General features: G+C 38.0%; 3 protein-coding genes across 3 annotated transcripts; 1 reads left to right on the top strand and 2 right to left on the bottom strand.

The window, feature by feature from the left end:
- Positions 1–13791: 13791 nt before the first annotated feature.
- Positions 13792–14763, bottom strand: LOC133062836 (olfactory receptor 2W3). The gene has a single exon (XM_061152203.1). It carries the CDS (start codon positions 14761–14763, stop codon positions 13792–13794), a length of 972 nt encoding a protein of 323 aa, XP_061008186.1.
- Positions 14764–26165: 11402 nt separating this feature from the next.
- TRIM58 (tripartite motif containing 58) lies at positions 26166–39871 on the bottom strand. Its single transcript, XM_061149357.1, has 6 exons — positions 39449–39871; positions 35313–35408; positions 33327–33557; positions 31399–31421; positions 31202–31302; positions 26166–26788 (listed from the first exon to the last, which is right to left on the bottom strand). Exons 1-6 carry the CDS (start codon positions 39869–39871, stop codon positions 26199–26201), a joined length of 1464 nt encoding a protein of 487 aa, XP_061005340.1. The 3' UTR covers positions 26166–26198.
- A 9052-nt stretch (positions 39872–48923) lies between these two features.
- LOC133061346 (olfactory receptor 11L1-like) lies at positions 48924–49895 on the top strand. Its single transcript, XM_061149356.1, is given in 1 exon segment — positions 48924–49895. A coding segment is annotated over 1 exon segment (972 nt).
- The last annotated feature ends 22194 nt before the right edge of the window (positions 49896–72089 follow it).

The raw sequence follows: 72089 nt of genomic DNA, 5'->3' as shown, positions 1-72089 counted from the left end.
TCTAATAAATATATCAGCCTGTCTCCATGATACTCTTCCTGGCCTTGAATCTGTTTATTCTTCCATTCCTAGGGAATCTGAGAATCTCCTTCAGTTATAACTTCTCATATATATTTCCAGAATAAAAAGGAAATTGATAAAGTATCTTTTAAAGGTTCTAGGTGTAAACATCAAGTTCTGCTCCTTTCTAGACATGGGTAGTTACTTAACAAACATATTCTTCTATTTTGCTTTATGTATATGGGGAATTATAATAGTGAGAAATCTATATCATTGTTGTGGATGTCATACAGTCTGTTTGACACACAGCCAATTCGCTGTTTGCACCATGGGCCCAGGTACATAGTGGCCAAGGTGTCAGTGAAGGGGACAGTCATGTGCTTAATTATGTGATCCACCACCTACCTTGGTCTACAGTTTCATCTTTACCTTTTATGCTACAACTGCTGCATGTCCCATCTGGTAATACTGGAAGTCATTACAAAGCTGCTGAATAGCAACATTCCCCGATGAATACAGTCTATGAAGAGCAGACTGCTCTAGACTCCATCATATAGTGTAATGATTTATCTTTTCAAGTATAGTTGCAAAGTCCACTTGCATATTTTTCATCACTTTCTAGGGTGATTTCTGCCTGCTTGATTTTCTGTAGCCCTACATGGTGATCTGGGCTTCCCTAGTAGGTCAGATGGTAAAGAATCTGCCTACAGTACAGGAGACATAGGTTTGATCCCTGGATCAGGAAGGTCCTCTGAAGAAGGGAATACCTACCCACTCCAGTATTCTTGCTTGGAGAATTCCGCGAACAGAGGAGCTTGGTGGGCTACCGTCCATGGGATCATGAAGAGTCAGATACGACTGAGATACGGAACTTGGGGAAACGCACATGGGGTTCTATCCAAAACAGTTGCATTTTTAACATTGCCTCCCATCAATGGGCATATTTTATTGCCAAGAAAATGTAGCAATAGGCTCAAATTCTTGGATTACACCAGTCATACCTGGAAGGGGTATGGCTTAATAGAGCAATGCAGTGTTCTCCTGAAGGTCAATTATGGCACCAGCTTTGAGAGTGCACATTGCAAAGTTTGGGTCCCATCTGCCTAATCTGCAACATGCTTTAAAACAATAGCCAATGCATGGTGTTGACCTTCCCTTAGCTAGATTGTATAGATACAAGGAGGAATTGTAGGTGACTCTACTCACTGTTACACTTAGTTATTTCTCGGAAGCATTTTTGGGCTCAGAGCCATATTATTGGACTTAGAGGGTATGGCGGACCTGGTGTCCTTAGAGGAATGATTTCACCCAGGAAAGCACCCAAGTTTCTGTTCAGTTGAAAGCTGAGAGTTTATCCTGGTTATTTAGCTCTTCATGCCATTGCCCCCAAAGCAAGAAATCAGATCTCTGAACTGGATGGAGTAATTAGAATCAACTAAAAGGAGCATAAGGCAGCTGGAGCATCTCTAAAAACCCCATGTTCACTGAATCTGGACAGTGACAAACATCAGCAATAAAACGAGGACAAGGCCATAAAAACACATATCCTGCATTGATGAAGACATAGAGTCACATTACCACTGAGGAGCTGGCTGAGCCTAAAGAGACCATGAAAGGGAGTTAGGAAATAAAAGCCTAAGTTGTAACTTTGGCCTCACGACAGCTAAAGAAATGGAGTAGAGCAGCTTGTTTATGCTTTTTATATATTTGTTTGTTTTCTTTTTTTTCTTTTTTCTACATGAGTTAGCTAATGTTTGAGACCTCAGGTGGGAATATGACCAATTCATTCTGTCCACAGAAACAGCTGATGATACTTTGTGTGCTTTGAAACTTTTGTTGGGGGCTTATACTTTTTATCCAGGCAAAGGAAAAATGTGGAGGCTGACAGTCAAAATAGCTCAACTGTTCTGGATCTCTTTTAATTCCATGTTTCATTCGCTATGGATAAAGCAAAGACGTTCCTCTGTCTTCTGGATTCCAACTGGATTTGGTCAATGGGCCATCACAATGTATGGAAAGAAGAGAAGAGCTTAAGAAGCTAAGAGTATTTGTTATGTTGGCTCCCTTCTTGTAAGATCGCTTTGAGGTGAATGTGTCCTTTGCCCAAAAGTAATTGCTTCTGGCAAAGTGGCCATATTAGTTCTCCATCTTTGTGAAACATATTACCACAGAGTTAGTGAGTTAAAACTAAACACAAATTTATTATCTCAGTTTCAGTGGGTCATCAGCTTCTATATAGCATATCTGGGTCCTTTGCACTGGGATTCACAAGACTGAAAGAAAGGTATTAGCTGGGTTGTGTTTTCATCTAGAGGCTTGACTGGGGTGGATTCCACTTCCAGGCTCACGCAGTTGTTGGCAGAATTCTTTTACTTTGGGTTGTGGAGCTAATGACAGCTTTCTTCTTTGAGGCCAGCAGGAGTTAAACTCTTTCACCTCATTGAAAGTTCAGTCTCTTACTTTTGGACCATTATGTGATTTAGTCAGAGCCACTCAAGATAATCTTTTAAAAATTAATCCAAAATCAATAAACTTAAAACCTTAATGACACCTGCAAAAAACTTCACATTTATTATACAACATCACTTAATCAAAGGACTGACATCCCACTGCATTTGCCAATTCTACTGATTTGAAGGAAGTGTTAGTTCCCACCTGCACTTTGGGGGAAAGGAACACGTGAAGGTGTGGGCATTGAGAAGGAAGCTCACAAGGAATCATGTAAAATCTACCACAACAATCACATTGTCAAGATTTTCCTTTGATGTTCAGGTAATTATTTTCCATCTCTTAATCCTGTTTTGAAAAAGCCATTCTACTTGATAGATGTCAACTTTCCACAGATAGAGAAAGCAAAATTATGAACAATTGGCTTTGGCTCTCTTTAAGTTTATAAAATACAATAAAAGACTCATAAATGAATCTTTGTTCTGTTTTTTTTTTTTCCCCAGTATGTATGCATTCCCTTAATACTCTGCTGCTTCCAAGAAGAAATGAAGCATTCTTCACCCTATGGTTGTCCTCTTAATTAAGTAGATTAAAAAAAAAAGACTTTACTAATTAAATAGATATCATTACTCTTGTTATTTTTGATTGTCAGTTTCTAGTTATTTTAGTTCCCAGGTCCATTATTTAGAATATGATTGAAATCATTCAACTGTTAATAGGGACATAATTTTCCCATGTGTATCCCAAGGAATTTTTCAATTAAAATAGAGGATAATCCTGACTCTGAGAGTGAATGCACAATTGCCCCTGTGTCTTGCTTGTCATAACCATGATCACATGGTCTGTGATAACAGTGTAATAAACAGAAACAAGTGGTATATGAAGAGCTTGACAGTGTAGACATGATGATAAGTGCTTTTTCCTATTAGTTCTCAATGCTATCTTGAAATTAAAGTTGAATAGCTTAGTTCTAGGTAGACAGGAGGTGAGAGGTTATTTGTGGCTTTTGTGGTTGTCATTGTTCTGCTACAGTAAATGTTGCAGTGGATGGCAACAAATAACAAATAAGCATTAACCATGAGGTCAGAGTAGATTCTAACAGGTAAAGTTACTGTTTGCTAGCAGTTATGAGTGCCACATCAATTTCTTATGATTTTTGATAAAATAATATAAGTAAAGCACTTAAAAAAATATTGGGACAAGTAAGCTATCCCCTGGATAACTTCTGTTGTTATTACTTGCAACTAAGTGCTCCTTTGCTACCTCTGTCTGTAACTGCAGAGCAGGAATTGTTCCTCATCTAAGAGAAGACTGCTTTCCCCACATGTGCTCTGATCCACTTTCTCTCCTGTCTCCTTTGAGAATTGTCTTTCTTCCTTCTTCATCTTGAGTGATTTCTTGTCTCTTACATCCATTGCATCCCAGGTAGCTAAGTGGTAAAGAACCCGCCTGCCAATGCAGCAGCTGCAGGTTCAATCCCTGATTTGAGACGATCCCCTGGAGAAGGAAAAGCAACCCATTCCAGTATTCTTGTCTGGAAAATTCCATGGACAGAGGAGCCTGCCAGGCTACAGTCCATGGAATCACAAAGAGTTGACACTACTGAGCAAACACACACTTCATCTTGAATGATTTCTTTTCTTTTACATCCATTGCATCAGTAATTACATACTCTAGTGTCAGTTACACAACATCCCCTTATTGTGTTATCACTTCACTCATCTATTCAAAAATATTTCATGAAGAATGGCTGCCAGCCTCTGGAGATGACAAAACAACAAGACCCTATATTTGTACAGTTTGCATGCACCAATTTTCTCTGTGATGAGGAAGAACTTTGTTTTCATTAGGGATAATAACTTCTAGCAGTTCCTTGTGATTTAATTTTTTAATTTTTTTAATTTGACTTTAAATGTGAATTAGGTCAAATGTATCAAAACTTTTTTAAAAATCTACACTTACTGTTGACTTGATATCTTTTCTCTTTTAATTGTGCTTTCAGAGGCCTTATGTTTAACACTGTCAACTAAGTTTTTTCAAGAAAAAGTCTACTGGGGGCAGAGGTCATTCCTTCCCCATCTCTAACTCTGGACTATTTTGTATCCCTCTTCCTTTCTCAGACAAGTATCATAAAAATGAGGATTAAGTTTTATCTTGTCCTGTATTAAATGTTCAGCGCATTAGAAATCCTAATGCTTTCCTAAAACTGCTTTCACAAAGGTTTCTAATATCCCTGGGATTGTCACATCACATAAGACATTTGCAGTTTCCTTTAATGATTCTCTGATCTCACTGATATGTGCTCCTCCCTTTTGGCAGTTTTTCTTATTCACCTCAGCTAGTTCTATTCCTCCTTTTCAATCACCTCTTCTCTCTCTCTCTTGTTTTTTGCCACTCATGAAGTCCTTTGCCTCAGTTGACCACTTCAACATTTATCATTTCCTGGAATATATCTGTCTTCGTCATGGTTTTGACCATAATTATTTTCAGAAATTTTCAAATAAATACCTGCTATAGGCTCTACATAGAATTTCAGACTCTTTTTTAGGACAGTCTACAAAAGGAACTTCAACTCAAAATATTCAGATTAAAATTCATAGTTTGCAACCTGCACATAGACACTTGACTCAGATATAATACCTGTTATTTTGTCTAGCAGTTGTCATATCTTTAATTATTTTACTTTTTATATTGTAAAGAATCTGCCTGCAATGCGAGAGATGGGGGTTTGATCCCTGGGTTCAGAAGATTCCCTGGAGAAGGGAAAGGCTACCCACTCCAGTTTTCTGGCCTAAAGAATTCCATGGACTGTATGGGACATGGAACAAAGAGTCGGACATGACTGAGCAACTTTCACTTTCACTATTTGTATCTATGTGTCTGTGTGTTCAATTTTATTCAATTGTAAGAATCTTTGTAGTCATATCTGCTGCTATAACTCCAGTTCCTGAAAAATTAGCTGACACATAATAGGTGCTTACCATATTTAATTGGCAATGAATCAGTAGATGAATGATGCAGTTTTGGTCTCCTTTGCAACACCTACAGTGAAGATGAAAATTGTGGATTGGTCTAATAGGTGAGACTCATTGTGGAGTATGACTTGCCACAAGGCTATAAAGTAGCTTGCCTTGTATAGCTCTTCAAAGCTTCTTTCTATCTGCTAGATAAGAAGCTGCTTGATTCATGAATATCCATGAATAAAGGCAATAAATTTCTTTTAAACTTTTCAGTTGAATTTTTAACAGAAGAGGAAACTTTATTGTGGTTAAAAAAGCAAAAAAAAAAAAAAAAAGCCATTAGTTTCTCAGGTGGAGAAATATACTTTAAATCACAGTGTCTGCAGGACTTATTAATACAAGGACTCCAACGTAGAAGAGGAAAAAGTTTTCCTGGGTCCTCTTAGGTCTGAAAATTAAGGTGACAAGAATAAATTAAAGTGGCTAAGTCCAAAAATTAAAGTAACAAGGATAAATTAACAAAAGAAAAACACATTAATTGATTTAATATAAGTTTTATGTGACACGGAACTTCACAAGGAAATGAGAGCCCCCCCCGCAAAAAAAAAAAAGACTTAGCTCTGAATATTTTTATGCTAGGCTTGATGAAGAGTGGACCGTCATGGATGAATGTGATAGTTTAAGGAGTGTGAGGTAAGTGTAGTAAACTCTGGGAAACGGCATAGTCTGTTTGCTAGAATTCCTCTTAGTATCCTTTTGTCTTTAGTGATAAGAATGTTCCATTACTCCAGGTTTGGGGAGGGCACCTCTCACATGGGAATTTTATGACATATTTCAGGGGACATGAGTGAGGGAAAGGTCAGAGTCTTCTAGCTTATCTCATTCTGTCAAACTCTTTCTGTTTAAACTATTCAACATGCTAAAGTACCATGTTTTGGACTAACATTTCCTGAACCCCACTAGTCCACTCAGGATTACATACAAGGGATATAGCACAGTGGCTAAACTACTGCATTCTTACTCTCCCAGGAACTGGATATTAAACTAGATGAGCTCTAACTCTCTCACTGGTAATACAGATGTGACACTACCCACTTCAGTATCTTTAATGAGGATTTAATGATTAAACGCAGGTAAAACCCTAATAGTGGCAGCCACATATCAAAGACCCCCAAAGTGCTAATTGCTTTCCTGTTCAGTTGTTCAGTGTGTTCAACTCTTTGTGACCCCGTGGGCTATAGACCACCAGGCTCCTCTGTTCATGAAATTTTCCAAGCAAGAATACTGGAGTGGGATGCCATTTCCTACTCCAGAGGATCTTCACGACCCAGGGATCAAATCCACATCTCTGACATTGGCAGATGGATTTTCCAGCACTCTGGCACTTAGAAAGCCCTGTTTTTAGCAGTATAGAAAAAAAAAAAAAAAAGTTGTGTTTCTGAAGAAAGCTACTATCTCTGGTACACATGTCTGGCTATCAGATTCTAGCCCCCTTTCATTGAGTTTGAGCTATTCTGCACTTCCTATAAATTGTAGGCAATTAATAGATATGTGTGTCATGCCATGTCTAGTAGACATTTAATTGACTGCCTTCCACCCAGTGGACAAAACGGTTTTGCTGTATTTTCACTTCAAATCAACATTTCTTAACTTAGTAAAGTTTTACTGGCTTCAATTTCCATTAAGCTCTTTATAGCATCTGCCTGAACACCTCAGATCTTATGAGTAAAAAAAAAAGAAAAAAAAAAAAACCTTTAACATGAGTTCACTTATATTTATGAGTCATGATTTTACTGAAAGTTATTTTTTAAAATATGCATGGTAATTGTGGCATTAATAGGAGGAGTCCTGGCTATAGTTTAAAAAAGAGTTGATTAGACAAGAATCAAAATAGAGATAGAAAATAAAAAATAGGTAGGCAAAAAATAAGACATAAGGCCTGTTTAAAGAAGAGGCACCATTAAGAGAGAATAAAAAAGGAGTACCTGAAGAAAGAGTTGCAGTCAACAAGCAATGATTGGAACAGAAAACCATTCACCCACTAGAGAAGTCAATTTATCCTATTCTGTCCTATGTCACATGCTGACACAATTTAATCTCAATTTTTCAACATGTGGAAAAATAACTGTGAAGCAAAGTGTGCTGGAAAATTAAGGAGATGACTTTTTCAAGCTAGTGCAATATAAAGGGCATTCCTTAAAGACAGTCAAATGACAAAAATAAATTAGTAACAAGTTTAATGCCCTTTATTTCAGGGAAAACGATTCAAGGATTGGAGTTCAGTGCCTGACAAGCAGTGGAACACTCTTCTGCAATGATGTTTGGGCAAGAGTGAGCTGTATAGAAATGGCAGTGCAAGAAGAGTGCATGAACAGCTGAGGTTGCACATATTATTTCATTGGCCAAAAAGTTCCTTCATATTTTTTAAGTAAAAATGAAAGACACATTTTTTTTCATTTTCACCCATAACTGTATTGAACAGTGTGTTTACCATTTTGTTCTACTACCTTCTGCTATTTTAAAGGCAACTTTATAATTTCATCTTCCCAAAACTCTTTGTCTTTTTTAGCAAAGAAAAGATACCTATTCCAGGTACCATTTACAGTCTTTTCAGGAATTGAATTTTTTTCCATTAAGAGAATTTTGTAGACTAAATGGACGTCTGAAGATGCAATGTTTGGTGAATACAGCGGATAAATCAGAATTTCTTGGCCAAACTGTAACAGTTTTTGCCTGGTCATCAAAAAAATAAATAAATAAAAGAAAGAAAGAAAGAAAAATGTGGACTTATAGTATACTGATGGAAGATTATTCATTTTCTGTTGATTGATTCTGGACACTTTTTTGTTGAGTGTTGCTCTCAGTTGATCAAATTGGGAGCAGTACTTGTCAGAATTAATTGTTTTGTTTTCCAGAAGGAGCTAATAGTAGAGGACTCACTTCCAGTTCCACCATATATACAACATCACCTTCTTTGAAGATTGGCCTGTGGTGTGGTTGGTGGTAGTTCATTTTGCTTTTCCCACAATCTTTTCCATTGCACATTATTGCACAGTATCCACTTTTTATTGCCTGTCACAATTTGTTTTTAAAATGAAACAATTTCCTTACATTTCAGTGGAGAATCATATGTAGAAATACGGTCAAGGAGATTTTTTCACTTAACTTATATGGAACCCAAACATCAAAGTGATTAACATAATCAAGCTGGTACAAATGATAGTCAATTCTTGATTTGGATATTTTGAGTATGTCGGCTGTCTCCCCCATGGTACAATGTTGAATGTTCTCAGTTAATATCTCGGTTTGATTGCTATCAACTTCAACTTATCTAACTGATCACGGAGCATTGTCTAGCCAGAAACCTCCAGCACAAAATTTCACAAACCACTTTTGACACATTCAGTCAGTCATAGCACCTTCTTCTTCATACACTGCAGAGATCTGTTCTTTCATTTCAGTTGCATTTTTACCTTTCTTAAAATAATAAAGCATAATATGCTGAAAATGTTTTTTTCTTCCATCTTCAATATTAAAATGGCTACACAAAAATTCATCAATTTTGATTTTTTTTAATGCATGCTAATAGCTGCCACACTACAATCTAACATAACAATTCAAATGAAGTTAAAAACAACAAAGCACTACTAGAGCCATTTTATGGGGGGAAAAATGAATCTTTGGCCAACCCAATAAATAACAAAAATTCAGCTGAGCAAATTTGAAAGACCTAATATAAAATAATTCATGAATCAGGCAACACTCCATCTAACAAGTAGAGAAGAGTTCTAAGGAGCTGTGCAAAATGGAAGGCCTACATAGGCAGAAGAGAAAGAGTGGGTGACTTCAGGCTTAGGTAAAGGACCTTCTGGGGAGGGAAGAGGGTTACATGGTGGATTACCTCATCGGTGCTGATGATAAAATTCCAAACTGAGCTGTTGAGACTGTATTCCTGGAAGAGGTTATTACTGCAATTAAATTGGATATTAAGTCTTACTTTGCTGACATGGGTCTTAGCACAAATGGCTCCATTTGGGGCCTGTTTCTCTTCCAATGCATATCTGACCTTATTTTAAAAGATCAAGGACCAACCAAGAATAAAGTCCAGAATTACCTTGGGGCATTTGGAGATTGGCTGACTGGTTATACTGCACTTCTCGTCAAGCAGAACACAGAATTTCAGTTTGCTGATGTTGCACCCTAGGGATAAGCATCTCCATCTTGGGCCTAGAAATATATTTCAACATGAGGAAAATCTCCCTGTAAAGAAAGGCTTGGCTAAAAAAGGGAGTAATGAGTCTTTGGAAGAAGAGAGAGGGGATGTATATGAGTTATGTGAGGATGAGTCATTCTTCACAGTTTGCCCTTTAGTGGGACATAAAAAGAGTAAGGGGATTTCTTATCTGTAGTTATTTTCTGGAAGAATGGGACTCCAGTAAAATCAACTTTGTTCTGGCTTAGACCCAGTGAGTGGAGTATCTTATACAACTCCATAGCAACTATATTTATTGGTTCCCCCATGTCATAAAATAATCAGAGATATTATAGACAACAGATCTAAATGGAATGGCTTATTATAAACTCCACATCATCAGATTTTTAAATTATCATTTCAGCTCTCCTAGAAATGGAATCTTAAGCCAGCCAATTAGGATTGCATGATCAGCATTAATTAGGTAATCTACCTTAGATACTTTTTTCTCTCCTATAAGGAGAGTAACAAGTAACAGCACAAAAACAAATGTGTTTTTGCCAAGTACAAGTCTCCTTCCCACTTCTGCCTATAAGCATCTTTCATTTTGCACAGTAGTTTAGTTGCTTCCTTTCTGCTAGAGAAACGATGCCTGAGCATAAATCACTGAATAAAGTCAATAAAATCTTTAAATTTTACTCAGTTGAAATCTGTCCCTTAACTTAAGAAGCATAATAAAAATCATCACAGTGAACACTGGACTATTTTCATTCCTTAGAGTTCTGTGAACATTCTTTGCTATTTTTAGGGTATTTTCCAAAGTTGGGAACTCTGGCAATAGTCCAGTTACTATTCCTTAAGTCCCTTCTTCTCAAGAGGCTGCTCTTCAAGCTCACTTAAGATGTCCAGCAAGTTATTTCCAAAAAGAGAATGAGTTTGGAGAAGCCCTATGAGCAATTTTTTAGGGCTGATCATCTACGAGCCCTGGTTATTGCTTAAATTTTCCTCCATTAGTTTTGTATCAAGGAAGCATTGTGGAATTTTACAACTCTAAGGAGAAACTCTAACTGCCATACAAGTAGCTCTCATTCTCTTATTTATTTTTTTTTCATTTATTTTTATTAGTTGGAGGCTAATTACAATATTGCAGTGTTTTTTTTTCCATACATTGACACTAATCAGCCATGGATTTAAATGTATTCCCCATCCTGACCCCCCCTCCCACCTCCCTCCCCATCCCATCCCTCTGGGTCTTCCCAGTGCACTAGCCCTGAGCACTTGTCTCATGTATCCAACCTGGGCTGGAGATGTGTTTCACACTTGATAATATACATGTTTCAATGTTGTTCTCTCAGATCATCCCACCCTTGCCTTCTCCCACAGAGTCCAAAAGTCTGTTCTATATGTCTGTGTCTCTTTTTATGTCCTGCATATAAGGTTATCATTACCATCTTTTTAAATTCCATATACATGCTAGTATACTTTATTGGTATTTATCTTTCTGGCTTACTTCACTCTGTATAATGGGTTCCAGTTTCATCCACCTCATTAGAACTGATTCAAATGTATTCTTTTTAATGGCTGAGTAATATTCCATTGTGTATATGTACTATAGCTTTCTTATCCATTCATCTGCTGATGAGCATCTAGGTTGCTTCCATGTCCTGGCTATTATAAACAGTGCTGTGATGAACACTGGGGTACACATGTCTCTTTCAGATCTGGTTTCCTCGGTGTGTATGCCCAGCAGTGGGATTGCTGGGTAGATGGCTAACAAACACCTGAAAAGATGCTCAACATCACTCATTATCAGAGAAATGCAAATCAAAACCACAATGGGGTACCACTACACGCCAGTCAGAATGACTGCTATCCAAAAGTCTACAAGCAATAAATGCTGGAGAGGGTGTGGAGAAAAGGGAACCCTCTTACACTATTGGTGGGAATGCAAACTAGTACAGCCGCTATGGAGAACAGTGTGGAGATTCCTCATTCTCTTATTTCATCAGCCCAACCATGTCACTGCGCTGTGCTGTGCTGAGTCGCTCAGTCGTGTTTCACTCTTTGCGAACCCATGGACTGCAGTCCGCCAGGCTCCTCTGTCCATGGGGATTCTCCAGGCAAGAATACTGAAGTGGGTTGCCATGCCCTCCTCCAGGGACTCTTCCCAACCCAAAGATCAAACCCAGGTCTTCATTGCAGGCGGATTCTTTACCGACTAAGCCACCCTGGAAGCCCAAATGATTATTTCTTTAAAAAAGCATTTTGGAATGTTCAAACTGATCCCCTTGAAGCACAGACATCTCCCTTCCAGTAGTCCCTGGCTCATATATACTTAAATGACCCCAGTGGGACTCTGTCTTTGGAGATAAGGTGAAAGAGTGAAGAGGTTAGAAAGGGAGGGTGGGGATACAAGGCCATTGAGGAGGAGAGGCCGTGAAGCCGAGGGGACTGAGAAGAGACATGATGGCAGCGCTCAGTCAGCCTCTCCTCTTTATTTCCTCCCCATTTTATTTCCCCTTGATCTGTGAGTTCTAGCTCAGATTTTTCCAGAGTGTGTACATCCTGCTAAAAAAATTGGCAGGTGATGAATTTCCTATGCCATTAAAATGTGATCTGAGGGCCAGCAGCAAGGGAGTGAGGGCATCCCTTGGGAAATTTGCAGAAATGCAGAATTTCAGGATCCTACTAGACTAGTAAATCAGAATCTAAATGTTATAAAAATCCTGGGTAATTCATTTGCACATTAATTGGAAGAAACCCTTAATGGGGTTCAGTACATATTGGCACAAAATATGACATTTTGGTGTATTGCATATTTGAGTTGAAGACATTTGTGAAAAGGCAGGTGCAGGAAGGACTTTCTGACCTTCATCTGAAGTGGTTCATAAAACCTTCCAATGGGGTTACCCTTCTTATTTTCTATTCCTTGAGGAAAGGAGCACATTTATTTCAAAGATGGAGAAATATTGAGAGGCATCTAAATACATAGGCCTTGCTAAGTTTTCCCCACTTTCTTACCAATAGCTCAACCCCCATTGCCTATCAAATTTCTTCACCAATGTCCACTCTTCATCAAATGTGGAATTAAAAAAAACACAATTTTGGGGATCTTCATTTCCTCATGAAGTAACCTATGCCATGAAAAACATATATTAAATAAATATGTGTGATTTTCTCCCATTAACCTATCTTTGTATGTTTAATTTCAGATCCAGACAGGGACTCAAAAAGGCTCCAGGAAAACTTTTTCCTCTCCTACATCTGGGACTGTAGTATGCAAAGAAGCAAAATAAGTCTTGCTGCTTGCTTTACTTATTAAATGCTTACATTTTTACTCTTTACAAATTTGTGTAGCAATAGAATCATCAGGGGTTAAAAGTCACACAGAACATGGAGAAATTTTCTGGTTCAGTTCTACTTGAGTAAATGATTTAACCTCAAAGCCTCAAGTACCATATGGGCAAAATAAGGGTAATACAAGTCATATGATCTCCACAGATGCATAGAGGTTTAGATGACTTAAGAGCACCTGACTTATAACAGGAACTTAATAAACATCAGGTCCTTCTCCCTAACAAAATAAAAACATACCTGAGAAATAGTGATGCTTTAAGATTTAAATGACACACCTATTATTGTTATAGGTTAACTTCTTGGTTTATCCAAAGTTCTTACAACAAACTTTAGGGAAAATGTTAAAGTTTGGGGACAAATTGTAGACAACACATATGACTCAATGAAAGGCTCTAGATAGGAATTTGAAAAATGCAAGTATCCCTATGCTGAATTCCCATGTCGATGGCTGTTGACTAAGAGAAGTGATTGATCTGTGGTCATTCTCACTAAAACATCCATCATTGCATTAGTGCATTAAAAACAAACAACAAAGGCAAAATTATTTTTAAGAAAAGTTTCCTTCTTGGCACTCTAGTACAAAGTTGGAGAAACTCATCCTTATAACTATCTATATCACTGTGTCTTCATACCTGCTTTACAGATCACCTAGAGGTTTTTGGGTGATATGTGTTTTCCAGTTCACTCAGCAAAACATACATGGTTTCGATGAACTAAGCCAGTTGTAAAGAAGTCCAGAGAAAGGTATATAAGTTGGGAAACAAAGGTAAGACCCAGATCTTATCCAACAATCTCAGATTCCATCAATGTTGCCCGATGGAGTTCATAACCAGGCTAGAGGTGCCTGTCTGGGCTTTTCACTCTTACTCCTTTCTTATCTCTGTCATGCAGCAACAACCTCCTCAATGCCCCCTTCACCTCTTTGTTTCTGAGGGTGTAGATCAGGGGATTCAGGAGTGGGGTGACAATGTTGTAGAAGAGGGTGAGGAACTTGCCTTGATCCTGGGAGGAGCTTTTTCCAGGTTGCATGTACATGTAAATGATGTTTCCATAGAAAAGTGAGACCACTGTGAGATGGGAGCCACAGGTGTTGAAGGCCTTTTGCCTGCCTGATGCTGACTGAATGTGTAACACAGCCCTCACGATGTAACCATAGGAGACCAGGATAAACACAAGGGGTGAGAGTACAATGCCCACTGCCAGTACAAAGACAGTGCCCTCAACGGCAGCTGTATTCACACAGGCCATTCGTATCAGGGCAGGCATCTCACACAGGAAGTGGTCCACACCGTGATGCCCACAGCGGGGTAAGCGTAGGGTGACCGGGGACATGGCCAAGGAGTTGGCCACCCCACAGCCCCAGGCTATCAACACCAGGCCTAGGCAAAGCCCGGGATTCATGATCACCATGTAGTGCAGGGGCTTGCAGACTGCAACAAACCGGTCATACGCCATGACTGCCAGGAGTAGACATTCCACACCACCCAGACCCAGGAATAGGAAGAGCTGGATGGCACAGCCTGTGTAGCTGATGGTCTTGTCACGTCCATTCAGGTTATACAGAAGCTGAGGGATGGAGCTGGTGGTGAAACTAAGGTCCAGGAAAGAGAGATGGGTGAGGAAGAAGTACATGGGAGTGTGGAGGCGAGGGTCCAGCCGAGACACCAGGATGATGGTAGTGTTGCCCACAAGGGTCAGGAGATATGCAATCAAGATAACCACAAAGAGGATTCTCTCCAGATGGGGCCTATCAGAAAACCCCAAAAGGATGAAATTTCCCTGGGTGCTTTCATTGGTTCCATCCATCTCTACTGCACCTGAAGAGGAATATTGATACTGATAATGCGAACAGCCAATAAAATGCATTGTTTACTATCAGCCAGGCATTCTTCTATGTTTTTCACACGTATTTACTCTTTTAACTCCAACTAGAATGGTATGAAGTTGGCATTCTTACTATCTTTGACCTACAGAAAAAGAAACTGAGACAGATGTGTGTTAAGTAAATTATCATATTACAGAAGGGGCAGAACAAATTTTTGAACACAGAAAATGGGGCTTAGAGTCTTTATCTTTCACTGATGGTAGTGCCTCTAATCCCAAAGTCAGGAAAGATAAATCCTGCCATGGCCCAAATATTGATTCTTCTTGAGACATAAGTTCTTAAGCTCCTGCTGTAACCTCAAAGGCCCAAAGACATATTCATTTTATGCAGAATATTTATCTATTCTTTATCCAAAGACACACTCTTTGGGATATTTCTCTCTCAGATATGTCTTGCATAGAAGGAATAACTTTTTTCTTCCAAAATACTATATACTGCTTGAGGAAAAAATGTAACATTTTGTAATGGATAATGCAACTTTAATGCAATTATTTACATACATGTTCAGAACTTCTATCAAATTGAAATTCCAAGAACCCATCACATTCAAAGCAAAGAATGTTTGAGGACACAAAAGCAAGTCTTACAGACAGATACAGAGAAGTAGATTGCAAGCAATTTGAGTTACAATTCCAATCTCCTCTGTTACAATCTCTTAGCCAACAAGATACAATTACAAGCTATTTGAAAGATCATTTACTTTTACATAGTTTTCCCATCTAATATGGTCACACTCAAACTATTTACACATATGTTTGTTATTTTATTAATATGAAAAAGTTGGTAAATATGAAAGCTTATATGCATGCTATATAAAGCTCATATGACATACAAAAAAAAAATGAGACTAGGCAGGAAAATTCTGAAGAAAAAAAAATCTAATGAGGAGAAACTATCCTTTATATATATACAAACATACAGTGAAAATATAATAATTAAAACATGATCGGAATTTCCTTGGTGGTCCAGTGGTTAAGAGTCCACTTTGCAATGCAGAGGATGTGGGTTCCATCCCTGGTTGGGGAGCTAACATCTCACATGCTGTGGGCAGCTAAGTGCACATACCACAACTAGAGAGAAGCCATTAGGCTGCTGAGAAATATCCTGCAAGTTGCAACTAAAACCTGATTCAGCCAAATAAATAAATATATAATAAAAACAAAAAAAGAAAAAGAAAATGACAGCAATATAAACAACATGATCATTGAAAAGGCATTTGGGGTTGGGGAGTATGGATCTATCCCTAAATTACTTCTTTCACCAAAACTAGTTACAAATCAAATATTTAAAGTGTTAAAAATACAGCCACTATAAGAAAGTCAACCATTGCTCAATACATCTCTCTTTCTCTTTTTTATATTTCCTGATCATCTTGGATTTAGGTAGATCTTACTAGATAAATTGCAATTTTTGAAAGTATGAAGCAAAATATATATTTGATTCCATATTTTTAAAAAATCTATACTACAAAATAGTATAGACTCCCACAGAGTAGTTTGGTGGGCTGCCATCCATGGGGTCGCACAGAGTCAGACATGACTGAAGCGACTTAGCAGCAGCATACTACAAAAAGACAACTAACAAAGTCTAAAGAATAATGTCAATATTATAGAATTTCAACATGAAAACTGAAAGCTACCTTAATAAGAAAATATTTAACAAAGTAAATGTAGATAATAATTTGAACATTTTACAGAAAAACAATTATTTACAATAATGTGATAAAACATCAGAATTGTTCTCACTGATGATTGAGTATATAAAGTATAAATATAAATGTATTTGCTTCTTAGATATGTAAGTATTTATAGGTGTGGTATATACAGATTTGGGGAAAGTGTGGGGAAATGAGCCCATTAACCCCTGATAAGAATTTAAATTGGAATAGTATCTTTGGCAGAATATTAGAAGAGATCATTAGTTATAAATAACATATATGCTGAGATTCTTCATGTTATTTTAACAAAAACAATTATACCTTATAAAATTTTAAATCACATGTGAGTTTTTTTTGACTCATTAATTCTGCATATTGGAATCTGTCCTGCATTTATTAACACACAACATGTAATGCAATTCCTCCAAGTCTTCATTATAGTATTGATTGAGACAGATAATACTCAGAAATAATGTATATATTCAGTTATTGAAATGATTTAATAAATAACAACCTTGTGAACTTGAAACAAATAACTACTAAATAAAAATAATATATGTATGTGGCTTCACTTGTTTTTTTTTTTCCAAAAATCTTACTACTTTTAAACAAGGAAAAGGCAAAATGTAATGTATAGTGAGTTTATATGTGGTCTGGTCCCATGGTTTTGGTCACTAAATCTATATATAAATATTCATATCAAAATAGAACCAATATCTAGAAATATGTACATTGAATTATCAAAAAGACTCACTTCTAGAACATGAAATGGAGTTTAAGGGAGACTTTAATGTTTACACATCTTTTGTTTATAAAATAGGAAATAGTAATCATGAGTTGTTATAAAATTAAAAAAGAATATTTATACATGTATACGTATAGGATTACACACCTAGAAAATATCCCTAGAAATGATTCTGTCTTTTTTAAAATCAGTTAATGTATCTTTTTAACTTTGTTATTCCTTCTTTACAGAAATCATTGCCTCATCCTTTATATATATATATATATGTATTTATCAAACTGAAAAAGGAAGAAAAGTAGGAAGAAAGGAAGTTAGGAAGAAAAAAAGACTGAATAATACCACCAGTGTTTTGAAACAAACTGATGCACAATTTCATACTCTTAAAATTATAAATCCTGGGATATAAGAGAAAATTGAGCATGAGGAGCTGAAGATGAGCCAAATGCAGTGACAAGGCAAGAGTTTGGTTTTCAAGAGAACTGGAGATCCGATCTCTTGAATTGCTTTTACAACTTTGATGTAGAAGTAAGAATGGCTTCTTCACAGGAAAATTAGAGACAACTGAAAGAGAATGTTCTTGCTAGTTTTCAATCAAGAAGCTGTCCCTTTTCTCCTGTTCAAGTGGAACACTTGTGTTAAACACTTGGGACCTGAGACAGAGTGTCCACAAGCCTTGTTGCTATCACACACCTTTCTACATGGAAGAAACCCACCTCTCAGATGGGATCCAGGGTATCTTCACTTTCTAAGAAGCTCTGGGAAGGAACTAATATTTTCTCCCCTTATATTCAAACTTTGGAAGGAATATAATAAGTTTTCCTTTCTCTGTTTGAGGTCCTTCTTAGCATACTGGTTCAGTATTAACAGCCTCCCCTACCTTCTCACCTCTCCACCAGTGGTTTGTACTTCATAAGTACCTTTTACAGCCACTATGAATATCTTCATATTTAATGCAGTTGTGCACTTGTGTTTTGCACACAATGAATTTTATTGTATGTCATGTGAATTTGTCACCACTGTCTTGGTGAGGGGAAAGACTGGGCAAAAACCCAGTTATCTTTCATTTTATATACATGGGCACAGCTTGGGAGATCAAAGAATAAACAATTCATTGCTTAATGTGGTAGTTCAAGTCTTCCCTATCTTGGAGAAACACTTCCTCTTCATTGTTCAATGGTTAAAAAAAAAAGAGAAAAAAAAATGAAAGGCAGTAACAAGTGCTAAACTGGAGAGATCAAAGCTCTCCCTATCCACATGGCTGATGACCATAGAAAGGTCAGGAAATGAATCCAATTATTGACAACTCACTGTTTTTCAGATATAATTTTGCATGAAGTTGGAGATAGCAGAACAGATCACCCACATGAAGACTACTGATTTTTAAAACATGTGTTCAAATTGAGCATTTAGGAGAGTGTGTGCTGACACTGTACCTAGAGGTAAAATCTATCTTCCTTGTAGGTGCTGGTCAGCATGTGAACACTGTGGTCCCCAAATGTACCATTCTACCTCAGAAATGCAAAGACTCAAACAACAAAGCAAAAAAAAAAAAAAAAACATATTTTTTTCAGCTCCTAGAGAGCAGGAAGTCATACAATTACAATTTTAGTTTATTTCCAAAGCACGTCTAACCTTGCAGATTCAATAATCTCAGACTCACACAAAGGGTAGCTATACTGGTATATGAAAGAAAATGGGACTGATGATTTCAGAGTAGACAGCAGGCCTGGATCTTCCCAGTCAAGAGCTGGCATTTCTCCACCTCCTCCCATGAGGCTATAATATCTTCTTCAATGCTATTCATTTTTAATGAAACACACCTTAGATCTTACTTTCTAATGTTTGCCTGACAGATAACAAACTCCAGCCCTAATACAAAAAATGAACTTTTATGCTGTATTTATTCATATTTTGTCCCTCAGTACTTTTATATATTATTATTTAAAAATTATTTTGTATTGGTAAATTTATTGCTTTCTTATGACTGAAAAATAAGAGCTTTATATATTTATTTGTCTGTAGATTTGTGTCTTGGCATGGGGTCGCAAAGAGTTGGACATGACTGAGAGACTGAACAGCAATGTCAGTCATAATCCATACATTTTCCAAGAGCAAGGAGGATGTTTCTCATTTTCCATTTTTCTATTTCTTTGATACATTTCACTTTTTTTTTATTATTTATTTAACAAACCTACAAAGGGTTGCAGACTGATGAGCAGAACTCCTTTGTTGGATGTTCTGAGACCTAGTTCCCAAAGTGGTAGATAGGGGGATCCCCACACCAACAAACCTTGGACACCAGTAGAGTGTCTGAGAATTCAGCTCAATTCTGATATTACCCAGAGAAAGTATCAGATTTCACAGGTTAAATGTTCTGTCTTACAAGACTTCTCCCACTGCCTAACCATTTCAGAAGCCAGTTGCAAGCCCAAACTATTACCTGTGCTTCTGACCTACTGGCTATAGATTGAAGATTCCATCAATCCCTTCCTTGGACTTCAGATACCAGCCACAAGTCCAGGTTGTTACCTGTGCTTCTAAGCAAATGGCTTTAGATCAGAGGTTCCCGTGACACCCTCCTCAGGTTAGATGAATTTGTTAGAATGACTCATAGAACACAGAAAAACATTTTACTTACTAGATCATTAGTATATTTTGAAAAGGATATAACTCAGAAACAGCCAGGTGAAAGAGATGTAGAGGGCAAGGCATGATGAAAGGGCACTCTTCCTGCATCTCCACGTGTTCACCAACCAGGAAGTTCTCCCAACCCTGTCCTTTTTGGCTTTCATGGAGGCTTCATGAAATATCATTGATTGATTACAACATTGGCCACTGAATATTGATTCAACCTCTAGCCCTTCTCCTCTCCCCAGAGGTCAAGAGGTGGGGCTGAAAATTCCAACCAAAACTGTTCCCATCCTTAAAGTGCTTTCCAAAGCCACCTCACTAACATAACAAAAGACATATTCATCATTCTCAACACTTAGGAAATTCCAAGGTTTAGGGAGCTGTAAGTCAGGAATGCATGTTTGGTCATCTGAATGACCAAACATTTAAAACTTACAAATAATAATATCACAACTCCTAAATCCAGAAATCTACTCACCATTTTTACTCGTAGGCTACCAGGTATCATTAAAAGTCAGAAGTCAAAATGTGTAGATCTTATTATAGGAGGATTGTGGGTTGTCTTATTCACTCCTGTGTGCACACAGGTGCTCCAGCCAAGTGCAATTCCAGATGTGGGAGGAAATAAAGGCACTTCTCTTGGGCTGGCCCATTCCTCAATAAGTGAAGTGGACCATGATATTTGTGCAGAGGAGTTTATGGCAATGACAGTAAGATGCAGTTCTCCTGAGAAAGACTAGAGAGGGACCAGTGGTCTGGGTTTCTCAACAGCCCCAACCTCTAGGGAAATTTCTGAACCCATAGGGGTCATTAGTACATACACTGAGGTGTGATGTAGGTATACATCATATCAAACTCTATAATCTCCCATAGGGTCCAGACAGAAAATAAGGACTATGAAAATTTGTTCCTTGATATGAAAAGGATTTATTACTTCACATAAGTAAAATTGGAAACTTGATTTTTGTTCCATAAATATAAATATTGATGGGATATTTACTTCCTTTCTCTGTTCCTGAGAATTATTATGTATCTAAAAATTAGCCAAGGTATAATCAGTCCCATCCTACTTGGAAAAAATAATTTTTTTTTTCCCTTAGTCCTACTGATAATAGGGCAAAACTATTTTTTTTTTAACTAAGAATTTTTTTCATGAAAAAGAAAAGACTCATTGACCTAGACTGCTGAAAAATTGGATAGGTGCAATGGCTAATTTAGAACTTTATTATTAATTTAAGGAACCAGTAGGGCAACTAATTTTATTTATTTACTTAGGATTTGAAAGGAAGATGTCAGCATAGTGGATTTATACTTTAGTTTCAAAAAGTAACTAGAGTAAAATTGAGCAAGTATCATGAACTCTTGATTTATTAAACTGTGTATATATGACTGTACTTTTAATGCTCTTATTTAAGTGATGTGACACCCTAAGGCTAAATTTTTTTCAAAATATAAATAATAAAAAAGTCAATAAATGAACAGCAATTAAATCCCTGAAAACAGTCAGACAGTATCAGAGAAAACCAGGTTAGTTTGAATCAATTGGTTAGGGGATTTAGCAAAATAATAATCTGGGATCTTTTGAGTAGACATAGCTACAGAGCCACAGAGTAAAGAGTAAAATATTCAATATAAGAAAATGTGTGGGACTTATAGGTCTGTAGAATATGTATTTTATATAGATACAGATCACTTCCATCCTTCCCTCTTATAATAAAAAAGGTAAATTTACAGAAGACCCCAGAAGCACACACAAAATATACATTGAGGAGTCAGTTCTTGGAGAGCAGACAGATTTAATAAATCCCAGTGTTCCCAATTTATTTGCCCTTTGGGACAATAAGCCTCAATATCACCACTGTAAATTAGCTCAGTTCCTTCTGCCTGAGGATGAAGCTTTTCCACTTCCTATTCCCAATCAGCCCCACACATCATAGTCCTCCTAGTTCTCTTCATTCAGGGCCTTCTCAACTTGCTAGAATAGTTAGCCTAACTAGTTAATTCACAAGACAAATCAGTCACAGAATTGGGATATGGGGAAAATGATCAAATTAGTTATTTGAATGAATTATCTAGTCTTTTGATAAAGTATAAACATAGCTCTGGAGAGTTATAACTTCAGAAAAGCTAGAACCTAATGTTTGAGATTGACTTTGTAACCATTCCTTATGATTTTAGTCATTTTTATAATGATCTGGGCTAAAAAAAAGTCTAGCAGATAACTGAGAGATAGATGGTTGAAGGGAAGTGACAGAGGGGAGAACACTGGAGGGAGAGGAGGTGGCTCTATAGTGCAGTTAAAACAAGAGTTCACAAAGCATGGAAAAGTTGGTTTCTACAAAATTTTTATTCCATATAGCTTATATAATGCTCCCCACATTCTTAGTGAGTATGAGAATTTGCATATGGAATGCATACAAGGTAATGAATGAGTTAAAGTTGTCACTGTATTGTCATAGGAAATCAAAACTACAGGTGGCTCAATGGAACCTGGGCATAGCAATTCATCATGTCACTGGAAAGAGTATCTCTACAAATTTATTCAAATTTCTTCTATACTTAAAAATTGGTTTACTCTTTTAACACTTCACATTAAGCTTTATTGATCAGTGCTTCTTTAGTTATAAATTAGTAGTAATAATAATACCACTATGTTATATTTCACAAAATATTTTCAGACCTATCACTTAATTCTGCCTAACAAAAGTTAATCATTTATTTATTCAACAAATGTGCATTGAGTTGTAACCACATACAAATCAGTGAGTTGTTTAAGATATGTCAGACATATCATTATCAACAGACAGTCATCCCTCTCCTCAGGATGCTTACATTCTATCCAGAAAAGGTAAAAGCAAATAAATAAATAAAAATTTAATAAATAGGACAATATAATATATTAGAAGCCAATAAGTAGTATATTGAAGAAAAGTGCCTCCATTGCACCCAACAAAGGGAAGTTGGAGGGTGAACTCTGGGTGAGCTCTGGGATAGGTCAGGTTGTATGGTTCTCACTAAAAAGCAGGATTTGAGCATGCCCTTGTGATTCAGGCAGTAAAGAATATGCCTGCAGTGCAGAAGACATGGGTTCTATCCCTCGGTCAGGTTCTATCCCTTCTTTTTCCTGGAGAAAGGAGTGGCCATTCACTCCAGTATTCTTGCCTAGAGAATTCCATGGTAAGAAGAGTCTGGCAGGTTTCAGTCCATGGGGTCACAAAGAGTTGGACATGACTGAGCAACTAACACTAACACGAACTAAGGAAAGAAAGAAAATGAATTAAACATCAGGGAAAGGGAAATTGCAGGTGGAAGGCACAGCTGGGAGAAAGGCCTGATGGTAGCAAGTGCCTGGTCTGGTGTAAACCCAGCCAGGATGCCTGGATAGATGGAGAAAAATAAAAAGGGAAGTAAGGGCAAGAAGTCAGAATCAGAGGAGAAACTTGTGCTCAGATCTTCTAGGGTCTGAGGGTTTGTTGTAAAGATTTTGGCTTTAACCCTAAGCTGAATAGAAGGTAATTGCAATGGTACTACAATCTTGGTGCTAAAAGGATCAGCCTGGCTGCTGCATTGAAAAGGGACATGGAAGGGGCCAAAGTATAGCCAGGATTGCTATTAGGAAACTAATAACTCAGAGGGAGAAAATGGATGTTCAGACCATGGTTACAACAGCAAAGTGGTTAGAGCTGGCTGAATTCTAGATACATCTGATGATAGAGCCAACAGAATTTACTGATAGACTAGTATGGGAAAGTAAAATCAAGAAAGGAGTTAACCACATTGTTGGCCTGAGTAACTGGAAAAAAGGAGTTCCCATCCATTGGAAAAGCCTCTGTGCATATGTGTTTTGAGTGTGTGCATGTGTATGGAATTGGGAAGGCAAAAAAAGGGTTTATAATAGTAGATGCACGAAGCTTTGTGAAACGTGGAATGCAAGGGATGAAGAAAGATTTAAGTTGGCTTAGTAACTGACATAAATCATAAGAGGATGCACAATGAGATAATAGGGTTAAAAGGAGACAGTAGACACTAGAGTGTTAGCTTCCTGAGGCAGAGGCATTCTTGGGATTCCCTTTTCACCCCTTGTAGAGGCCTGAGGTCATGTGGCTTCCTTGTCCTGGTGAATGGATGGAGACCCCAGGGGTGACATGATCTTAGACCAGTGACCCTCTTCTTCTTGATCCCTTTGGGAAAGGGACTCTACTGTCCTGAGTGTTTGTTCTCTGTCACAAACTCTGTCATAGATGCTGGCCCTATAGTGACATGAACACTCAGGAGTTACAGTAAGTTTCCAGGCCCCATTTAAACCCTGATGATGGGAAAGCATGAACTGAGACCCAGCTTTCTACTTAGATCATGAATGGAAAAGGCCTAGAGCGTGTATCGGAGAAGGCAATGGCACCCTACTCCAATACTCTTGCCTGGGAGATCCCATGGATGGAGGAGCCTGGTAGGCTGTGGTCCATGGGGTCGCTAAGAGTTGGACACGACTGAGCAACTTCACTTTCACTTTTCACTTTCATGCATTGGAGAAGGAAATAAATGGCAACCCACTCCTGTATTCTTGCCTGGAGAATCCCAGGGACGGGGGAGCCTGGTGGGCTGCCGTCTATGGGGTGGCACAGAGTCGGACACGACTGAAATGACAGCATCAGCAGCAGCAGGGCATGCATGGTATGTAAATTATCAACAAGAGGGACGTAAGGTACATTATTATTACCTCTGTTTCTGAAAGAGACAGAGGAATAGTTTGCTCGTGATCAAACATAAACTTATCGAATATGAAATCTTTGTTTAATACAAGGCCCCATCATTAGAAAATGTCAAGCCGTCTGGAAACACAGTTTGATGAAATTTCCCTATTGCTAAAATTATTATAATCCATAAATGCTCCTCCAAATGTAAAAATGTCTGACAAAAAAGTTTAAAATATAGAAAGAAAGCTATATCATTAATGTTATTGTAAAGTATGTGAAAGATTTTAGTCAAAGAAACTTCTCTGGAAGAGAAAAGCTCCTTAAAAATCAAAAAGTCTTGTCAGGTAATGTCATCTAAAGTTTCTATTAATTAATAATTATTTAATATTTCAACATTTAGCATTTAAGCATTTGGTTAGCAGGTATTTATCAAACATATATATAAAAGATGGAAGCATAGTTAACTTTCAATAATTTTTAAGAAATTTTGTTTGGAATGTACAGAATATACACTAAAAATAAGTCAAATATTATTATCATTTCATCATTATGGTCATTTTCATATTGTATTTAAGAGGCAAAGTTGAATTTAAAGCAATCCTATAAATCACAACCTCAATTATTTCCCAAAATATTGTAAGGTCAATATCATTGTCCCACATTATAGAAATTGTACTAAGTAAATGAATCTAAAAGAGAAAGAAATAATTGTTTGAATTTTTACAACTAGAAAATGACTAGGTCAAAGAACTAGTTGAATCATAATTCTGAGAAATTTCTACTCAAAAATAAAAAAGCATCCATGCTGAGTACCTGAAACTAATACAGTATTATAAACCAATTATATTTCAATCAAAAATATATCCGAAGAAAAAGGAAAATGTTCTTGTGAGAGGTATGGCATTGGACTCTGATATAATCAGAGGAAAGAATTGCATCACTCAAAAATTGACCCCTGAATAAAAAGGATTTAAAGAATAATTGAATAGTTACAGGAATCATGAATATATAAAAGGATGGTTCTGAATATAGTAATCTAGAAGAAAATGGAGGTTAAATGATGAGATATAAAGCAAAAAAAAAAAAAAAAATAGAAAGAAGCAATAAAGAGAAAAGAGAGGGAGACAGAGACAGAAAGAGGCAGAGCCCAGAGGGAGAAAAAGAGGAGAGAGAGCAAGAAGAGAGGAAACAATTAGGGATCTGACGTTAGAACAATATTGGACAGTTTTGAACCACTTTAGGAATTGCTATTTCTAATTCTTAATATGTGGAAGACTTGGAATGAAGAGATATCAAAAGGAATGAGACATTAAAATAAATGTATAGATATCTTTGTTTAATACAAGGTCCATTCATTTGAAGAAAACCTCATCAAAAAAGTTTGTGGAGCCATTTGGGAAAACAGTGATAAGATTGCTCCATTTCTAAAATTATTATACAATCCTTACCCAAACACATATAATATATACTTTCCCTTTCGTTCCTATGGGAAAATTTCCATAGTGACAAGGAGTAAACAGCTGACCTAAATGGGGACATTTGTTGAGCCTTCACATATGTACATACTATATGCTCCGTTCTATTGCAGAAGACTTTGCTAGGCTTGGGGTGTATCTCAGCAACAGAATCTTAGGAAGAATCATCTCTGATATTAGAGGCAGAGTCAAAATGAGCCCCGGATGCCCAATTTTCTAACTCCACATCTGTCATAGGTGGTAAGACAAGAGGTGTTGTGTCACAGATGAAAAAATAAGGTCGAAGAAAACCAGAGAACAGGTGGTTGAACGTGTAGATAAAAGACCCACTTGTGATGTTGTAAAAGGAGATTTCCCCTGCTTCATAGTCCAAGAAAATCCCAATGCAGCGAGGCCGTTCCAGGTGGAGGAGAGGAACTGATGGGGAGGCAAGGACCATGTACTCACTTCCCTTCAGTAGCCACATGGCCCAGACCCCATTCTCAGGAGATGGTGTGATTTCCCCCTTTCTTGACACTGTGTCTTGACAGACGCCCAAGCCCCATTCTGCTCTTTCTCCCACCTTGACTTCCCAGTAATGCCTCCCTGATGAGAAGTTCTGCAAACCCAGGATACAGGGCCATGTGTCAAATCGCTCAGGGTTGTTGGGGACATCCCTCCACAGTTCTCCATCCTGCACACTGCGCAGGTCAGCAGTCAAGAGGAGGCTAGGATGTGCGGTGGCAGGATCCAATTTTATGTCAACTGTGGAAATAATTTTGTGGAACATGTAAAAGAACAGAAAAGACTGGTGAAAACTTAAGAACCCATGATATTGATGACTCTCACACCATGCTTTACTCTCCCTCTAATAACTCATGGGGATAAAAATTAAGTATTTCATCTTGCAGATACTTTATTGAGTTTGAGTATATTCCTCTGTTATGTCTGCATAATCCAGGACTAATTACTGCCTCAATTAAACCATAACCATTGATGATAAGACAAACCAAGTTCATAACCATTTAGATCCCTTTTATCTCTATCCAGAGTACTTGGGTACTCTTTGGAAGATCTGCATTTAGAATAAAATTTATAACTCCCTTGGGATTTTTTTAGTTTCTTTTCAAAGCCTATAGAAAAATTTCACTGGTCTAAAACACACCACTTTCAAAGCTATGTTACTATGGTAGGAAGAATTCTAAGACGAACTTCATGACCTTCAGACCCAGGAGGTTTTCTCATGATTCTGTTATATTATGTGACAAGTGGGAGATTATCTGAGTGGGTTCTAATCTAATCACCCTTTAAAATCAGAGAGAGTTCTTTGGTTATTGGTCTGGTGGCAGAAGGAAAAATCAGGGAGATTTGCATTCGATATGTCATTGCCGCCTTTGAAGATGGAGTGGGCCACAGTTGGGGAGAAGGGTGAGGAACCTCCAACTGATCATCAACAAGGAGATGGGGATGTCAGTCCTCCAACTGCAAGGAATTGCTTTATATCAACAGACTGAATAAGCTTTCAAGTGGACCTTTCTCTAGACCCCTTAGAGATGTCCAGTCTGGTCAACACCTTGATTTTGATCTTATAAAACCTTAAGCAGAGAAACCAGCTGATCCCACAAGATTATCAGATCTGAAGAATGGATGTAAATGGATGTGATTTTAAGTAGCTAAGTGTGTGGTAATTTGCTATGCAGCAAAGAAAACTACTGAAAAGTACTATTAATACCCATACTGTGGAGTCTCCTCAGTATATTGATATGACATTTTATTTGTCCATATAATTAAAAATACATCTACTAATGAAATGACCTCAGTGAAGCAAGGAGGATGTATAATATTCATGTCTTTTTTTTTTTTTTTTTGGTCAACACTCAAAAGTAGTAAATTTGATTTCATTAATTTAAAAACAAAAACAAATTTCATAATTAATCATGTTTTAGTTTTAATATAATAACAAATATTAATATGATGACTCTCTTTGTCTCCAAAACACTTCTAGTTATCTTTTATTTCTACTCAAACCTAAGTGGGTACATCATCTATGCTATCGCATGGAACCAGCCTCAAGATTGATATTATCTTTCTCACATTGTAGATAAGCAGGATGAGCCCAAGGGATTATATGATTTTCCCAAACTCTAGAGGTCATAAATAACAGGAACTGAAAAGCAGGTCTCCATGATGTTGTGGTAGACTCATTTAACAGATGTCATGTCTTCAAACATCATTCCCACTTCAAGAAAATAAATCTGTGAAAAGGTTGTGAATACATCTATTTCTAATTCTTCTCCCTACCTCTTCTTAAACTCTTAAAATTTCTTAAACTATCACCAAGATAGAATAATACCTTAACCAAACTGCACCTTCTTCCCAGTGCCCCATGCATGATCAGTCCTTAAAGTTCACCTTAAATGACTTTTCTATAGCACTCAACACTGTTGAGGATCCTTTTGTCCCAGAAAACATTTCTCTCTCCCAAAGACACCAGTTATCACTCTTTTACTCCCTTTCTGCTGATCACCCCTTCTTGGTCTCCTCTGTTGTTTTCTCTTCTCCTCCTCCATCATTGCTATTGGACAAACCAATGGTCTCATGATTGGGACCTCTTGCCTCTCTCTCAAATCACTTCTGATTTGTTCTTGGGCTGGCAGGTATATTGCTTTCATTAAATTCCATTCATATGCTTTACTAATTCCAAATACTTTTAGCCTAGACTTTTCTCCTGGAACTCCATATTTCTAAATTCATCTGCCTACCCAATATCAGCCTTTGGATATTTAATATCCATCAAAACATTGATATGTCTAAAACCCAAGTCTTTTTTTCTACCTTGCCTGCAGCGTTACCTGTCAATGTAAACAATAATTTCATTATGTCAATTCAGGAGATTTTAACTTTGGAATTATTCACAACTTTTCTCCCTTTCTGACCCCTCATATCTAATCCAACAGCAGATCTTGCCAGTTCTGCTTTCAAAATATCAATATAGCAAGATCTTGTCTTTTTTTCTGTACCTCCAGTACGACTTCCCTAGTCCAAAAGAAAATAGTCTCTAATTGAGTTATCACAAAGACTCCTAACTGGCTTTTCCACATCAAGCCTTGCGCCTCTGTAATTTATTCTCAATAAACCACACAGAGTGATCTTCATGAAACATTAGTACAATCATGCTATTCCTCCATTTATAACTGATGCCCCATTTCACTTCTGCTCATAGAGGCCTTCCTTTTGGGTACTATGCTACCTGGACTTTGCTTGACCTCTACAGTTCTCCTGTCACTCACTCCACAATAGCCACACAGATCTCCTCATACCTCCTGGAATGCATCTTCCATATTTTAAGCTCAGGTCTTAGAACTCATTTCTGTTGCCTGAAATACTTTCTTCTGGATCAGATATTTGCTGTGTTCTCCCCTATGAATGAAGTCTTCCTTGAACATCAAAAACTCCAGATTAGATGTGCTAACTCAAGAACTTCTGGCCACACTTATTTATTTATTTTTTCAATATTCTGTTTCATCTTCTAACGTTTTGTGTATTTTCCATAATTTAAGCAAAAATTTACAATACGAAGCTCCAGATTGTAACATATTTGATGTTATTGTTCAGTTTTATATTCTAATGCTTAGAAGAGTGACTGGCATAAAATAGACAATATTTGTGGAATTGACCAGTTAATTAATCCAGTAAAAGTAAATGGGAATATAAAGACACTGATTATGAGAGTGTAATAACTTGCAACATTTCATACAGTTAAGTGAAAGTTGCTCAGACATGTCTAACTCTTTGGGATTCTCTAGGCCAGAATACTGGAGTGGGTAGCCTTTCCCTTCTCCAGGGGATCTTCCTGACCCAGAGATTGAACCCAGGTCTCCCGCATTGCAGGCAGATTCTTTACCAACTGAACCACAAGGGTAGCCCAAGAATACTGGAAAGGGTAGCCTATCCCTTCTCCAGTGAATCTTCCTGACCCACGAATTTAACCAGGGTCTCCTGCACTGCAGGCAGATTCTTTACCAACTGAGCTCTCAAGGAACATCAATCTGCCTGTAAGATCAAGGATTAATCATTGAACAGGATTGATAAGATGGGTTTTCTTATCATGGGACAAAGCAGTTTCCTTCTAAGTAATAAACCCACTATTAAGTCATAGTCTATTTTCATTATTTGGCATAAATTGAATTTAAAAAAATTAAAAACATTGAATCTATATTGTTTTAAAAAACAACATACTAAGACCCAACAAACTAATTATTACACTACAGCTATTCCCTCTTAAATATAATTAACTGAATGTGTTTGGCTTTATTGACTATCTAATATAAGAAATGGCTGGATGGCATCACCGACTCGATGGACATGAGTTTGAGTAAACTCCAGGGGTTGGTGATGGACAGGGAGGCCTGGCGTACTGTGATTCATGGGGTCACAAAAAGTCGGACACGACTGAGTGACTGAACTGAACTGAACTGAATTTAAGAAATTCATCAAACTGCCAGATAACAACAGAATAATCCAAACTTTATATTATCTGATACACTGCAATGTTTTCATATATTGAAGATTTTTTTCCTCTGTTTTCAAATATGTTTCATTTTGTCCTCTAAACAAGACATTTTTTTAGCATTTTATAAAAAAGGAAATAGACATAGAGTGGAACTAATATTGCTTATGTCACAGATAATATCACTTTCAGACTCACTATTCTTACCAAATGTAGCTTATATGGGTGTCAGTTACTCTGATATTCTTCAGGACCATTCACAAATATCCCAATACTCTTAAAAAAAAAAATCTGAGCCCAGTGCTCTCTCCCCCTTCCCCCCTTGTAGTTTGACATGACCACGTGACGCACTTTCATCAATAATATCTCCAGGAAAGCTATGTGTGCCCCTTAGGGTGGTGCATGATTCACCATGACTTTGCTCAGTTCTGTGCCTATCAGCAACAGGAAGGAGGTGGGGCTCTGTCTGCATGGAGTGAGATTATGTGAAATTAAAGCCTCCACAATCCAGTAATCAACCAATAACATGATCTCAAAATAAAACTTTGCTGATTTTAGCCACTAAACTTTGGGTTCTGTTTGTTACTATAGCCTAACTGGTACAGTAACAAATTGCAACAGCCAAATTCCAGGAGTCATAGTTCTGCAAGGTCTAAAATGCAGCTTACCTTGGAACTTCCTCAGCATTTCTCTCATGCCAGGGATGCGACACATTGTCCTCAGCTCCATAGCGATGGACTCGGGTTCCAGGCGTGTGACATTTTTACTTCTGAGAAGAGCACAAAACCTGCAGTTTTCATTAGGGTTATCCACCAACCTCCCCAGCCTCTCCCAAACCATTCTCTGATTCAGGAAGTAAACATACCGGCTCAAGGCTCCTCCCACACCCTGAAAATGAAGAGAAACACAAGTAGGTGTGAGTTAGACCTCTGAACTGCTTTTGACAGACTGGGGACACACCAGGAACATCTCTTTAAGAATTATTGAAAATTATTAACTATTGATGTAAAACTATAAGAGATATGATTCCCTCTTAAAAAAATCTAAAACAGACTGTTATTGAGTTTTCTCATCAATTTAAAATAATATAAGCAGTTTGCTTCTATTAAAACAAAATCAGACCACACAAACTTTAGGTTAATTCCTATAATATCTATTGGTTTAACTATTTTCTGAATTGATAATTCTGATAATTGGGTATTTTCATGAAGAGCTATATTCTGTGAACAGAATTAAGGTAAATATAGATTCTAAATATCTGCAGAATTTATTTGAGAAATAGTGAAAGGTATAGACATAAAATGATGATCTCAGTGTCCTTGTAAGAAAACCCTAACTTCCTTATTCTCTGGACCAACATACTTGGTCTAAGTTATCTAAGTAGAAAAAAACAGAAGTCATTAAAATTCAGCAACAGTCTATGTCAAAGTAGATTATTAAACAAACCACCTGCACTGTATTTCCCCTATCATTCTAAAAAATGACCAGCAGTCAGATTAATTTTAACAGGGCATAAAAACAGAGAAATGATCAGCTTTATATTTCATCAGAACGACAGGTCTTATTTTGGGCCATTAAGGGTGAAATGTTGTTTACTGGTACTGAGGAAGAAAGGGAGAAATAAGTATAAAAATGAAAGCAAATATTTAAGGATATAGTCTACCTAGGATTTGTGTTATAAGATATTTTAACATTTATTCAGTGCTAATAAATGATAAGTTCAAATATGCAGTATTTTGAGATACAGTAAGATGTGACAATGAATATTATTGAAAATGCCAAAGTTCTTGTGTTTATTTATTGTTTGAAATTTTGAAAATTTATTCCTTTGGGACACTTTGCTTAGTAGGAAGTAGGCATAGCAGTAATAAGAAAAACAATAATAACAACAAGTTTGACTGATGCATAAATATATTGAAGAAAATGGGACTAATTTAATATAAAAGTTTTGCAAATGCATTTACTTAATGACACCCCCTACACTGTGACCAGTGCTATTTAATCACAGAACTTGTATGAAGATAGAAATTACTTATTTCAGACATTCCTAAATGAGTCATTGGGGTTGAAACACAATGAAGCGTGCCCAGAAAATTTCTATTGCAGTGGGTTCTAGCATGAGAGCAAGCATCCACCAACAATGATGACTTTCTCAACTCACTTGAGATTTAATGCCTTTAAGGAGGATTATTAGTTATTTGTCTGTCTGCTCTATAATCTCAAGTATATTGTGAGCAAGTTGTATGGAGCCAAATTAATCCCTCCCCGCCATGCCCAGAATGGACATGCACTATGGGCTAGAACGTTAGCATTTGCCTTGAAAATTAACATGCCAATTTCAACGTGGAAAAATTTAAATATTACTCATATGTTTGACTATTGACATTAAAATGGGTTAACAAGACTTTTTGGATTGGCCATGACTGAAATACAGCAATGTCATCGTTGACCCATTATGAGGTTTTTATAAAATGTTTTCCAGGCAACATAGTATAGATAGTCTGTTTTCTGTTTAACCATATGTAAATCATTAAATTAACTTTAATTTTGAAAATATTTAAGGTTTTGTCTTTAGTATGAACTATTATGTATGATTCTCTAGGGTCCCTTCGGATTCTGGTGTTAAGGATTGAGAATTTTTAATAAAGCAATTTTTAATTGCTTTCCAAGGAAATTCTAGGGTGATCCTGTCCTAAAAAGCAAAACTGCTTAAGGAGTTATCCCCGAAAGCTGCCGTCTGTCCCCTTGGTCTCAGCTGTGCCCGTCCTTCTTCTCCCAGGCACCCAGCCTCACCTCCAGCAGACCCAGGGCTGGTCGCTGGCACCTCTCCTCCAGCTCCTCTGCCAGCTCCTTCAGGGCCTTGCTCTGCTGAACCAGCCGGTTCTTGCTTTCCCGAAGCTTCTGCAGCGTGGCTCGCTCCTCCTCCTCCAGTCTTCTAAGCTGCAGTTGCTCCTCCAGGGCCAGGAAGCCACGATACTTTTCAAACTCCGACCTGAAGCGTTGCCTCTGCATTTCCACTTTTTCCTGGAGTGACAGTACAGTAAATCATCAGCAATTGGGGCAGAGTATTTGGTATATGGGCGGGGGGTGGGGGGCCCTTCCCTGGAGGCTCAGATGATAAAGCATCTTCCTGCAGTGCAAGAGACCTAGGTTCAATCCCTGGGTCGGGAAGATGCCCTGAAGAGTGGCATGGCAACCCACTCCAGTATTCCTGCCTGAAGAATTCCTTGGACAGAGGAGCCTGGTGGGCTACAGTCCATAGGGCTGCAATGGGTCAGATATGACTGAAGCGACTTAACACACACACACGGGCTATGACATAGTGAAAAGGGGTTTAGTTGCAATTCATTGTTCTTTCACATCACCCTTTAAAATACTTTAATTACACCTATAGATATAGAAGGGCTAAGGGTTTCCACAGAATTTAGAATTTATTTTATTAAACCCATGCTTGTTGCATGTTGGCTCACATGGATACATTTTTAAAGGTAAAAATCATGAAAGTTGACTTGACTTAGAACAAGGTTCTTGGAAACATCTCTACTTTAAGAATAATCAGTGGAGGGTTCAAAACATGCATGAAACCAGATCTCAGATATAGAGTTCCTGATTTCATAAATTTGTGGTCAGGCCAGGATTAAAAAAAAATTGACTTGGATTACTAACTTAAAAAAATTATTAATAAATGCCACTATTAATTAACTTTACATACAATATACATAACTATGGGAAAAAGTAAGACATCATAGGAGAAAAATATAGTAAAAACCCTTATGAAAATATCTGCCAGAGGATAGAATACAAGTCAAGATTTTCAAGAAAAGAAAGAATTACAAAATTTTAGAGAATAATCAGAGAAAAAGGGTTCCTTGAAAAAGACAGAGAACTATTCAGAAATAGAGTCTATATATATATTGTAAGACATAATATAAAAATATAAACACCTATGTCATTTCTATATACAGTTTCTCAGTATTGATCCTATTGATATTTGACCAGGTGATTTTTTTGTTGTGATTTTTTTTTGGGGTGGGGTGGGGACTGTCCTTTGTATTATAGGGTATTTAGCAGCATTTCTTGCCTTTACATATGAGATGCTAGTAAGGCATCCCAGTTCTGACAACCAAAAATATCTACTGATATTGCAAAATATCTCTTGGAAGGCAACATTGGTCCAGGTTCAGAATCACTTTGTGTATGTGTGTGTGTGTGTGTGTGTGTGTGTGTGTGTATAAATAGGTAAAGGAAAAAAGAGCTGATGATGGCAGAAATATATCAACATATTGACTGAAAAAAGAAAATTCAGATTATTTTTTATATGTAAGATGATGACTATGAGCCTGTATTTCATATATATATACACACACACACACACACACACACACACATATATATATCCTGTGAAATAGTAAAAATTTCATTCATCCAACAAATACATATTTTTTAAACTAGTAGTGACAGTACAACTCTGTTCTAAGTGATGCAGTGAGTGAAGATCAGTAAGTAAGATCAAGCGAGTTAGTAAGATCAAGATGAGTAAAGTCTTTTTTTATAACTTGGATTGGGGACAGTATTACAGACATTAGAAAGAACACAATTGTACAAAAATAACCTGAGGGGATGAGATGGTCCAGGATGATACTGAGATCAGTTTTTCTTGAGTACCCAGGTAAATGGAACAAAGTGCCAGAGTAGGGAAGATGGTGGAAGAATGACTTAATGATCCAAATAAGGATCCTTCAGATAGATTAGCCACCAGAAGCCCCAATATTCTCTTACCTTCCAAATAACAGTTTTCCTCCCCACATTGGCCTCCTGAGTCGAAGCTTCCTCCAGCTCTTTCCTGACAAGCTCCTGTGCCACCTGGAGCTTTATCTGTTTGGGAAGATACGCTGCAGCCATTAAGGATACTCTCATATAGTACTTAAACTGAGCAAGCACAGGAAGAAATACAAAGATCAGCTATAAAGGGCAGTAGAAAGCATATAAAAATGTTTGATCTTATTAATATCAATGACTGTTAAACATAGATATGTTTTAAATGTTAATGCCAGATATAATAAAAGATGTATCTAAAAAGTGTGTTCATTGTATTATAAATAGCAAAACAGTAAGTAACCAAAATAGGGCAGTTAAAAATAGGGCAGTGAGGAAAAAATTATTTCATTCACTGGATAGAATTAAAACAAAGTGCTGCAGAATTTTTAATGGCAAGAAATACAATTATAAAGAAAATTAAACTAAGCATATTTTATGTAACCTGACACCAATTTTTAAAAATAAAAGTTTTTATAATAAATATATAAAAATTAGGCAGAGACCAATGAAAATATATTCAAAAAACAAAATCTCATCTACTATGCTTGGCTGAAAAGGTGAAGCTATTCCTTTTATCTATATATTTCAACTTCTTAAAGTTATTCATTACTTTATAACCAGAAGTGTATTTCTTACTATTTTACAGAAGAAATCTTGTAAGTTAGTATTTATTATATGAAAAAGAAATATAGAAAGTCATAAATCTTACAAGGATAGAAACATAATTTAAGGAAAACTAAATCTCTTTTCAGCCCTAGGACTCCTGCTAGAGGTAAGCACATATATTTTATTTACAGAGAACACATACAAAGATAGACACATATACATTTTAAAAGTCTTCCTAAAGTCATTCAATAAGTCTCAGGAAAAAATAAAAACAAGCAAAAATTTAAATTCTTCCCACAGTCATTCAACAAGTCCCACACACCAGTCTTCTTTTTTTTTTTTTCTTTTTTCTTAATGATAACATTCTAAGGTAGAACACATAAAATAGGAGTAGGAACCAACGAGGCATTTAATAAGATGAAGAAAATGGCAATTGTTTCTGGAATCTGGAAGGACTAGAACACTCTGACACTTACAGACAAAAAAAATTGTAAGCAAAAGCAAAGAAGTAGAAAGTTGTGTCACGTTTGGGGACAACAGTGATTAGGCTAGTTTTGCTGAATCTAAAGATTAACGGTTAAGGCAAGAGTTACAGTAAGAGCACTTAGGGTCCTAAAAGTGATTGACAGGCTAAGGAGTTTAGAAGATATTTATTTGGTATTTAGTTGAAGGACTACTGAAATAGAGAAAACTTCCTTAGAATACGACATTATCCATGCACTGTATGGTACCATCTGGATTAAAGAAAAAAGGAAGGAATATACTCTAGAAGTCTAGTTAAGAAATAGTTAGCACCTGAATTTTGCAGAAGACCAAAATCAAGAAGAAAACCTAAAAGAGATATTTCTAGGTAGGTCCAGAGGGTACTTGAGGGGAAAAAAATCACAACCTTGATTTAAAACAAAGTTAAAATAATAATTATATTATTAGTTATTCTAAGTTAAAATGTATGATATAAATATACAAAATTATTATAGGCTCTATATGATTAATAATTTACTAAATTAATTTATCATTATTTTATAAAGTTAATATCTTCACTTTATTTTCATTGTGGTAGTACTTCAGGTAAGGTCAATAGATAAAAGATGACTTTAACTCTCTTTGTGTGAGCAGCTGTTCCAGATATTGGGAATTTAAATGTGTTCCGAATATGTCTAGAAACTTCTGATGAGCACCAGTAGGAAGAATCTTATTCACAGAGTTTCATGGATGCCACTTTTGTGAGCCAGATACTCCAATATTAGTCACCTTTTCATTAAGGATGCTCACATCATAAGTCCAGAAATATGTGTTGAATAGAGAGGAATCTGTCTGCTTAACCACTGGATTCCTACTTCAGAGTAACATGTATTGGCAGCTTTAAAGGGGATCAGAGCTTTGTGCCCATCCAGACACCATTCATAGCAAACATTCAAACATGAAGGTGGCTTAATGCAGCCTTATATTCACTGCAGCAGGATTTACAGTAGCCAAGACATGGACTTCCCTGGAGGCTCAGACAGTAACGCGTCTGCCTACAATGAGGGAGACCCGGATTCAATCCTTGGGTCGGGAAGATCTCCTGGAGAAGGAAATGGCAACCCACTCGAGTATTCTTGCCTGGAAAACCCCATGGATGGAAGAGCCTGGGAAGGCTACAGTCCGTAGGATCGCAGAGTCGGACACGACTGAGCGACTTCACTAAAGTGAAGGACACATTCATTAGGACACAGTCTAAATGTCCATTGACGGATGAATGGATAAAGAAGATGTGGCAAATATATATATAGAGAGAGAGGGGAATATTTTTGTTGTTGATGTTGTTTAGTCACTAAGTTGTGTCTGACTCTTTTGTGACCCCATGGAGTGTAGACTACCAGGCTCCTCTGTCTGGGAAATTTCCCAAGCAAGAACACTGGAGTGGGTTGCCATTTCCTTCTCCAGGGTATCTTTCCAATACAGGGATGAAGCCTGTTTCTCATGGATTGGCAGGTGGGTTCTTTACCACTGAGCCAACTGGGGAGCCCACTGTGGAAAATTACTCTGGCTTAAAAAGAATGAAATAAAGTCATTTATAGTAACATGGATGGACCTAGAGATTATCATAATAAGTAAAGTAAGTCATACTGAGAAAAATAAATGTCATATAACATCACTTATGTGGGCTTCCCTAGTGGTCAGCAGTAAAGAATTTGCCTGCCATGCAGGAGACGTAAGAGACACAAGTTTAATCCCTGGGTTGGGAAGATCCCCTGGAGGAGGGCATGGCAACCCACTCCAGTATTCCTGCCTAGAGAATCCAAGCGACAGAGGAACCTGGCCGACTATAGTCCATAGGGTCACAAAGAGTAAGACATGACTGATGTGACTTAGCACACACACACCCACACACATGGCTTACATGTGTAATCTAAAAAAAATGATACAAATGAAAGTATTTACAAAACAGAAATAGACTCAGACTTCAAACACAAATTTAAGATTATCAAAACGCAAAGGTGAGGGGGAGGAATAAATTAGGAGTTTAGGATTAACATATATATACTACTATATATATATACATATAAAATAGATTATCAAATATATATAAAGTAGATTATCAACAAGGACCTACTGTATAGCACTGAACACTCTACTCAATATTTTGAAATAACCTATATGGGAAAAGATTTTAAAAAAGAATGGATACATGCATATATATAACAATCACTTTTCTGTATAACTGAAATGAACACAACACTGTAAATCAACTATATTCCAATATAAAATACAAATGAAAAAAATTAAGATTGTTTTGATGACAATATTAATTAACATGGGCTCCCTAAGTGACTCAGTGGTACAGAATCCTCCTGCTAAGCACAAGACTTGGGTTTGATCCCTGGTTTGAGAAGATCCCCTGGAGAAGGAAATGGCAACCTACTCCAGTATTTTTGCCTGGGAAGTCCCATGGACAGAGAAGCCTGGCAAGCTACAGTCCATGGGGTTGCAAAGAGCCGGACACAATCTAGTTACTAAACAACAGTGGCATTAATTAATATAAATACCATGCAAAAGCAAAATATTATACAAATTTAGTTATTAGTGTTTCCGATAACAGTTGTGCACTTGTAACTAAGACGCAATTAGACAACATAGCCTCCTACACCAGGGAGCTCTAGTTGTGGAACTCAGATTACCTATATCAGGAAAATTAAGACCAGCATGAAATGAAATGACCACGGAGAGTTTCATGGCAGAGAAGATCAGTCTAAAATAATAGTATGTTTGAGCTCCTAAATAGGAATCCCGAAAGATGGGGTTTCCATGGAGCAAAGGCATACAGATCCCAAGGTGAATGTGAGCCAGGAAGGTGGTTGGTGTGGAGGGCACTGCTCATTCAGATCAGGGGGAGTCTTTTGGCTCTGTCTCTGGCAAGGGATTTTTAACACTTCTGACTCGGTCAGTGTCTTCCATTACAGACCGGCATTTCCCGCTCAGGAGTCACGGCCTTCCACGTTACCCCTCACCTGGTAGCACCTGGCGGCCTCCTGCAGCGATGTCGTGTGGTGGCTCCTGTGATCTGGAGTGGTGTCACAGACCCAGCACAGCACCTCCTGGTCCTCCTCGCAGAAACGGGTCAGCTCCTCGCCATGCCGCACACACAAGCGTGCCCCCGAAGGCTCGGCGCCCAGCCCCAGCTGCCGCACGCTGTCCACCAGGCTGGCCAGCTGCCTGTTGGGCCGGAAGCTTTCCAGCCTGAAGGGCCCCCGACACTGCGGACAGGCATAGAGGCCGCCCTGTGCGCTGTCGGACTTCTCGCAGAACTCGGAGATGCATCTGAGGCAGAAACTGTGGCCGCAGTCCACGCTGACGGGATTCTGCAGGAAATCCAGGCACACTGGGCATCGGGCCTCCTCGCAGAGCCGCTCCCCAGGGGACCCCGAGGCCATGGCCGGCTGGGCCTTGCCTGGCCCTCCGATAGTAGAGCGGTTTTCCCCAGCTGCCTGCACTATCTCTGCTGGTGTTCTGGCACAGAAGGGAGGAACCACACAGCCTCACGAGAGGCAGACACGAGATGGGCTTTATCCACTGGCTAGCGTCCAAATGAGCCACGCCCAGTGAAAACTTGCATCTCAGACACAGTCAACCACACGGATAAAATTAACATTCTAGCAATCCTAGCCTCCTAGGAAATTGATCATTTCTAACGGAATCCCTCGTAGTGTGGCTTATTGGAGCCTGTACTCTCATGTTTTCACTGTTAGTAAATTTCAAGAATCGCTAAGGCCCTTCCTTCAGTTATTTTCTAAATTGCCCATGACCTTATTATCTTTTTATGACACATTGATTTGCTAAAGTTTTTTGTCAAAATTTATTTTTTCTACTTCCTGTTAATTAGCTCTCGATAAAGAAATATGTTGATAAGTTAATAAGGAGATGCCCCCCCCCCAAAAAAAATGTGTGTATAATAATGATAGGTCTATAGCCCAACAACAATTCAAAGCATTTAAATAAAATCTGGTCAGCTTCAGTGAGTCGCATAATGACTGCACATGTGTTATGATTGTTGTAAAGCACCTCTTAGAAGTGGCAAAGCTGTAGGCTAAGGCATTGGTTAGGAAGAATAATCTAACTACAGCCTATCAGTGCTGCAGCACTTGTGAGGTGGGGGAGGCTGAGAAAGACATAGAAGGAAGATGATTTGGCAGAAAGGGTGTGATCCCTGCTTGGGATGAATATGGTGAGGTCATTAGGTCATCAGGAAAGTAGACAAATGTGGGAAACATCTGTCATCTATGCAAAATGTAATTTTTATTTTGTTGAGTTTGAAGGGATGATGGACATGCCTATAGCAAATCATTCAATTTGTTTCTCAGCACAAGCTGCCAGAATCTCAGACACAAGAGTAAGCAAAAAAACAAATGGCCCATCTCTCAAGGGTGTCTTAAGATCTGTCAATAGAACTCATACAATTATAAACTAAAAACTGGGAGAAAAGACAAGCTGGGGCGGGGAGAGGGGTGGGGGTCAGATTGGGCCCTTGGGAGTTTCTGAGTTAGTAGCTGAAGGGTGAACAGAAGTTGAAAGGAAGGGAGCTCTGGCAAGGGGAACAGTCAGAGGCACAGAGTATATAAACTGAGCTATTGCTGGAGGGGGCAGGATGTACCTCATACCATGAGGCAGCCAGGCAGGCTGGTGTGTGTGCAAGATGAGGATGAGTGGCAGTAGATAAGTTCCCGGTGAGAGGCAGGGGCAGATGACTCAGGTCACCTCTTCCAGGATCTTTACCCTAACTTTACCCTAACTCCATTTCTGACTCAGGTTGCATAGTTCTAAATCTTTTAGTTAACATCCTCAATTCCTGCCATTATCCTTCTCCAATACTACACTTCACATGTATTCTGCCTTCTCTAACAATACAGGATCCTCCTCCTCTGACCATTTCTCCCTGTTTCTTTCCCGACTTCCTGACCTAGTGGCTTTGGGCTCCTGAAACCATCTTTCCAGGGCATCCATGTTTTCTTTCCTAGCCTGAGTCCTTTTCAACAAGGCTCCCAGCTCTTTCTGACCATACACTTGCCTCAGCTTTGAGAATTTAATATCTCCTAGTCCCAAATTCAGCCCACTCTGTACTGAAAAAAAAAAAAAAGGCCAGCACAAACCTCAAAAGCAACTGAGCCAGCACTTTCCTTCCTGCTTGTGGCTTTTAAAAGGATCTCTGTTTTTTGTTTTTGCTTTTTTTTTTTTTTTTTTCAGTTTTTCCATCATTTAAAAAAAAATTTTTGTCTTTTATTTAAATATAGTTGGTTTATGATGTTGTGCTAGTTTCTGGTATACAGCAAACTGATTCAGCTAGCTAGCTAGATACGGATATGGGTATAGATATAGATAAATACATATACATAACTATTTTTCATATTCTTTTTCATGATGGTTTATTATAGGATATTGAATATAGTTCCTTCTGCTCTACAGTAGGACATTGTTGTTTATTTTATATATAATAGTTTATGTCTGCTAACTCCAGACTCCTAATTTATCTCCCTCTTTCCCCTTTGGTAACCATACATTTGTTTTCTATGTCTGTGACTCTGTTTCCGTCTTATAAATAAGTTCATTTGTATCTTATTTTAGATTCCACATATAAGTGATGTCATATGTTATGTGTCTTTCTCTGTTTGACCTATTTCACTTAGTGTGATAATCTCTAGTTCCATCCATGATGTGGCAAATGGCATTATTTCATTCATGTAAATGGCTAAGCAGTATCCCATTGTTTCATTTCAGCAGTTGTATCCTGCATTTTTATTGTTCCTTTTCCCCAGAGTCTATATTGATCATTCACTGAGCTAAGGTTGTCTAATATCCCATGAAGACACAACCTCAGCATTCATTGGCTTTGTAAGGGGTGCCAACATCCAGAGTATTCTTTGTTCTTTGGAGGGAATTCAGAGAGAAAATGTGAAGCAGAGAAGTTTTCTTGTGACTGTGAGTGAGAACCTAGGGTTTCTAAGATACTGATCTATGCAGTGGAAGAAATGCTGGCCCTTGACCTGTTTTCTGTGCATATGAGCTCCAATCATCACATGTACATGTTAACAAAAGGAGATTTACTCCCTAAGGTTATACTTTAAAATGGATTTACATTAAGAATTTTTAAGGTCATTTGATAGATTCAAGGAAAAGAATATTATCTCATTCATATTTTTATTCCAGAGTCTTTTACTCTGGGCTTCATAGAGTAAGGGTCCCCTATAGCTTCTGGAATAAATTAAATAATGTATGCAATGTCTTGTGTGAGATTTATGATGCAAATTATCTGTAAAATTTTCTGCAAAAAGGGGAAAGATCCAGGCTTAAAAATTTATCTGCCAATATGCCAAGATATTGGGGGTTCCTAGATGGTACTACAGGTAAAGAACCCACCTCCCAATACAGGAGACATAAGAGACACAGGTTTGATCCTTGAGTCAGGAATATACCCCAGAGGAGGGCATGGCAAGCCACTCCAGCATTCTTGCCTGAAGAATCCAATGGACAGAGGGGCCTGGCGGGCAACAGTCCACAGGGTTGCGGAGTCGGACACAACTGAAGCGACATAGCACACATGCGTGCATGCCAAGATAGAGACTATACAGTGGTGGTGGTTGTGGTTTAGTCGCTAAGTCGTGTCCGACTCTTGCAACCCCAGGCTACAGTCCACGGGATTCTCTAGGCTAGAATACTGGAGTAGGTTGCCATTTCCTTCTCTAGGGGATCTTCCTAACCCAGGAATCGAACCTAGGTCTCCTGCATGGCAGGCAGGTTCTTTAGCGACTGAGCCGGGAGGGTAGCCCAGGCTGTACAGTAGTAACTCAATTATACTACTCCACTTGTGGGACACAAAAAAGTATGGAAGGTAAAGTATGAGGTAGCTAATTCTGGGAGACAGTACTATAGATATTTAAAAGGATACATTTTTAATCTGCATATTCTTTACTTCTCGAAGTCTTCATATATATATATATATAACATTAATCACATTATTTTGAAATCATTAGTTTAAATATTTTTTAATTATATTAAGTAAGTCAAACACCAATAAATAATTATGTCAGCCTACCTCTTCAGACTATAGTGTTTGTGTGATTCACTGGTGAATTCCAATGCCTGGATGAGCTCCAAGCACATAGTAGGTGCCAAATGCATATTTGCTGAATAAATTAATAATAAACCCATCCAAAATAAATGCAATTGTAATTTGTTTTTCTTTTTTCATTTGCTCAATCTTTTAATATTTTATTTTAAATTAAAATATATAAACAACTAAAAATATTAATAAATTGCATGATATCATTGAATATTAATAAATTGCTTCAGTCATGTCCCACTCTTTGTGACGCTATGTACTATAGACTGCCAGGCTTCTTTATCCATGGTATTCCCCAGGCAAGAATACTGGAGTGGGTTGCCATGCTCTCTTCCAGAGGATTGTAATAAATTAGATCTTTTTAATTAAATAGACTTTAATACACTTGATTTTTTAATCCTGCTATATTATTGATGGATTAAAAACTTTTTCTTTTCCAACTCATCTCCTAATTCTCAGATTCACATATTGTATTTTTTTTTTGTTAGATTGACAGACTAACACTCAAAGTGAACTTGTGTATAGATTGCTTTAATTGAATGAATGAAAACAATCATTTCAGTCATGACTTTTTTTAAATTTAGCCACACCTACAATTAAAGCTTGATGAAGAAATACCATGCAACAAAACCCAGCTCTCATACAGTCAGTCCTCTCACTAATTACCTGCTTGCTAGATTTAAAAAACATACTTTTTAATTTGATTTAACTTTTAGTCAAACATCACTAGGATTGATATTAAGTTAAATTTTAAAAATATACTTTCAAAAGAGTTTAAGATTTGCATCTATCCTGAGTGTTACTGACATATAAACCTCAGTGGGCAGAGTTGAATCTCAGAAGGTTGGTTCCATTTTTGGTTCCACTAGCTTGATTGGCAAATTACAGAAAAAAAAAAAAAATCTGGGGAACAGAGTACTCAGAAGAGCCAGGTCCCAAGAAACACAGAGTTATTGAAAGGAAAAGTCTGCTTTCCACAGCATCAAACTCCAACAGAAGATGGCAAATTTCCACTCAAGAAAAAAGCACAGCCCACATTTGGGTTCCAGGAGGGCAAGGCAGATGCGGTATCCATGATTTAGGGCTCTTCATGCTGTGGTTATTGACAGGTAGGGGAGGTTCTTGTGGACAGGTTCGAAATTTTTCCTAAAGAAATCTAAATGGTATGTTTGGTGTTGATGACACAAATTTTATTTTGGTTGTTGTGGGTGAATATATTGCATTCTAAAGACTATTCCTCATTACCAAGGTAATTTAGCCTTTGCTGATACTCTAACTACTTTGAGACAAATTGTCTTGCCTAAATTGTTTAGCATATAAAACAGTAATAGCTGAAGAGTAATCAAAAATGTCTTGAGATGCCAAAGGCCATTTAGATGACTCTGTGCGACATTGCATATAAAAACAATAACATTCTTGATTATATTTATTTTTGTATAATTTCATACATATAATTTGCATAATAAAGCTACAGCATTAGATCTGAGGTTACACTGTTTATTCTAGTGCTAAGTAAACTCAGCACAGCATTTTAGAAAACATTTTTTTTTTTTTTTTTTTAGCTCAATGCAGTTAAGGTGACTCTAACTCTTGGAAATAATCAGTAAATGATCATTATTTCTTTAGGGGTTGAGTTCCTCGTTTCTGAAAGTATTTAAGCAAAGAATGGTGATTAGTAAAGTTCAGCTTCCTTGTTCCCTTGGATGCACATAATGGGAGAAATTTTATATGACTAGGAAATTGAGCCAAATGCCTTATAAACTTAGTCAATCATAATACAATGCTCTTTTGCTTTCCCTGTGGGCTCCCTGTGGAGCCTTATTGTTCTCCATGTTTATTTTTTTAATCTACTCATTGTTTATATTTAATTGATTTCCATGGTAATATACTTACAAGAAATGAAAAGATAAAAAAGAGAAATCCATTAGTGTGTCCCTGGTAACAAATGCGTGAAAAATGAAAATGTTAGTCCCTCAGTCATGTTCAACTCTTTGCAGTCCCATGGACTGTAGCCCACCAGGCTCCTCTGTCCATGGAATTCTGCAGGCAAGAATACTGATGTGGGTAGCCATTCCCTTTTCCAGAGGTCTTCTCAACCCAGGGACTGAATCCAAATCTCCTGCATTGTAGGCAGATTCTTTAATGTCTGAGCCACCAGGAAAGCCCAACATGGATTTTGTTAAATATCATTTTTACTCTATATGAATTTTTCATTGTCAAATGAAGATAATATTTCTAGTGACTTTAGCCAAGTATAAGAGGTGAAAGCAAAACATAACAAAAATTGAGAACTATGAAACATGTGAATAAGCTGATTGGCAACATTGTTTTGTTTACTTATCAGGAACACTTCAGCGATATTTATGTTTCCTGTAGAATCTGGGTGTTGCTGTGGGCTTTAAGCAGAGGAATGGCATACTCTGTTCTAAAAGTTTCACTCTGGCTGCTTTACTGAGGATTTACTGAAGAAGGAAAGGCGGGTAGCTGTGGAGAGACGGCAAGGAGTCTATTGAACAATCCAGGTAAGAGTAAGTGGAACTTTTTTTTTTTTCCAGGGAGGATGCGATGTAGTTGCCAAATGGTGAACAGTTTCTAGATATATTTTCAGGTGGAGCCAGGCAGTTTTGGTGAGAATCCGATACTGGGTCTGTGACAAACAAGAATCAAATTTAATTCTGGCTTGAGCAAGTGGGAGGATGGAGGGACCTAATGAGATGAGAGAGACTTACTTAGAGGAGACTGGAGGGTGAGGCAGGAATGCAGGGTAGTTTGTTTTGTTTCAGACCCTGATTGAATGTGTCAGTCTGCACTTCAAATAGGGCAGTTGTTTCAGTTCCGTTCAGTTCAGTCTCTCAGTCATGTCTGACTCTTTGCGACCCCATGAATCGCAGCACGCCAGGCCTCCCTGTCCATCACCAACTCCCAGAGTTGACTCAAACTCATGCCCATCGAGTCGGTGATGCCATCCAGCCATCTCATCCTCTGTCGTCCCCTTCTCCTCCTGCCCCCAATCCCTCCCAGCATCGCGGTCTTTTCCAATGAGTTAACTCTTCGCATGTGCTGGCCAAAGTACTCGAGTTTCAGCTTCAGCATCAGTCCTTCCAGTGAACACCCAGGACTTATCTCCTTCAGGATGAACTGGTTGGATCTCCTTGCAGTCCAAGGGACTCTCAAGAGTCTTCTCCAACACCACAGTTCAAAACCATCAATTTTTCAGCACTCAGCTTTCTTTACAGTCCAACTCTCACATCCATACATGACCACTGGGGGCAGTTGTTTACATGAGTCTTATATTCTGGCTTGATTCACACTTTAGGGGATTAAAGTCCAAGTAATAGCATTTAAAATCAAGAGACATCTTGAAATCATGAGGAAAATGAGGTAGATTGAGAGGTGTTCAGCCTCAAAGTCATATATTTTACAGGTTAGAGGATGTGGAGATGCTAGAAAAAGGAAACAGATAAAACGTGGAAAGAAAAGTCTATAGCTGAACTCAGAGAGTGCATGGTCATGCATAGTAGCCCCAGAAAGAGGGAAAGATCAAAGGTGCCATACCATCAACACATCAGAACGATTAGGAATGATGATGAATGATTGAAGGGCAATAGTGCAGCAGAATGATTTTGCTGTCCTGAAGAGGGCAAAGCATAATTCAGTGGATTCAAGAGGGAATACAGGCAGTGAACAGAGACAATACTTTTCAGAAGAGAAGGGATTAAAAAGAACAGACAAATGCAGGTAGTATTTGGAGAAAAGAATAGCATCAAGACGTTTTATTGCTCTGATTGCCTTTATAAAAGAGAGAGAAAACCAGCATGCTAACAAACTGAGGAAATGATCCAACTGAGAGGGGGCCACTGTTTATTCAGGGAGTAAGGGGGAGTAACACCAGCAATACCTTCAACTACATGGGAGGATGCAACACCTGTATCACCTGTAGAGGGATTTGCCTTAACCTGGGCTTACACTGTTTATTCAGAGGAAGAAATAGGGAGCAGATGCACACGAACTCAGGGTAGGTAGTCGGGGAATTTAGTAGCCTGAGAGTTTGGATGTTCCCATTGGAGGATTTCAGTTTTGTTTTTCTGGTTATTTTGTTGTTGTTGTTTAATAGTACAGTAGGTATTAATATTTTGCTGAGGGTATAGATACTCCCAAAGAGAAAGTGTTGTGAGTTTGAAAAGAGAAGAAGATTATGAAGCAATCACTAAGGAAAATGGAATGTGAATAGATAAAGGACATGTAGAATGAATGCTCCAAGCAATAAGGATGCATTGGAATTCATTGGCTGTAAATTTTAAATGGCTACCTTATTGTCTCTCACCTCCCTTACAGAAAGAAAACTCATGTATGGCAGGTGAATGCTGACTAACAAAACTGGTTATGACAATGAACTGAATGGAAGCAAAGGAAAAATTGGGGCTTCCCTTGTGGCTCAGCTGGTAGAGAATATGCCCACAATGCAAGAGACCTGGGTTCGATCCCTGGGTTAGGAAGATCCCCTGGAGAAGGGAAAGGCTACCCACTCCAGTATTTTGGCCTGGAGAATTCCATGGACTGCATAGTCCATGGGGTCACAAAGAGTTGGACACAACTGAGTGAATTTCACTTTCACTTCACTTTCAAAGGAAAATACTGTTGAATATATACACCAACACGATGGACATGAGTTTGAGTAGGCTCCAGGAGTTGGTAATGGACAGGAAGACTGGCATGCTGCAGTCTATGGGGTCGCAAAAAGTCGGACATGACTGACTGAACTGAAGTGTATGCAGAAATGAGTGAATACAGTGGCTGAGCATGGTATCCAGCTGGACAAGGACAGCAACGAAGGTACAAGTTAGCTCAGTACAAGGCTTCACAAAAGCGTACACACACACATGAACACGGAGAGCAGGTTATCCTTAAATATTGTTTGGAAGGAGAAACTTTCCCAAGGTATCTTAGGAGTTACGCTGTGTCTAACTTCTTTTTCAGACAAAGCCCACATATGAGAAAAGGAAGGTATTTGCTTCCTTATGTGCTTGACTTTTTTTTTAACTTTACTATTATCATCGGTTTCTAAGTTTGATTTTAGTCAGAGTCCTTTTTGGCCTATGTCTTTGAACCTGAGACCACTTGTAGAATTCAAAGAATCCAACAAATGAAGTTTGCTGAGGTTCTTTCCAAGATTTCATATCCATATTCAGCTTCTGATCTCAAAATGTATTCTTTAAAAGATGAAATCATGCATTTGCTCTTCTATAATGCAGTACCTAAAGATCTGAACTAATTTAAAAATTTGTCTCTGAAGTTCCAGATGTCAGTATTTATAAATGTTTTTATGCCTTGCAAACAATGCTTTTCCAAAATGTTTTCCTCTTCTACAGGCAATGAAGTCCCAAAATTTGTCCAATGTTACTGAGTTTCAGCTGCTGGGATTCCAGAACCTTCTTGAGTGGCAGACCTTGCTTTTCATCATTTTCTTGTTCATCTACTTCCTCACAGTCACAGGGAATATTGTCATTATTGTCGTGGTGAGCCAGGACCAGCGGCTGCACTCACCTATGTACACATTCCTCAAACATCTCTCCTTTCTGGAGATCTGGTTTACATCCACCACTGTGCCCCTTCTCCTAGCCACTCTAGTCTCCCAGCGCCAAGCCATCTCCTTCCATGCCTGTATAGCACAGCTCTACTTCTTTGTGTTCTTCGGGGCTACTGAGTGCTTTCTTCTGGCTGTGATGGCCTATGACTGATATCTGGCAATCTGTAGTCCACTGCACTACTCTTTCCTGATGAGTCCTGAGATCTGCACCAAGTTGGTGGCTATCTCCTGGTTGACAGGAGTTGGCACAGGATTTCTGCCCTCTCTAATGATTTCCAAGTTGGACTTTTGTGGGCCCAACCAGATCAATCATTTCTTCTGTGACCTCCCACCCCTCATGCAGCTCTCATGTTCCAGTGTTTATGTCACTGAGATGGTCATCTTTATCCTGTCAATTGCTGTGCTGTGCATTTGCTTTATTCTTACGCTGATGTCCTATGTTTTTATTGTGTCATCAATATTGAGAATTCCTTCAGCCTCTGGCCGAATGAAAACCTTTTCCACATGTGGTTCCCATTTAGCTGTTGTCACTATCTACTATGGGACCATGATCTCCATGTATGTTCGCCCCAGTGCCCACCTGTCACCAGATATCAACAAGATTGTTTCTGTCTTCTATACTGTGGTCACCCCACTGTTGAACCCTGTCATCTACAGCCTGAGGAACAAAGACTTCAAAGATGCTCTTAGAAAAGTCATGAGAAAAAATTGTGGCATCTATGGGGTAAGAATGAAGGAAAATCTCTTTATCAGATAAAGAAAATCAATATAGAATACACAGTGAATTAAGTTCAAGAAACATGAGTGGCAGGTTCAGAGCCTTGAAACATGAATGCCATCATTTTCATTACATTAAATTCCACAAGTTAGTTGGAGGGCATTACCAACTCGATGGACATGAGTGTGAGCAGGCTCCAGGAGTTGGTGATGGACAGGGAAGCCTGGTGTGCTGCAGTCCATGGGGTCACAAAGAGTCAGACATGACTGAGTGACTGAACTGAATTGAAATTCCACAAGTCATAATAAAAGAGTGTCTGCATGACCCTTTGCCAACAACTGCTCAGAAGATAAATTGCCTCTTTCAAACTACTTTGGGTACAATTTTGTCCTGGATGCTTTCTTTCATTTTTTATGGGAATCTGACTGTGTAATTCCAAGGCATGAAGATTATATATATAATATTTTCAGATTCTACAAAAGGGTTACTGTTAAGTTCACAAACCTGTGTACAGAAAATTATACATCTTTTAAATACTATTAGGAAATTGGTCTTGTAGACTCAGCTCCTGATGTTATTGGTCCTTGTTAAATATCTGTGAAATGAATGAATGCAAAAAGAAAAGATAAATGAAGTATGTGTTGACCTGAATTATCTTCTAGTGACAGGAAAAAGCAAAGGAGGATTTTTGAAGTGCCAAAGATTGAGTATAGTGATTTAGAGTTTTTCTGTTGTTTAATGAAATTATAGGAAAGAAAAGAAGGAAGGGCAGGAGAGGGAGGGAGAGGAGATAGAAGAAGAATAACTGGCAGAAGGAAAGTTCAGTTCAGTTCAGTCACTCAGTCATGTCCGACTCTGCAACCCAATGGACTGCAGCACACCAGGCCTCCCTGTCCATCACCAGCTCCTGGAGACTACTCAAACTCATGTCCATTGAGTCAGTGATTCCATCCAACCACCTCATCCTCTGTCGACCCCTTCTCCCACCTTTATTCTTTCCCAAAATCAGAGTCTTTTCCAATGAGTCAGTTCTTCACATCAGGTGACTAGAGTATGGGAGTTTCAGCTTCAGCATCAGTCCTTTCAATGGATATTCAGGACAGATTTCCTTTAGGATGGACTGGTTGGATCTCCTTGCAGTCTAAGGGACTCTCAAGAGTCTTCTCCAACACCACAGTTCAAAAGCATCAGTTCTGCGGCACTCAACTTTCTTTATAGTCCATCTTTCATATCCATACCTGACTACTGGAAAAACCATGGTTTTAACCAGATGGACCTTTGTTGGCAAAGTAATGTCTCTGTTTTTTAATATGCTGTCTAGGTTGATCATAGGTTTTCTTCCAAGGAGCAATATTTTTTAATTTCATGCCTGCAGTCACCATCTGCAGTGATTTTGGAGTCCAAAAAAATAAAGTCTGTCACTGTTTCCATTGTTGCCCCATCTATTTGCCATGAAGTGATGAGACCAGATGCTATTATCTTAGTTTTCTGAATGTTGAGCTTTAAGCCAACTTTTTCACTCTCCTCTTTCACTTTCATCAAGAGCCTCTTTAGTTCTTCTTCACTTTCTGCCATAAGGGTGGTGTCATCTGCATATCTGAGGTTATTGATATTTCTCCCGACAATCTTGATTCCAGCTTGTGCTTCATCCAGCCCAGCATTTCTCATGATGTACTCTGCATATAAGTTAAATAAGCAGGGTGACAATACACAGCCTTGACGTACTTCTTTTCCTATTTGGAACCAGTCTGTTGTTCCATGCCCAGTTCTAACTGTTGCTTCTTGACCTGCATACAGGTTTCTCAAGAAGCAGGTCAAGTGGTCTGGAGTTCCCATCTCTTTCAGAATTTTCCACAGTTTATTGTGATCTACCCAGTCAAAGGCTTTGGCATAGTCAATAAAGCAGAAATATATGTTTTCTGGAATTCTCTTGCTTTTTTGATGATCCAGCAGATGTTGGTAATTTGATCTCTGGTTCCTCTGCTTGTTCTAAAACCAGCTTGAACATCTGGAAGTTCACAGTTCATGTATTGCTGAAGCCTGGCTTGGAGAATTTTGAGCATTACTTTACTAGCGTGTGAGATGAGTGCAATTGTGTGGTAGTTTGAGCATTCTTTGGCCTTGCCTTTCTCTGGGACTGGAATGAAAACTGAACTTTTCCAGTCCTCTGGCCACTGCTGAGTTTTCCAAATTTGGGGACATATTGAGTGCAGCACTTTCACTGCATCATCTTTCAGGATTTGAAATAGCTCAACTGGAATTTCATCACCTCCACTTGCTTTGTTTGTAGTGATGCTTCTTAAGGCCCACTTGACTTCACATTCCAGGATGTCTGGCTCTAGGTAAGTTATCACACAGTCGTAATTAACTGGGTCATGAAGATCTTTTTTGTACAGCTCTTCTGTGCATTCTTGCCACCTCTTCTTAATATCTTCTGCTTCTGTCAGGTCCATACCATTTCTGTCCTTTATTGAGCCCATCTTTGCATGAAATGTTCCCTTGGTATCTCTAATTTTCTTGACGAGATCTCTAGTCTTTCCCATTCTATTGTTTTCCCCTTTTTCTTTACATTGATCACTGAGAAAGGTTTTCTTATCTCTCCTTGATATTCTTTGGAACTCTGAATTCAAATGGGTGTATCTTACTTTTTCTCCTTTGCTTTTTGCTTCTCTTCTTTTGACAACTATTTGTAAGGCCTCCTCAGACAGCCATTTCTGGAATAAGCACCCTTTCCAATGTAAATTTCCTTTATAATTGCAGATATTCCCCAAGAATGAGGGAATGTACATTTTCTTTCAGTCACTTAAAGGGGAGGCAAAGTGCTTTTTCTGAGTTGGCTGTGTCTTTATTGCTTTTATCTTGAAGTATCCTCATGTCAAAATGTTATGTTTTGGAGTGACATAGTATAAACCCCACCATTCTTAAAAATAGCAGAAAATCTCAGAAGACTATCACTTTAATTAAATAGAATTTGAATTCAAAGAGAGTGGTTTGCTGGGGGTTGGCTCCTATGTGTTTGAAAGCTAATGGATCAACTTCATGAATTTTGGTGGCTCTGTCTTTAAATTATTGGTAGTTTTATACAATGGTAGAAAGCTTTTTACTATGGAATTCCACTTGGTATCAGGTGGCCTTGGCCTTCAGTGGCTTGAAGCAGGGTTTCAGTTCACAATCAGAGATTGAAATCAGGTTGCAGTGTGAGATTACCAAATACTAACTGCTAGGCAGAGGTTAGTGACAAGACTCTGGCCATTTCACTTTGCAGAAAAATAATTCCCACAAAGATGGAGAGTAGTGAAACAAGTATTTATTAGGAGGATAAAGGAGTTCAGTACCTGTGGATAGACATGGGCAGATTCAGAGAGTCATTGAATTGTACCCTAATGGTAGTTTAAATTACTTTTATAGGACATTTCTTCTGGGGGTTTGCTGTGTTTAATAATTTGGATTTGCCTGGTTCAGAGTCCATATTTGGTATATCTCAAGATACTCCCATGTGTGCGCATGCATGTCTTAGCTAAGATAGATTCCACTGAAAAGATCTATGGGTAAGGCATCCTTTAGTATCACTCCCCTTTTGAACTCCAAAGAGACTTTTCTGCACAAGTGTAGTAGAGGAGGTCTCCTGACTTTGAGAAAGAGAAATATATATTCTCCAGTCTTCTGTCTCGGCAAAGCCCAGCCTCCTCTCTCAATTGTTCTGCTATTAATATTCTGGAGTTTCAGTCCTTAGGGAATGAATTTCAAATCATTTTACCCTGGGGGTCCCATCTACCTCCTACCTCACACTGCTGCTTTTTTATGCTTGTTTGTATATTAAAAGTGACTTTTTAAATATTCCGAGCAAATCATTACTCACTTCCTCACTGAAAGGAATAAGACACCAAAGAATTACATGACTATTCTGCAAAATTTCTTCAAACATCACTCTGCAGCCTGTCTCTACAGAGGTTATAAATACTGTAACACTTGAAGCTGGAGATTGTCAGTCATCTGAATTTTTGCACACTGATACATTTCATGCAAAAATGGGCACAATAAAGGACAGAAATGGTATGGACATGACAGAAGCTTGCTGACAGTTCTTCCCTGGTGGCTCAGATCACTGGGTCTGGAAGATCCTCTGGATAAGGAAATGGCAACCTCCTCCAGTATTCTTGCCTGGAGAATCCCATGGACAGAGGAGCTTGGTGGACTACAGTCCATGGGGTCCCAAAGAGTTGGACCCGAGTGAGCGAGTAGCACGATACTAACAGAAGCAGAAGATATTAAGAAGAGGTGTCAAGATTACACAGAAGAACTTTATGAAAAAGGTATTCATGACACGAATAACCACAATGGTGTGATCACTCACCTAGTGCCAAAAGTCCTGGAGTGCTCAAGTCAAGTGGGCGTTGGGAAGAATTACTATGAACAAAGCTAGTGGAAGTGACAGAATTCCAGTGAAGCTATTTCAAATCCTAAAAGATGACTCTCTTAATCTGCTGACTCAGTAAGCCAGCAAATTTGAAAAACTCAGTAGTGGCCACAGGACTAGAAAAGGTCAGTTTTTGTTCCAGTCCCAAAGAAGGGTAATGCCAAGGATATTCAAACTATTACACAATTGCATTCATTTCATATGCTAGCAAAGTGTTAGTCACTCAATAATGTCTGACTCTTTGTGACTCTGTGAACTGTAGCCCACCAGGCTCCTCTGTCCATGGGATTCTCCAGGCAAGAAAAGTAGAGTGGGTTGCCATTTCCTTCTCCAGGGAATCATCCCTACACAGGAATCGAACCCCAGTCTCCTGCATTGCAGGAAAATTCTTTACCATCGCAGCCACCAGGGAAGCTCAGTGAGAAATTCTCAAAGGTCACTCCAACCTCAGCCTTCTCACATGCCAGCAAGGTAATGCCAAAATCCTCCAAGCTAAACATCAACAGTACATGAACTGAAAACTTCCAGATGTACAAGCTGGATTTAGAAAATGGAGAGGAACTAGAGAGAAAATTGCCAACATCCATTGGCTCATAGATAAAGCAAGGGAATTCCAGAAAAAAAAATCTGCTTCTGCTTCATTGACTATGCTAAAGCCTATGACTGTGTTGATCATAAAAAACTGGAAATTCTTAAAGAGGTGGATCTATCAGACCACCTTACCTGCCCCACTTGAGAAACCTGCATGCAGGTCAAGAAGCAACAGTTAGAACCAGACATGGAACAATATACTGGTTCAAAATTAGGAAAGAAGAGTGACAAGGCTATATATTGTCACCCTGCTTATTAACTTATATGCAGAGTACATCATGCAAAATTCTGGCCTGGATGAGGCTCAAGATGGAATCAAGATTGCTGGGAGAAATAACAATAACCTCAGTTATTCAGATGACAGCACCCTAAGAGCAGAAAGTGAAGAGAAACTAGATAGCCTCTTCATGAAGGTGAAAGAGGAGAGTGAAAAATCTGTCTTAAAACTTAATATTTAAAAAACTAAGACCGATAACTGGTCCCACTGCTTCATGGCAAATAAATGGGGGGAAGTAGAAATAGTGGCAGACTTTATTTTCTTGGGCTCTAAAATCACTGCAGATGGTGACTGCAGCCATGAAATTATAAGATGCTTGCTCCTTGGAAGAAAAACTATGACAGCTTAGACAGTGTATTAAAAAGCAGAGACATCACTTTGCCAACAAAGGTTCGTTCAGTCAAAGCTATGGCCTCCCCAGTAGTCAGGTACAGATGTAAAGTTGGTCCAGAAGGCTGATTGCCTAAGAATTGATGCTTTCAAACTGTGGTGCTGGAGAAGACTCTTGAGAGGCCCTTAGACTGCAGTGAGTTCATACCAGTCCATCCTAAAGAAAATCAATCCTGAACATTCTTTAGAAGGACTGATACTGAAGCTGAAGCTCCAATACTTTGGCCAACTGATGTGAAGAGTCGATTCATTGGAAAAGATCCTGATACTGGAAAAGATTAAGGGCAGGAGGAGAAGGGGGCAACAGAAAATGAGGTGGTCGGATATCATTATTAACTCAATGGATGTGAGTCTGAACAAACTCCAGGAGATAGGGATACACAGGGAAACCTGGTATGCTGCAGTTGATGGGGTCACAAAGTCAGACACGACTGAGCAATTGAATAGCAACATAATGTCCTTTCTTCTGAAGTTAAACACTATTAATTGTCAAACTTTTAGGAACATTTGATATATCAATCTCTTGTATTTTAAATGTAGAGAAAATATTTTTTTTCCTACTTTCAACTTTTATGTTGATTTTCATTACAAGAATCTTTTTAATTTTTATGTATCCACTATACGAGATTTTGTCTTTTAATTTCTGGGGTGATTTTCTTAATTAGAAAGCAAACTCAACACAAGATTTGGCTTTATTTCTTATGTTTGTTATCTTATTATTCACATCATATTTTTAATTAAGTATATTTGAATTTTCAGTTTTTGAGATTTTCCAGATGGATAGTCAGAGAATACATAATACCTAAGGGTTTCCAGAAGAGCACTGCTTAATTACAAGATTTAACATTAAAACCTACAGTAATTAGGAAACTGTGGTATACGTATAAATGTGGTTGTTCTGTCACTAAGTCATGTCTGACACTTTTCAACACCATGGACTGCTGTGCATGAGGCTTCCCAGTCTTTCACTATCTCCCAGAGTTTGTTCAAACTCATGCTCATTGAGTTGGTGATGCTACCCAACCATCTCATTCTCTGTCATGCTCTTCTTCTCCTGCCCTCAATCATTTCCAGCATCAGAGTCATTTCCAATGACTGGGCTTTTTGCATCAGGTGACCAAAGTATTGGAGCTTCAGCTTTAGCATCAGTTCTTCCAGTGAACATTCAGGGTTGATTTCCTTTAGAATTAACTAGTTTGATCCCTTTGCCATCCAAGGGACATTTAAAGTCTTCACCAGAATCACAGTTTGAAAGCAGCATTATTTCATTGCTCAGTCCTTTGTTGTCCAACTCTCATATCTGCACATGGTTACGGAAAAAGCCATAGCTTTTACTACAAGGACTTTTGGTGGCAAAGCAATGTCTCTACTTTTTAATACACTGCCTAGATTTGTTGTAGCTTTTCTTCCTAGGAACAAGTGTCTTTTAATTTAAAAGCTGCATCAAAACATGTATATTATCAAGTGTGAAACAGATCACCAGTCCAAGTTGGATGCATGTGCTTGGGGCTGGTGCACTGGGATGACCCAGAGGGATGGGATGGGGAGGGAGCGGGGAGGGGGGATCAGGATGGGGAACACGTGTAAATCCATGGCTGATTCATGTCAATGTATGGCAAAAACCACTACAATATTGTAAAGTAATTAGCCTCCAACTAATAAAAACAAATGGAAAAAAAAAAGCTGCAGTCACAATCTGCAGTGATTTTGGAGCCACAGAAAATAGTCTGTCCCTACTTCCACTTTTTCTTTACTATTTGCCATGAAGTGATGGGACCAGATTCCATGATCTTAGTTTTTTGAATGTGGAGTTTCAAGCCAGCTTTTTCACTTTCCTCTTTCACCTCATCAAGAGGTTCTTTAGTTTTTTGCTTTCTGACATTAGAATAGTAGCATCAGTGTATCTGAGGTTGTTGATATTTCTCCCAGTATTCCTGATTCCAGCTTGTGATTCAATTAGCCCAGCATTTTGCATGATGGACTCTGCATAAAAGTTAAATAAGCAGGTTGACAATATACAGCCTTGTTGCAGCACTTTTTTCTCAATTTGAATCAGTTCATTGTTCCATGGCTGGTTCTACCTATTGCTTTTTGACCCACATACAAGCTTCTCAGGAGAAAGATAAGTTGGTCTGGTACTCCAATCCCTTTAAGAATTTTCCACAGTTTGTTGTGATCCACGCAGTCAAAGGCTTTAAATTAGTCAATGAAGCAGATGATTTTTCTGGAATTCCCTTGCTTTCTCTGTGATCCAACAAATGTTGGCAATTTGATCTCTGGTTCCTCTGCCTCCTCAAAATCTGCAAGTTCTTGGTTCATGTACAGCTAAGCCAAGTTTGAAGGATTTTGAGGATAACCTTGCTAGCACTTGAAATGAGTGAAATTGTATGATAGTTTGAACATTCTTTGGCGTTACACTTTTTTGGGATTGAAATTAAAACTGATCTTTCCTTCCCTAACACAATATTGTGAAGCAAGTATCCTCCAATTAAAATTTAAAAATAATAAAAAAGAAAACTGACCTTTTTGTCTTGTGGCCACTGCTGAGTTTTCTAAAAATTCTGACATATTGAGTGTAGCACTTTAGCAGTATCATTTTCTAAAAATTTAAATAGCTCATCCGAAATTCTGTCACCTTCACTAGCTTTGTATAATATGGACACATAAATCAATGAGACAGACTAGTGAGTACAGAACTAGACTCAAGCACCTATGGACAATTAAATCTTGAGAAATATGTTAAGATTATTCAATGGAGAAAGGATAGTCTTTTCAACAAATGATGTTGGTACAACTGGATATCCATATTAAAAAAAAAAACGAGCATTTTTCTCACACTATTTCAAAATGTATCATTGCTTAAATGTAATCTGAAAAGTCATAAAACCTCTATTAAAAAACATAGGAAGAACTGTTAATGAAGGAGGAAACAGAACAGGCTCTGTCTTGAAAGCAGGACTCCCTCTTGGGCCGGACTGTGGACTTTGAGCTATATGCCCAGTATCTATGGAAACGACATACCAACTGGAAAACCAGGCCTTGGAAGGAAGAGCCCCAGGGCTCTTCCTTAGCTAAAAGAATACCCTAATTATCTGTGTAACCAAATAAAATCATCCATTCAATTATGCTTACTGGGGTATGACCACAGGCCTATGGATAACTGTCCACTGTTAACTATCTAGGCTTAAGGCATATGAATCATGGTTAACTTTGATTGTTGGGGAATTTGGGGAGATGGGTTTGTGCACATGCACTTAGGGCATATAAGGTTTTCACAAAAATTGGTTGGGATCCGTGGCTAAGAGGAGACTCTGCTTTGGTGCTACAAACTGCACTCCACTATCTGTATTGTCCTTCTGCCTGAGTTTGTTTCCCAAAACATGTGGCTACAATGTTAAGACCTAGCTTCTGGGAATACTTTTCGGATAGACATATAAAGCACGTGCTTAGTTGCTCAGTCGTGTTTGACTCTTTGAGATCCCATGGGCTATAACCCGCCAAGCTTCTCTTTCCATGGGGATTCTCCAGGCAAGAATAACAGAGTGGGTTGCCATGCCCTTCTCATATAAAGCATGCTGCTGTTGCTGCTAAGTTTCTTCAGTCATGTCCGACTCTATGTGACCAACCCCATAGACGGCAGCCCCGACCTGGGATTCTCCAGGCAAGAACACTGGAGTGGGTTGCCATTTCCTTCTCCAATGCATGCAAGTGAAAAGTGAACGTGAAGTCGCTCAGTCGTGTCCGACTCTCAGCGACCCCATGAACTACAGCCCACCAGGCTCCTCCGTCCACAGGATTTTCCAGGAGAGAGTACTGGAGTGAGCTGTCATTGCCTTCCCTGCATATAAAGCATGCTGCTGCTGCTGCTGCTAAGTCGCTTCAGTCCTGTTCGACTCTGTGCGACCCCATAAACGGCAGCCCACCAGGCTCCGCCGTCCCTGGGATTCTCCAGGCAAGAACACTGGAGTGGATATGTAAAGCATAAGTCACTTTAAAAAAATAAAATTTTCTTAGTGAAAAGGAAAATTTCTGACTTTTGAATTACTCTGCTAAGGACCTAAGAGACAATCTTCTACAGACTAGAGAAAATATTTTGAATCAAATACGAGACAAAGAACTTGTGTCCAGAAATTATAAAGAATGCTTACAATTTAATAAAATAAATAAACTCAATTTTTAATAATGACAAAAAGTTGATTAAAAAAGCACTCCATTAAGGAAGATATAAGATGGCAAACATGTCCATGAAAAAATACTATACATTGTTAATTATTAGGAAAACACAAGTTAAAAGCACAAGGACATACCATCATATACCTAGAATAGGTAAAGTTAAAATGAAATACTAATTCTAATTGTTAGGAAAAATGCACAGCAACTCAAATGGTTATACTTTGCTGGTGAGAATGCAAAATAATGAACATGGGTTTACCAAAACAATTCAACAATTCCACTCCTAGAATTTCACTCACAAGACATTAAGATATAAATCTACCTAAGGATCTGAATTAAATTATTGACAGCAACTTTATTCATTCTGACTGGGAAAAAATGCAAATGTTTATCAGTTGATAAAAGGATTAACACATTTCAGAATATCCATAAAACAGAATATTCCTCAGAAATTGAAAAAAATAAACCATTAAAACATGCAACATAGGACTAACCTCAAAAAACATTATGCTTTGTGAAGAAAGGCAATCCCTGGAGATTACATACAGTAGAATTTTATTCATATAACAGACTGGAGAAAACAAAACCATTGAAACAAGTGTCCGAAATGTTGTTCCTAAACCAGCAAAGACGCTGGGATTCTTGGCCTCCAGAGGAGAAGAATTCAATCTGGAGCCAGAGATAAGGCTTGATTGCTCAGAGCTTTTATGTAATAAAGTTTTATTAGAGTATAAAAGAGATAGAGAAAGCTTCTGACATAGACATCAGAAGGGGGCAGAAAGAGTACCCCCTTGCTAGTCTTTAGCTGAATGTTATATAGCTACTAGCACTCTGTTAATTAAAGAAAAGAAATGTCTCAAAACTCAGAGAATGGCACCAGGTGAGTCATCCCAGGCCATAAAATGATTGACCTGAATCTTGAAGAAAGGCAGATTTCCATACAAATATATAGTTTCATTAACATAGATTAGGAGAACAAAGTATGAGTATAACACACTGGTTTGTCAAGTAGGTTCTGAGCCTAAATCTGAGTCTTTAGGGGGAACGAATTGAAGGTAGAGTCTAGGGTAAATGCATAGTACATTAACATAGCTTAAGACAAACATTTCTATATGAAAAATGCATTGGTTAACTCAAGGTTTGAGAAAAGTTAAGTTCAGGTGGAACCAGGTGTCATTATGGCAATACAGATTTTTTTTTTAATATAAATTTATTTATTTTAATTGGAGGCTAATTACTTTACAATATTGTATTGGTTTTGCCATATATTGACATGAATCCACCACGGGTGTACATGTGTTTTCCATCCTGAACCCCCCTCCCACCTCCCTCCCCACCCCATTCCTCTGGGTCATCCCAGTGCACCAGCCCTGAGCTTCCTATATCATGCATCGAACCTGGGCTGCTGATTTGTTTCACATATGATAATGTACATATTTCAATGCAATTCTCCCAAATCATCCCACCCTCACCCTCTCCCACATAGTCCAAAAGATTGTTCTATACCTGTGTCTCTTTTGCTGTCTCGCATATAAGGTTATCATTACCATCTTTCTAAATTCCATATATATGTGCTATTATATTGTATTGGTATTTTTCTTTCTGGCTTACTTCACTCTGTATAATAGGCTCCAGTTTCATCCACCTCATTAGAGCAATTCAAATGTATTCTTTTTAATGGCTGAGTAATATTCCATTGTGTATATGTACCACAGCTTTCTTGTCCATTCATCTGCTGGTGGACATCAAGGTTGCTTCCATGTCCTGGCTATTATAAATGGTGCTGCGGTGAACATTGGGGTACACGTGTCTCTTTCAGTTCTGGTTTCCCCAGTGTGTATGCCCAGCAGTGGGATTGCTGGATCATATGGCAGTTTTATTTCCAGTTTTTTAAGGAATCTCCACACTGTTCTCCATAGTGGCTGTACTAGTTTGCATTCCCACCAACAGTGTAAGAGGGTTCCCTTTTCTCCACACCCTCTCCAGCATTTATTGCTTGTAGACTTTTGGATAGCAGCCATTCTGACTGGCGTGAAATGGTACCTCATTGTGGTTTTGATTTGTATTTCTCTGATAATGAGTGATGTTGAGCATCTTTTCATGTGTTTGTTAGCCATCTGTATGTCTTCTTTGGAGAAATGTCTATTTAGTTCTTTGGCCCATTTTTTGATTGGGTCATTTATTTTTCTGGAATTGAGCTGCAGGTGTTGCTTGTATATTATTGAGATTAATTCTTTGTCAGTTGCTCCATTTGCTAATATTTTCTCCCATTCTGAAGGCTGTCTTTTCACCTTGCTTATAGTTTCCTTTGTTGTGCAGAAGTTTTTAATTTCAATTAGGTCCCATTTGTTTATTTTTTCTTTTATTTCCAATATTCTGGGAGGTGGGTCATAGAGGATCCTGCTGTGATTTATGTCGGAGAGTGTTTTGCCTATGTTCTCCTCTAGGAGTTTAATAGTTTCTGGTCTTACATTTAGATCTTTAGTCCATTTTGAGTTTATTTTTGTGTATGGTGTTAGAAAGTGTTCTAGTTTCATTTTTTTACAAGTGGTTGACCAGTTTTCCCAGCACCACTTGTTAAAGAGATTATCTTTTTTCCATTGTATATCCTTGCCTCCTTTGTCAAAGATAAGGTGTCCATAGGTGCGTGGATTTATCTCTGGGCTTTCTGTTTTGTTCCATTGATCTGCAACACAGAATTTGAAGAGAAACTTATTTTTAAATTTGTATAGAGAAGGGAAAAAATATAACACCAGTTTGTTTCCTCCTGCCACTTAAGAGAGAGGTAAAAAATGTCTGACACTTGCAGCCTATTTTCTCCTTTTGGAGACCCCTGGCCTTCCTGCATGTTACACTCTCATGTCAAACCAGAGTCAGTATAAGAGGAAGAATGTGTGTAACGGAGGAATCCTTTGATGTGCTAGAAATATTGATATTTCTTGTGGATATTGACTGTGGTTGCTAAAAGAAAATCAAAATGAAATTGGTATTGTTAAGAGAACTCTCTAAAATGGAGCCAAGAAGCTGTTTAGGAATTTATGCATTTCTTATCCTGAATGGAATCTGACTCTTTGACCTGATGAAGCCATAAGAACATCCGACAGAAACTCAAGAAACTTATCAGAACCTTACTTTAAAATAATTCATGATAGTCTATCTATTTATTGAACCCCAAACCTAAAATAACTTGTGATTCCATAAATACATGTATTTTCTGACTTGAACCCGAGTCAGTCACAGTTCTCATCAGGCTACTTTTAACAACCTCCTGACTTTTTGCCTTTATAAGCTTCTGACTTATATGGGAAATATTGAAGACTAAGGTTTTTCTAGTAGTCATGTATGGATGTGAGAGTTGGACTATAAAGAAAGTTGAGCACTGAAGAATTGATGCTTTTGAACTGTGATGCTGGAGAAGACTCTTGAGAGTCCCTTGGACTGCAAGGAGATCCAACCCATCCAGCCTAAAGGAAATCAGTCCTAAATATTCATTGGAGGACTGATGCTGAAGCTGAAACTCCAATACTCTGGCCACCTAATGCAAAGAACTGAGTCATTTGAAAAGACCCTGATGCTGGGAAAGATTGAAGGCAGGAGGATAAGGGGACGACAGAGGATAAGGTTGTTGGATGGCATCACAGACTCAATGGACATGAGTTTGAGCAAGCTCCAGGAGTTACTGATGGACAGGAAAGTCTGTCACGCTGCAGTCCATGGGGTCACAGAGTTGGACACGACTGAGTGGCTGAACTGAACTGAAAGCTTCTGACTCTTTCTCTTTCTTTGGGCTTAACTAAATCTTTATCTCCAGAATTGCAATTCTTAAGATCCTAAATAAACTCTATTCTAATTTACAGCTTTCTGCATTTATTTGTTTTGAGGGAAATATGATAATGATAACATAACTATAAATTTGTTAAGACTTGTAGAACTGTGCAGCTGAAAAGAGTGAATTTTACTGTATGTAAAGTATGCCTCTATAAAGTTGATTTTAAAAGTCTCTATAATCCTCGTTAATTTGCAATCCAATTTTACTTTATAGAGCAATAGTTTTTTTTTTTTTTTTTTTTTGTTCCCCTAGTGAGGTAGCCACTATTCTGAATCTTGTTATATAACCTTTATTTTTTAAATTAATTTATTTATTTTTGGCTGCAATGAGTTTTTGTTGTGGCGCTTGAGCTCTCCCTTGCTGTGCACAGACTTTCTCTAGTTGCGGTAAGCAGGGACTGTTCTCCAGTTGTTTGGTGCATGGATTTCTTATTGTGGTAGGGTCTCGGCTCTAGGGTAAGCAGGCTCAGTTGTTGCAGCTTGTGAACTCCAAGTGTGGGCTTCAGTAGTTGTGGCCCATGGGCTTAGTGGCCTTGCAGCATTCCCCTGGACCGGGAATTGTACCCATGTCCCCTGTACTGGGAGGCAGATCTTAACATTTGTTTCACCAGGTAAAACTCTATATAACTTTTTTTTTTTCTCTAATAACTTCATTGATTATATTGCTTATGCATTCCAAACTAATACAGTGTTCAATGTTGTGTATTTTTAAATTGTTTGTAAATAAACATTTTTCATTCTTTTACTTCTGTTTAATCAAAATGGAGTTTTTGATAGTTGTTCATGTAGGGAAGTATAACTCTAAAATTTTTTCACTGCAATGTACAATTCCATTGTAATAATATGACAAAAATATTTACCCATTCTAACTAATTTGCTTCATTACTTAATAAGCAAGCAAACTAATACGGACATGTGAAACATATTTAGTGGATGCCTGGGGATAGAATTAGTGCATTGAATGTTAAGCTCATCTTCAATATTAGTAAGTAACTGCCAAAATGTTTGGAGAATATGTTAAAATTATTTGCATATTCTGTAAATGTAAGGATGTTTTTTGCATTCTGTATTCCTCTCAAATAGTGACAATTTTCTGGTAAGGGGAGTGTAAAATGATTTTTCAGTGTCCTTTTCTGTTTTCCAAATGTATTTTATCTTATTTATTCATTTAGTAAAATACAGTTTACATATAGTACTGTATACATTACAAGTATCCAATTTACAGGTGATTCACACATTTTAAATGTTATATTCCATTTACAGTTACCATAAGGGGCTTCCCTGGTAGGTCAACTGATAAAGAATCCACCTGCAATGCAGGAGACCCTGTTTTGATTCCTGAGTTGTAAAGATCTGCTGGAGAAGGTATAGGCTACCCACCATAGTGTTCTTGGGCTTCCCCGGTAGCTCAGATGGTAAAGAATCCACCTGCTATGTGGGAAACCTGGGTTTGATCCCAGGATTGGGAAGATCCCCTGGAGAAGGGAATATCCTTTGGAGAAGGGAACAGCTACCCACTCCAGTATTCTGGCCTGGAGAATTCCATGGACTGTATATAGTCCATGGGGTATAGTTGATGTATGGTATTGTATAAATTACAGGTATCCAATATAGTGATTCATAAATTTTAATTTATGAATATATTTCATTTATAGTTACTATAACAACTTAGTTATTATAGTTATTATAGTTATATTCCATATATATATAACTATAACTATATATAGTTAATATAGTTATATTCCATTTATAGTTACTATAAAAGTGTGCTTTTAATTTGTGCTGTTTTTGTTGAAATGGGATTGACTACTTTTTAGTATAATTATGGACTCCTTTTCTTTATTTCTAGGAAATTTATTTTAATTTACTTTACCAGGTCCATGATAGGTTGTTTACATTTTGCTTACTATATTCTGTATATAAATATTATATTCTGGATATTAATCCCCTGTTGGTTGTGTGTGATTTATCTTTTTTAGCTTTTAAACTTTTTAAATTTTTAAAAAATCTTTTTCAACTATTTAATTGGAGTATAAAATAAGTTGATGGGGTATAAAATAAGCAATTTTTTTTTCTTCTTTCTTTCTGCCTTTCTAGTTTCTGTGACTGATCAAACCAACAGGCTAACACTGGCCCTGAGATACCCTGGCCACAACCCCACCCACCAGCAGGCCCATACCAGCTCTAAGATACTTTGGACCTCTCAATCACTCACCCAGGGATCAAGGCCCACTCACTAGTAGGCAACTGAGCAGGTCAGGAAATCTAACATAACTATAAAATACATACAAATAAAAACAGCAAATTAGGCAAAAGAAGGTGACAGAGGCATATGTTCCAAACAAATGAGCAAGATAAAATGCCAGAAATAGAACTAAGTGAAGTGGAACAGGCAATCTACCAGAAAAAGAGTTTAACTGTAAAGATGTTCAAAGAACATAGGAGAAAACTGAATGAACAGAGTAAGAACTTAGAAGTTCATAATAAAGAGTTAGAAAATGCAAAGAAGACCATGCAGGGATAAATAAATACAATATCTGAATTTTAAAAATACATATTTATATGCTATTAATAAAATGAATGAACAGTAGATTAGATGATATAAAGGAAAATGAGTTGGAAGGCAGTATAGTGAAAATCACTGAAGTTTAACAGAAAAAAGAAAACAAAAGAAATACAGTTTAAGGGACCAATGGGACAGCACTGATTACATTAAAAATTACAGTGTAAGGGGGTCCCAGAAGAAGAGAGAGAGTCAGGAGAAGAGAATATATTTGAAACCACACTAACTGAAAACTTCCCTAACCTGGAAAAGAAACAGATATCTAAGTCCAGGAAGCCCCGACCTCACCCACCAACAGGTCAACATCAGCTGGATGCACAGAGGGTTAATTCGAAGAGTGTCACTCCAAAATACATTGTAATTAAAATGACAATAAATAAATAAATAAATAAAAAGCAGCAAGATAAAATTATTAAACAAGTTATCTGATGTGTTAATTAGTAAACTGCGTTCCCAATCCCTATCACATTCCTTTAATAAGAAAATAAACTACAACTCTAGCCAGATATGGGCTCTACAAACTGTACGAGCAGGAGACATTACATCTGGGGCTTAACTGTTAGGTGCTGATGCTCGGACTGAGCTGACAACTCAATAGCAAGTATACTTTGCAGGGTACAACTTCCCCACCAGAGTCTCATTCTTTGAGAAAAAGAAATTTGCAAATTCGCAAATTTATTTTCAGAAGTAGACGGAAGGACGTAGAGTTGAAGACATCAAAAAGGGTAAAGTCAGTGGCAGCCTGGTTAACTAAGGAAATATTTTTCCTTAAGGAAAATGGTAACCCAACAGTTATGAGAACTTCTCTTCTGTCAATGATCTTATTTTTCTGTACCGGTGGGTACGCTGTGGAAGAAATAACACTTTATAGGGTTTTCATGTGTTCCATCAATTAGATATGAGATAAATATTTCCTTCTATTGCATCAATACGTGTTCTGAAAATATTTACATTCATCATTTGAACAAAGAATGGCAGAATTGAGAAGAAAATGTGCAATCCTCAGTAACACAGGTCATCACCCAAGCATCCTCCTTTGTAAATGAATGCCTTATAGAATTGATTTGCATTCTTTCATTGATAAGCTGACCAGAAAATCAGATATGCACTGTACAAGAATGACTTTGCCACTGTCTTTTCCCAGAGCAATTCCATATGGTGTTTTTTTTCTAATTTTGAAAAAGAATCCAGCATTGGTAATAAATTAAAAGTTAACCTTATTACTGGTCAAAGGCTAGTTGAAATGTATGGCTGTTTACACATTAATACATTATTTAAATCAGCATAGGATTCAGTCATGTGTGAATAAGTATATAAAAGCCAACTAAGAGATAATCTTTAGTGTCCATCTATTTTCCTCACTGTGCATAAACTTTTCATCTTCCTGAAATTGTATTCCTTCCATAAGTACGTAAATGCTTACCATGACATTAAGATATTGGCTGTATTTGATTGGTTCTATCAAGGAATATCAAAGCTAGTGGAGGTGATGGAATTCCAGTTGAGCTATTTCAAATCCTAAAAGATGATGCTGTGAAAGTGATGCACTCAACATGCCAGCCAATTTGGAAAAGTCAGCAGTGGCCACAGCACTGGAAAAGGTCAGTTTTCATTCCAATCCCAAAGAAAGGCAAGGTCAAAGAATCCTTGAACTACAATTGCACTCATCTCACTTTCTAGCAAAGTGATGCTCAAAATTCTCCAAGCCAGGCTTCAACAGTACATGAACTGTGAACTTCCAGATGTTCAAGCTGGATTTAGAAAAGGCAGAGGAACCAGAGATTAAATTGTCAACATCTTTTGGATCATCAAAAAAGCAAGAGAGTTCCAGAAAAACATTTATTTCTGCTTTATTGACAATGCCAAAGCCTTTGAACATGTGGATCACAACAAACTGTGGGAAATTCTTAAAGAGATAAGAATAGCAAACCACCTGAGCTGTCTCCTGAGAAATCTGTATGCAGGTCAAGAAGCAAGAGTTGGAACTGGACATGGAACAACAGACCGGTTCCAACTAGGAAAAGGAGTATGTCAAGGCTGTATATTGTCACCCTGCTTATTTAACTTATATGCAGAGTACATCATGAGAAATGTTGGGCTGCATGAAGCAAAAGATGGAATCAAGATTGCTGGGAGAAACATCAGTAACCTCAGATATGCAGATGACACCACCCTTATGGCAGAAAACAAAGAAGAACTAAAGAGACTCTTGATGAAAGTGAAAGAGGACAGTGAAAAAGTTGGCTTAAAACTCAACATTCAGAAAACCAAGATCATGGCATCCGGTCCCATCACTTCATGGCAAATAGATGGGGAAACAATGGAAACAGTGACAGACTATTTTGGGGAGCTCAAAATTCATTGCAGATGGTGACTGCAGCCATGAAATTAAAAGACGCTTGCTCCTTGGAAGAAAAGTTATGACCAACCTAGACAGCATATTAAAAAGCAGAGACATTACTTTGCCCCCAAAGGTCCATCTAGTCATAGCTATGGCTTTCCTAGCAGTCACATATGGATGTGAGAGTTGGACTATAAAGAAAGCTGAGCACGAAAGAATTGATGCTTTTGAACTGTGGTGTTGGAGAAGACTCTTGAGATTTTCTTGGACTGCAAGGAGATCCAACCAGTCCATCTGAAGGAAATCAGTCCTGAATATTCTTTGAAAGGACTGATGCTGAGGCTGAAACTCCAATACTTTGGTCACCTGATGTGAAGAACTGACTCATTTGAAAAGACCCTGATGCTGGTGAAGATTGAAGGCAGAAGGAGAAGGGGATGACAGAGGATAAGATGGTTGGATGGCATCACTGACTCAATGGACATGAGTTTGAGTAAACTCCAGGAGTTGGTGATGAACAGGGAGGTCTGGCATGATGCTGTCCATGGGGTCACAAAGAGTCAGACATGACTGAGTGACAGAGCTGAACTGATCAAGAAATATGGCTAAAAGTAAAAAATAAAATTGAATATCTGGGATATTTCAAGCTTAAGCTCGTTCAACCTCTCTTTATTGTTCAATGCAACTGAATTCAGGAAGTGAATTTGATTTTGTTGCTTGCCTACGAGTGAAGTAAGTCTATGAGGTTTACAAAGAAGACTTTGTGCAAAAAGAAAACAAAGACAAAACATGGTTAAACAAAATGATAAAAAACCGAAGTTGGTAATGTTAGTTAATGCAAGATTACAGTTGAAGTTTAAATATCTCAGAAGTTATTATTTTACTAATCGTATATCTGTGTGTGTATGCTTTCTTCCTCAGAGATTTAAACAGTTTCATTTTCCTGATTTTGTATAAAGTAATATACACATAGAAGCCTTATTACATTATTATTAATTACCTTGATCATCTTTATTGACAATAACATCACCACATGATGGTTTAGTGCAACATGTAGTACTATAAGCATCATTATCTTCACTACCAAATTATGTTTCAATACTTATTCAGCCAACTTGAAAAGTAGATTGTACAAAAATTCAGTTTAGCTATACTTTTATGACTACAAATAATACAAAAAAAGATAACAAATTCATAGCCCATTTTACAGTTATCAACTGATGAACTCATTTTTTGTAAAGCCAAGAACACTCAGGTTTGAGATCAAGCTCAAATATCCTGTCACTTGGGCCTGAGTCCCTTAACAGAGTTCTGGCATTTGACTAATGTGTCCTTCAGAGCTTCTTTCACGGTTTCATTTCATAGACTGAAAATGAATGGATTCAAGAGTGGTGTGAAGACACTGGAGAGGATAAAGAGAACATTGCTGAGGTGCAGGCTGCCCTTTTGTGAGGAGCAGACAGAGACAAATATAGAGACCCCATAGCCCATGGAGACCACAGAGAAATGGGAGGCAGAGATGGCAAAGGATTTGGGATGACCTTGGCCTGATTGTATCTTCAGTATGGTGGAGATGATGTAAACATAGGAGACCACTGTTAAGGGAGAGGGAGCTGAAGAGCAGGACAGCAGAGCTGAAGAAGTCCAACAGCTCAATGATACGGATATCAGCACAGGCCAAGTGGAGGAGGGGTCACTGTCACAGAAAAGGTGGTCAATCACATCGGGGCCACAATACGGCAGTTGTGCCTTAAGGGTGATGGATGGGAGGATAAGGCGAAAGCCACCCACCCAGGAGAGGATGACAAGACAAACACAGGGTAAGCTGGTCATAATCACAGGGTACTGAAGGAAGCTGCAAATGGCCACATAGCAGTCATAGGACATAACAGCAAAAAGGATAAACTCAGTGCATCCAGATAAGAAGTAGAAATACATCTGGGCAAAGCATCCAGCAATTGAGATGTTCTCTCTACCTAACAGGAAACTTGGCAGCGTTGTGGAACAGCACAAGTTGTGGTTAATATTTTGCTGAAAGAGAGATTGCTGAGGAAGAAATACATGGGTGAGTGAAGCCTGAAATTCATCAGAATCAAGGTAATGATGACAGTTATTTCCAAGTAGACCAAAAGAGAGAGCAAGAACAGCAAATTCCCAAAGACTCTGGTGGTTGGGATCCCTGTAAGGCTGATCTCTGTCATCAAGGTCCAGTTCTCCCTCTCCATTCTCAGTAAGGATTCTCTAAAATGAGTCAATAAAAAGAAAGAAACAGTATTTGCTGCTAATTAAAACTCAATATTTTCAGATATATGGAGTTTAGGTCATTTTACTTATGCTTCATCTTCACAGGAATAAACTACATGATTGAAAAATATGAGTTCATTTTTTCTTACAATTTTCATATAAGAATATATAAAAACCAGTTTCTAGTAATTAGAATGTATATAAAAATCAACTTCCCTAATGTAGTTTTTATTAACCCTTGTATCTCTATTTCAGAACACAAATAATGAAAAGGCAATAACTACAATGTATTGACATCCTATCTATATATGTCCTTATGATTATTTGTAAACTAATGATTTTAATCAATGTAACTAATAAATAGACCTATTTTAGTAATTACTTTATCATTTAATTTTGTAACTGATTTTCACTTTCAGAAAACCTGGCTTGCACTATATATTTGAACTACCATACAACTAGCACAAAGACTTAACTTGAAATCTTCAGGGGACATATAAGCAGGTGCTGAATCTAAATCTGCTTGGTTAACTCTTGAGAGTGGATTGTTCACTTCGACCAATACTGGCTGCTGGAATATATAAATCAAAATGAATTTATTTATTATTTTTTTTTTGATACTTAAAGTGGCCAACTCTGCAAAACTAAAACTTTTACTAATACCTTCTTTAAATTTTACTGTGGTTAATGGAGTTAGCAAGAGAGTTCCAGAAAAACATCTATTTCTGCTTTATTGACTATGCCAAAGCCTTTGACTGTGTGGATCACAATAAACTGTGGAAAATTCTGAAAAAGATGGGAATACCAGACCACCTGACCTGCCTCTTCAGAAATCTGTATGCAGGTTAGGAAGCAACAGTTAGAACTGGACATGGAACAACAGACTGGTTCCAAATAGAAAAAGGAGTACATCAAGGCAGTATATCATCACCATGCTTATTTAACTTATATGCAGAGTACATCATGAGGATCCCTGAGCTGGATGAAGCACAAGCTGGAATCAAGATTGCCGGGAGAAATATCAATAACCTCAGATATGCAGATGACACCACCCTTATGGCAGAAATTGAAGAAGACCTAAAGAGCCTTTTGATGAAAGTGAAAGAGGAGAGTGAAAAAGTTGGCTTAAAACTCAACATTCAGAAAACCAAGATCATGGCATCTGGTCCCATCACTTCATGGCAAATAGATGGGAAAACAGATGGCAAATAGATGGAAAGTTTCCCCCCGACCCCCCACCCCCACAGAGAGAAACCTAAAGTGTTAAGTCCTGTAGTATATCCAGATTGCTGTTTATGATTGAGTATGTTGTGTACTGGGCTTCCCTGGTGACTCATTGGTAAAGAATTAGCCTGCAATGCAGGAGTCTCAGGAGACACAGGTTTGATCCCTGGATTGGGAATATCCCC

Source organism: Dama dama, chromosome 9 (genome assembly GCF_033118175.1).
Source record: "Dama dama isolate Ldn47 chromosome 9, ASM3311817v1, whole genome shotgun sequence".
Classification (NCBI taxonomy): Eukaryota; Metazoa; Chordata; class Mammalia; order Artiodactyla; family Cervidae; genus Dama; species Dama dama.
Note: the sequence above shows the minus strand (reverse complement) of the source record. Positions and strands in the feature narration are given on the sequence as shown.

What these genes read in the sequence shown, in the direction of transcription:
- LOC133062836 (XM_061152203.1), bottom strand. Translation starts at nt 14,763, where the DNA reads ATGGATGGAACCAATGAAAGCACCCAGGGAAATTTCATCCTTTTGGGG.
- TRIM58 (XM_061149357.1), bottom strand. Translation starts at nt 39,871, where the DNA reads ATGGCCTCGGGGTCCCCTGGGGAGCGGCTCTGCGAGGAGGCCCGATGC. An exon ending in GGAAAACTGTTATTTGGAAG is followed by an intron (nt 33,558 to 35,312) that starts GTAAGAGAATAT and finishes CTGTCACTCCAG; the next exon opens with GAAAAAGTGGAAATGCAGAG. An exon ending in AATGCTGAGGAAGTTCCAAG is followed by an intron (nt 26,789 to 31,201) that starts GTAAGCTGCATT and finishes TTATTTCCACAG; the next exon opens with TTGACATAAAATTGGATCCT.